Below are 71,108 nucleotides of genomic sequence, written 5' to 3' on the forward strand. Positions count from 1 at the left end.
AAATGATTAGCCTATAACATTTGTGATAATAATTCAAAACAATTTAACCAAAAATTGGGAAATAGTGCAAGTGAAAAATACACCTTTTTGTATCATTCAGGACGTGAAGGATGAGAAAGGAAAGTGATGGAGGTGAAGGATGAGCCAGTGGCTCAGCCAAAGAAGGAGACAAAGCACAGGGCTGGCAGTGGCCAGGTAAGATTCAGAGACTCATTTGCACCTTTCTCTACATTTACATTTACATCATTTAGCAGATGCTCTTATCCAGAGCGACTTACTCTAGCACCCTGCATAGTGACAAAAGCTGTCTCATCTACACTTGAGTCTTCCCTCTACCGCTCAACCCGAGGAGAAGCACAAACGCTCCATCTTTGACAGGATGGTGTCGAGGAAAGGCCGGCGGAATCCTTTCAAATAAAGTAGTTAACTATTTCAAGCAGAAATTCAACAAATAAACCTTTTATTTTGATGTTCAATATCATATATTTAAAAGTTGTTTTAAATAGGGGGAGGCTGACCTGAAACCCTTGTTTTACACACACAAATATTTGATTATTTAAACACATTGGATTGTGGGAAGAGGGGTCCAGATACAAACACTAAACCCAATAGAATACAAAGAACAACGGTAGCAAAAACTGGTTTCTAAATCCCTCAACATGGAAGCTCTGTACAATGGTAGATCACCCTTTGTAAACCCAACTGAGCCCTGAGAATCACATGTCCAGTCCACATCAAGCTTCTGTGATTGGGCACTTCTACAAAGGGATCAAAGGTCAAACAAACGTTTCCACTGAAGAGATAGGTGCTGGTGCCACAACAAACAAAAAAACACATATTCCCTGGAAGTGATAGCATCAATGCCATACCTCACCTGTCATCATTGAAAGGATGCATGTCCACTTGAAGTATCAGGTACCCTCGTAGAATAGTCAACTTTTCTGACAATATATAATTCTCAATGTACAGTGCATTCGGAAAGTATTACAGCCTTATTCTAAAATTGATTAAATTACATTTTTTCCTCATCAATCTACACACAATGCCCTATAATGACAAAATGAAAACAGGTTTTTAGAAATGTTTCCTAATTTATAAAAAATATCAAACAGAAATACCTTATTTACATAAGTATTCAGACCCTTTGCTATGAGCCTCGAAATTGAGCTCAGGTGCATCCTGTTTCCATTGATCATCCTTGAGATTTTTCTACAACTTGATTGGAGTCCACCTGTGGTAAATTCAATTGATTGGACATGATTTGGAAAGGCACACACCTGTCTATATAAGGTCCCACAGTTGACAGTGCATGTCAGAGCAAAAACTAAACCATGAGGTCGAAGGAATTGTCCATAGATCTCCGAGACAGGATTGTGTCGAGGCACAGATCTGGGGAAGGGTACCAAAAAATGTCTGCAGCATTGAAGGTCCCCAAGAACACAGTGGCCTCCATTATTCTTAAATGGAAGAAGTTTGGAACGACCAAGATTCTTCCTAGAGCTGGTCGCCTGAGCAATTGGGGGAGAAGGGCCTTGGTCACGGAGGTGACCAAGAACCCGATGGTCACTCTGACAGAGCTCCAGAGTTCCTCTGTGGAGATGGGAAAACCTTCCAGAAGGACAACCATCTCTGCAGCACTCCACCAATCAAGACTTTATGGTAGAGTGGCCAGAAGGAAGCCACTCCTCAGTAAAAGGCACATGACAGCCCACTTGGAGTTGGCCAAAAGGCACCTAAAGGACTCTTAGACCATAAGAAACAAGATTATCTGATCTGATGAAACCAAGATTGAACTCTTTGGCCTGAATGCCAAGGGTCACGTCTGGAGGAAACCTGGCACCATCCCTACAGTGAAGCATGGTGGTGGCAGCATCATGCTGTGGGGATATTTTTCAGCGGCAGGGACTGGGAGACTAGTCAGGATCGAGGGAAAGATGAACGGAGCAAAGTACAGAGAGATCCTTGATGAAAACCTGCTCCAGAGCGCTCAGGACTGCAGACTGGGGTGAAGGTTCACCTTCCAACAGGACAACGACCCTAAGCACACAGCCAAGACAACGCAGGAGTGGCTTCGGGACAAGTCTCTGAATGTACTTGAGTGGCCCAGCCAGAGCCCAGACTTGAACCCGATCTAACATCTCTGGAGAGACCTGAAAACAGCTGTGCAGCGACGCTCCCCATCCAACTTAACAGAGCTTGAAAGGATCTGCAGAGAAGAATGGGAGAAACTCCCCAAATACAGGTGTGCCAAGCTTGTAGCGTCATACCCAAGAAGACTCGAGGCTGTAATCGCTGCCAAAGGTGTTTCAACAAAGTACTGAGTAAAGGGTCTGAATACTTATGTAAATGTGAGTTCAAATTTCTATTTTTAATAGATTTGCAAAATAAATTAAAAACCTGTTTTTGCTTTGTCATTATGGGGTATTGTGTGTAGATTGATGAGAGAAAAAAACAATTTCATCCATTTTAGAATAAGGCTGTAACATAACAATATTTGGAAAAAGTCAAGTGGTCTGAAACCTTTCCGAATACACTGTATATTACTTTGCGTACCAGTATTCCGTTTTTTATAGGAACTCTGCAGGTTCAGTCTCAAACATTTTAATGTGCCAAAAATGCATTTAATCTCATTTGAGAAATATTTCACTAACACCTGTAGGTGGGGCCCTATTCACTCCGATGTAAACAACTGCTTCCATATAGCTGTGTATGGCTGGATAGTGTACTGTACGTTCTCTCCCTCATCAGCTGTCCATGCAACAGTACAGCACAGTTCTGTAGTGTGTTCCTTGTAGCACTTTGAAAGTGCATAGTGCATCCATGTCCTCCCTCTCAGGTTCACCTCCCTTGGTTATGCTTTTGGTCACCAACTCCGTTCCCGTCACTGTATGACACACAGCTCAGTGCTGTCCTGATTACATGGATCTGCGGTCCTGTCTAAGTGTTCCTCAATGTGACGTGTGTCGTAAGTCCCCTCCGGCCCCCTCTCCTGTTCCTCCTCTGTGGGCAGCAGACTCTGTCTCAGCTCCATCAGCTGGTCCCGTCCCTCGCTGGATGGCAGGTTGCCCAGGTAGTACTGAGGGGCCAGCTCCACCAACCTTCCCACAGGAAACAGTCAGGGGAAAAGGTTCCATAAAAGTAATGCACTTAAATGCCTAGTTTACCTCAATGTAATGACATATGCACGTCAGAAGACTTCTATACCATATTAACATGGTTCCGGAGAAGTTTAATGCTTGTTGTTGTGCGATCTGATCATCTGTGCAGCATGACGACCTGGAATGCACCCACTATCTTCTGACAGATAGTACAGTTTACTGAACTGTCAAATCAAAGAACTAGTATTCCAAAAGGAAGCAAAGTCGCCATTATGTAGATGGCCTAAAGATGTTCAGGGTTACTGTGTACATTACATACTTACTATCTACAACAAAAGTTCACCAAAAAAATGTGGGGTTACTCACATGTGGGGATGCACTTCGGAGGCGGTGCGGACACAGTTGTCGTGGGAGATGGTAAATTCGTGGTAGAGCACCCAGGAGGGGGGGTTGGGGCGCGGCCGGCGACACAGATAGGAGGAGAAGGGGTGGAGGTGAGCCACGTGACGGTGAGTCAACAGGAGGTAGTTACCTGAGCCGTCCACATCATGAGCCACCTGAGAACGAGACAGGGGAAGGGAGAAGAGGAAACGCAACAAGATAGAGAGAAACAAATATAGAAAGAGCAGGATAGACCGAGTGGGGGAAGGCAGAGAGACACCAGAATGGAAAGTAAGAAGAAAATATGAAAATTGAGAAAGACAGTAAGGTAAAGACAAATAGGGGGGAGGAGAGAGAGGTTAGGGTCTATATATTTCCCTGTCTTATTTCAGATACACAACATAAACAAACGAACAAACTAATCTTCAATGGAGAATTGAACTGATGAGTCCTTTTACCTTGAGGAAGAACCCTGAGATGAGCGCACGCTTGATATTAGTGCAGTTGTCTTGGCAACCAAAAGCAGGAGGCGAGACGGGCAACTCTATTCGCTGCATCACCTCCAGCAGCTCCGCCCTAATCATCACAGCCAATCGTAATGCAGCGGGGTTCAGGAAGTTGGTAGTACACCAGGCATCATCCTCATTGTCTAAAAGAGCAATCAGATAAACACACAGATTAATATTCAGGAGGAGAACTGTGTAAAATGCATGTCGTGCCCATATGTGTATTACTATAAGTTGATGTTCGTGTGCGTGTGTGTTTGTGCGCATAAACCAAACCTCCTGTACATTGCAGCTGTGTGTGTGTAGTAGTATATAGACTCACGCTGTATATACGCGTTGTAGATGTTGATGAGGGTGAAGTGGTCTCCCTCATTGTGCAACAGTGGACGTCTGTGAGTGGCTGCTGCCTCCTCTCTCTGGGGTGGGGGGGTCACAAAGCAGGGGGGAGCTGGGAACACGCACAGGTAGAGAATTTAAATGAATGACTGTTAAAAAACAAAAAGTCAAAGTTATAGAAACAAAACAATATTCTGAAAGGCACGTAAAAAAGGGAAGCTATGAGTAAAGGCACATTTTACAGCCAGTAATTAGCACCTTGGTCATTGTAGCGAGTGTAGTGTGTGTGTGAGAGAGTCTGCCGTGTGTACCTGTGAGCATGGCGGCGATGGTGAGCAGCTCGTTGACACAGTCAAACTCGCAGGCAGCGATGAGGGCCTTGGCCAGCGAAGGCTCCAGGGGCAGCTCTGACATAATGATGCCCACTTCAGACAGGTTCCCATCATCATCCAGCGCTGCCAGGTAGTCTAGGTCCTCTAGAGCCTGCATCAGAGCCTCAGGAGCTGGGGGGGGGGGGGTAAAAGAGAGAGAGAATAAAATAGAGAGGGATGGATTGAAGAAATTGAGGGATACGGGAAGAGATTATATTTATATTCTGTCTGATATCACAAAATAGAAGGTACCTAGAAAACACAAACTCCCATGAATGCAAGGTGCACTTCATTCATTCAAAGGAGACAGCAAGGCTGAACTAGCTAGATGATGTGTGGCCCTCCTTACCAGGCCTGTCCAGGAACTTGCACTGGCCCATGTCAGCGATGTCCAGCCTCTTGAGCAGCAGCACCAGGTGGCTGAGGTTCTCCTCCATCACCCCCGGGCTGCGGGCCTCTTCCATGCCCTCCGCATACAGAGCCTGGGGGTACAGACGGAAACACAGACCTGGAGGGACAGGAGAGGGGTCAGAAGAATACATGGAGAGAGGATAGTTGGCCTGTAACAGCTATGTATGTCCCTTCTCTTAAATTAGAAAAACACCACAGTCCATGATGATTTCTTAAAACAGATTGATTGACCCTAACATACCTGGTAGGTCACCGTTTACCCTCTGCGTCCGCATGTCTGCCTGGTGCCGGCTGATTGGACACATGACCTGTGAGTCCGCTCTGATTTGAGGGTTGTAAACCTATGACACGGAGGCAGAAAGAGTGGGAGGTTATGCATGGCACTGGGACTCGGTACACCTCAATAGTTTGTTGAGGTTATGCGGCATTGTAGCATTGCCACATTTGACAATGGAGATGAGCCCACTGTGTCGGATAGTGCAACACACACTCCTTCTCCCTCCCACCTCTGATAATTGAGTACTCACTGTCTTAAGTTGCATGCCTGTGTCTATGACGTAGCGCACTCCAGATAGAGAGAAGGAGGCCTCCCCCAGGGTGTCTGTGAGGATGACCCTGCGCCTCACTCCCATTCCCAACCCTATCCCTGGCCCTTCCAGTCCTTCAGACCCCTCCGTGTCACCAGAAGGCCCCTCTGGCTCAGGTTCGTAGATGCGCTGGGTGGCCCCTCCAAGGCCTGTATGGAGGTGTAGAACTCTGAGGGGCCCAAGCTGAGGACTCAGGGCCACAGACTCCTTCTCCAGCAGAAAGCCACACTCGTCTATCTCCTGAGAAACAGAGCGAGAGATGGTTGGTATTATACAGTGCATTCGGAAAATATTCAGTCTCCTTCCCTTTTCCCACATTTTGTTATATTACAGCCTCATTCTAAAATTGATGTATTTTTTTATTCCCTCATCAATCTACACACAAAACATGTTTTTAGACATTTTTGCAAATGTATTAAAAATAAAAAACAGAAATACCTTATTTCATAAGTATTCAGACCCTTTGCTATGAGACTCGAAATTGAGCTCAGGTGCATCCTGTTTCCATTGATCATCCTTGAGATTTTTCTACAACTTGATTGGAGTCCACCTGTGGTAAATTCTATTGATTGGACCTGATTTGGAAAGGCACACATCTGTCTATATAAGGTCCCACAGTTGACATTGCATGTCAGAGCAAAAACCAAGCCAATTGTCCGTAGAGCTCCGAGACAGGATTGTGTCAAGGCACAGATCTGGGGAAGGGTACCAAAGAATGTCTGCAGCATTGAAGGTCCCCAAGAACACAGTGGCCTCCATCATTCTTAAATGGAAGAAGTTTGGAACCACCTAGACTCTTCCTAGAGCTGGCCGTCCAGCCAAACTGAGCAATCAGGGGAGAAGGGCTTTGGTCAGGGAGGTGACCAAGAACCCGATGGTCACTCTGACAGAGCTTCCAGAAGGACAACCATCTCTGCAGCACTCCACCAATCAGGCCTTTATGGTAGAGTGGCCAGACGGAAGCCACTCCTCAGTAAAAGGCACATGACAGCCCGCTTGGAGTTTGCCAAAAGGCACCTAAAGACTCTCAGACCATGAGAAACAAGATTCTCTGGTCTGATGAAACCAAGATTAAACTCTTTGGCCTGAACGCCAAGCACCACGTCTGGAGGAAACCTGGCACCATCCCTACGGTGAAGCATGGTGGTGGCAGCATCATACTGTGGGGATGTTTTTCAGCAGCAGAGACTGGGAGACTAGTCAGGATTGAGGGAAAGATGAACGGAGCAAAGTACAGAGAGATCCTTGATGAAAACCTGCTCCAGAACGCTCAGGACCTCAGACTAGGGCGAAGGTTCACCTTCCAACAGGACAACGACACTAAGCACACAGCCAAGACGACGCAGGAGTGCCCATTCTCCTGCTCCTTTCTCATGTCTCACCCCCTCTCTCTCGCCCTCTCTCCCTCTCCCTAAACACATGGTTTAGGTTGATCTGAGTTGAGACTTGGCAAACAGTACTCTGTTTACTGTGGCTCTTCTAATGAGCCTTAACCAGATCAGTTCTCCTGGCTGGCTAGCTAGCTCTGTGTTTTGCAGCCATGGTGTCAACTACTGTACTTAAGTCCAGGTCTGCCTCCGGATTTGAATCCATAGCCGGGAATGAGGCGAGGAGCTAGGGTGTGGTGATGTTGACATAGTGGAAGTGTGTATGTGAGAGGTGTATGTGAATATGATGGGGCTATTTATCTATCAATCTGTGTGTGTGTGTGTGTTCTGGATGCATTAACCAGGACACCTGATACAGACTGATGCCATTCAGCAGTCTAAGGTTACAGTGTCCCCGTTTCTCTGTCCCCAGCGTGAGAGGCAACAACAGACAAGGAAGAGGATGGCATATTACAAAACACAGCACAACAAAGCATTAAGAAATAAGACTCAGTTCAATAGGGATTTTCAGATAGACTTTCTTCTATCAGAAACAGACAAGAAGATATGGGATAGGTCCTCTGTAGCTCAGCTGGTAGAGCACGGCACTTGTAACGCCAGGGTAGTGGGTTCGATCCCCGGGACCACCCATACACAAAAATGACTGTAAGTCGCTTTGGATAAAAGCGTCTGCTAAATGGCATATTATTATTATTATTATTATAGAAAGGAAGTTAATTTAGCAGTCACTTTTATCCAAAACGACTTACATCGTGCAGGAAGTAATACCACAACTCTGCTGTTGCATGCACCTGACTAACCCTAACTAACCCCATCTACCCTAACTAGCCCTAACTACCCTAACTAACCAGACCAAACGTAACCCACTGAGCCATCTCTCTGTACCAGCAGTAGGCCTACTGGGCATCTACTGTCTACTGATCTGTAAGGCTAAAAACAGCCCCAGTAGTTAATGAGATTAGCTGTATATATTTAGTATAGTGTGTAGTGTGTGTGTGTGCGCGCATCTACCTGGGCGCTAGGGAGAAAGACCATTACATCCCCCTCCTCCCCCCTGCGGTGGAGATCCAACACCATGTGACACGCCGCCGCCGCCGACTCCCTCCCTCCAGGATCCCTGTACACCGTTTCCACGACAACCAGTGGTCTCATCCTCATCTCTGTGTCGGGTGTACCTCCGACAGGCTCATCCAGCGTTAGAAACGGAACTCCTTCACACAGGAAGGTTGCAAGGCTGGGGGCGAGGGAGGGGTCGGTGAGCAGGACCACGCGGAGGTTGTCGGGGCGCTGGCCGCACACGTCCCGCAGCAGGCCCAGGAGGACGTCGGTGGGCACCGTGCGCTCCTGCACCTCGTCCACCACCAGCACCCCGTACTGACGCAGCAGGGGGTCCGACATCATCTCTCCCAGGAGCAGAGAGTCACTGACGAACCTGAGAGAGGGTGGGGGAGAGAGAGGATGAGAGGGGATAGAGAGATCGTGGAGAGAAACAAACCCACCCCTTAAAGCTGCAATATGTAACTTTTTTTTTTTAGAAATGCGAGTTATAGATCTGTCATTCTCATTACATTTTCATTCTTACACAGAAGTGGTAGATCTGTTCTATGTGTGCTATTTCTATGCTTCCCGATCTTAAAGATGCACTATGCAGAAATCGCTCCGTCATAAAATTCCAATAGTTCGCTTAATTTCAGTTTATATGACAAAACAAGCAAGTATAGTGTAGAGCACGGTTTCCCAAACTCGGTCCTGGGGCCCTCCCCAGGGTGCACGTTTTGGTTTTTGCCCTAGCACTACACAGCTGATTCAAATAATCAAAGCATGTTGATGAGTTTGATATTTAAATCAGCTGTGTAGTGCTAGGGCAAAAACCAAAACGTGCACCCAGGGGGGTCCCCAGTACCGAGTTTGGGAAACTCATGTGTAGAGAATCATTGTACCATCTAAACCACTGTGAAATTTATTTTTCATAACCAAAAATATTGTATTTTCAGCTGTTTGAAGCTGGTGTACAAAAACCGAAAGTAAAAGACGCAAAAATGAAATTTAAGAATGGGAAGCATAGAATGGGAAGCATATAAATAGCACATAGAACAGATCTACCACTTCTTAGACCTGCTTTCAATGAGAATGACAGATCTATAACACACATTTCTATGTGAATTTGGTCATGTCGCCCAAAAAGTTACATATTGCAGCTTTAAGTTTCGTTTTTGTACACCAGCTTCAAACAGCTGAAAATACAATATTTTTGGTTATTAAAAAAATATTTCACAGCGGTTTAGATGGTACAATGACTCTCTACACTTGTTTTGTCACATAAACTGAAATTAGGCAAACTATTAGAATTTTTGCAACCAGGAAATGGCGGAGCGATTTATGCATATTGCACCTTTAATCCGATTGTATTGCACTTGTATAAACCTCAGGGGGAGACAGAGAGCAGAAAGGAGGGTGGACAAACCACTGTGCTTATACATCTGATTGCTGTTTGGGGTTTTAGGCTGGGTTTCTGAAGTAAAAAGGGCTTTATAAATACATTTGATTTGATTTGAGTTAGAAGAAGATAAGGAGGAAGTAAGGACCGTGCCGTCAGATAGTGTGATGCGTGTGTACCCAAGCTTGTACCTATGTGTATGTGTGTGTACATACAAATGCCCCAATCTTCATGCACACCTGTGTGTCTACCTCCCTCCTCACCTGAGTAGCGTATCGGGGGTACAGCCATCGTCGTGGGGGACACAGTAGCCCACCTCCAGGCCCAGACTCAGGTCCATCTCATCAGCCACTCTGAGGGCCAGACTCGCTGCAGCCACAGCGTAGGGCTGGGAACAACACACCAAGCCCTGGGAGAGCTCATGGGACAGGGCATACTCCACACACCACTGGGGCACCTTGGAGGGAGAAGGTGAGGGACAGAGATAGAGACAAAGAGAGGGAGGGAGACAGAGTGAAAGACTGATATGAATACAAAGTAAGAGTGGGTACAGTATGATAGCCTGTGTGCTTACTTGCTTAAGTTTGTACAGTGGTCTGTCTGCCTGTACTCAGTGTCTGAATATTGAGTAAATTTGGAGGGTCCCTATACCAATGTGTGTTTGAGTGTGAATGTGTATAGCCTATGTACGGTGTGTCTACCTGTATGTTTGCCAAGTTTCCCCACCTTCCCAGCCATTGCTCTCTCTCTGGGCTCTTCACCACCAGTGCTCATGTGTGCCCATGTATCTGTGTGTGCATGCATGTTTGTATGTATTATGCATGTGTCTTACCTGTGTGCTCTTTCCTGTGCCACTGGGGGCGCTGACCACGACCATGCTGTGTGTCTCCAGGTGCTCCAGCAGGCGGTACTTGAGGCTCCACACAGGAAGCTTCTTCCTCTCCTCCAGCAGCAAGTAGTAGCGTGACGAGAAGGGCAAGCCATCGTACGGGTTCACCTCCAGGTCACCCAGGCCACCTTCATCCCCCCCTCCGTCCCCCGCCCCGTCCTCCAGGTCCCTGGACAGGAGAGAGGACATGGAGAGGGAGTCCAGAGCCAAGGGAGGGCGGAGGGTGGAGGGGGACGTTGTCGAGGGGGCAGACGCAGGGGATGACGACATCAGTGCAGGGTGGATGGGGGAGACGGGAGGGGAAAAAGGAAAAGGGCTACCTGGGGAGAGGACCAGAGAAGAGAAAGAGGCATTGGTTATCTGGATGCTGTTGTGTTAGAGCTTGTAGAGCAAGTTTTAGAGTTCACTCAACTTAGTTGACCCGTCTTGAGACAAAGGGATTCATTTGCTTGAGGCTAGGGACCTGGTGTTAAACTTGAGTCACAGAAGGAAATGCAATATATATGTATATATATATATCACATGTTATTTCAAAAATATAATTTATATCCTGAGAGAGAAAGTTTAATGTGGTGTAAGAAGCCTCAAACTTTTCACAGGGGTAAGGTCATTTTCATCCTTGACTAGCTCAGTATACAGTAACAGTTGTGCTATGCAGAGTGCATTGTAGCTAGTCTAGTCATTGCAGGCCTAGGAAGTCAGACAGCTTCAGTGACAAACAGCACAGAGCAGCTCTAGCTCTGTACAGCAGCTGTGGGCCTGTGCTATTCCACTCACTCCTGGAATGTCTGCATTTGCCCCATGTGCATGGAGCAATCCACACAAGAGCACTCGCACACACACAAACAACACAGAAAGACACAGACACACATAGACTTCCACATGTAATCAGTCATGGTTAACACGCACTTCTCTTTGTTAAAACGATCAGCAACACTGATATGCAAACAATCCGGACCGAGTCAATGCATAAAATGCAAAGTCTAGACTAGACTGAGACTGCCTTTGTACATTCACGAGAAACCTCAGATAAAAATTGTATAAGACCTAGATTAACTTCACTACTAGGCTGGATAAAATAATGTATGACTTTAAAATGGGTAGATTGTGATTGGTTAAATATGAATACACTGCATGATATTGATAAGTAGGCTACGGTTCTCACATAAGGTAATAACAGCTTGGGTATATCTTGTAATGGGTACACCTCAATTGATATGTCAACAAAGAGAAGTTGAAAAGGAGTAGGCCGAGCTACACTACATGACCAAAAGTATGTGGACACCTGCTCGAACATCTCATTCCAAAATCATGGGCATTAAAATGGAGTTGGTCCCCCCTTTGCTGCTATAACAGCCTCCACTCTTCTGGGAAGGCTTTCCACTAGATCCACATTCAGCCACAAGATCATTAGTGAAGTCGGGCATTGATGTTGGGCGATTATGCCTGGCTCGCAGTCGGCGTTCCAATTCATCCCAACGGTGTTCGATGGGGTTGAGGTCAGGGCTCTGTGCAGGCCAGTCAAGTTCTTCCACACCGATCTCAACCATTTTGGTATGGACCTCGCTTTGTGCACAGTGGCATTGTCATGCTGAAACATGAAAGGGCCTTCCCCAAACTGTTACCACGAAGTTGGGAGCACAGAATCGTCTAGAATGTCATTGTATGCTGTAGCGTTAAGATTTCCATTCACTGGAACTAAGAGGCCTAGTCCGAACAATGAAAAACAGCCCCAGACCATTATTCCTCCTCCACCAAACTTTACAGTTGGCACTATGCATTGGGGCAGGTAGCATTCTCCTGGCATCCGCCAAACCCAGATTTGTCCGTCGGACTGCCAGATGGTGAAGCGTGATTCATCACTCCTGAGAACGCGTTTCCACTGCTCCAGAGTCCAATGGTTGCGAGCTTTACACCACTCTAGCTGACGCTTGGCGTTGCGCATGGTTATTTTAGGCTTGTGTGCGGCTGCTCGGCCATGGAAACCAATTTCATGAAGCTCCCAACGAACAGTTATTGTGCTGACGTTGCTTCCAGAGGCAGTTTGGAACTCAGTAGTGAGTATTGCAACCGAGGACAGACGATTTCTTACACACTACGCGCTTCAGCACTCGCCGGTCCCGTTCTGTGAGCTTGGTGGCCTACCACTTTGCGGCTTAGCTGTTGTTGCTTCTAGACGTTACCACTTCACAATAATAGCACTTACAGTTGACCAGGGAAGCTCTAGCAAGGCAGAAATTTGACGAACTGACTTGTCGGAAAGGTGGCATCCTATGACGGTGCCACGTTGAAAGTCACTGAGCTCTTCAGTAAGGCCATTCTAGGCCAATGTTTGTCTATGGAGATTGCATGGCTGTGTGCTCGATTGTATACACCTGTCAGCAACAGTTGTGGCTGAAAAAGCTGAATCCACTAATTTGAAGGGGTGTCCACATACTTTTGTATATATAGTGTATCTTCTGATGGTCCATGGTTACCAGTAGCCTAACCTGCCTGCTTGACACTTACCTATGTGTATTGAGTACACTGACATAGGACTGCATACAGAAACAAAGAATACACAGAGGGCTAGTATGGGCTATGGGGAAAACATTAGAGCTCATCGCATGAGGGGAGTCCATCCATGGGGAAAGATGGGGTGAGGAGGGGAGGTTGAGGGGGGAGACGATTAGTAATGTTCAACATCATGTATGAATCACATGTGGGAGGGGTCTAGTGTCAGCCTGGGGCTTACAGTAGACAATAACAAAGAACACTGGATGCCGGACATCACATGTTATAAACATGTTATAGCCAACAATGACTAGTACTTTAAAAAATGTATATATATTATTTACTATCATGCCAACAAAATATTGGCATATAACAATTTGGCATTATGTTCAAATGCATCACACAAAACAATGTGAAACCATATATGAGAACTGTATGGCCATGACAATAGACTGATATTGATACTGCATTTGGCCATTAGAAACTAGGGGTGACAACACCTGTATCAGTCGTCCAACAATAACTCCTCCTGTGAGTATTCATTCTCTTTTCTCCTTATCTCCATTAGTTTACTGCCCCATCTCCCAAGTCGAGTATCGACCTGCCAGGAACGACGTGTCAGCTGACAGTGACACACATGCACGATAGGAGAGAAATAGAATTAAGCCAACTTGGACGAAAACAACAATAGAACCACGTTGTCAAATGCCATTGACATCTTACCTCCCACACATTTCTCTGGAGTCAACTAAAATTACAAACAAGGCTCAGGATGTCCAGCAAAATAACACTCCGCTGCGCTGTTAGTGAAGCGTTCTACTGCTCACTGTTGTTGCACACAAACCTGTTTGACATTTCTTGGAAGAAACAGAATAATACGCGGATACAATGTTTCCGTTTTGCACTATACTCTCTTCGGTTCTTCTCGACCTCTGGTTTATCCGTGACTGTTGACATTAATAAAATAGTGCTCGTCGTCCGCTCTTCATCTACCGAACCGCCGCCATGTTTGTCCGACTCACCCGGGGCTGTAGTGATGGGTCATTCGCGAACGAACGGCTCTTTTTGAACGGATATTTTTGGTGAACGTCGGGAGCCGAATAAAAATCGGTGAAAGATCCGTTAATTTGGCTCCGTGATTTGCATACTGCTACTACTGCTTTTTGAGCACAAAACAACGTTTTCTGCAGATAAGTTACAAAATTATTATAAAAAGAAGGTGAATCCTCACTGCAGATACCACAAGCTGATCGTTTGAGTGCCTAAAAAAAAACAGGCCATCCAGTGGTATAGTGGTGCCTGGAGAAGTAGGTATACTCAAATTTTTCCAAACGCAGCGCCCGGCGACGGAAAGGCACCTACATAGCCTACACTCTGAATGACCTAAAATGATAAATCCCATATTGGTCTTTCACAGTCAGGCCAACCCAAGCTGTACTGTGCAAGTAGGCTTATAGTATGACTACCATTGAAACAGATAAATGTATAAAAATAAAAAATAAAAATAAACACAGGTTTATCCTCATTTTTTCAGGTTTTCACTCTCACAGTCACACTTTTTGAACAGAAAGACAACACCCTTTTATGTTCTAAGTCAGTGTTTCCCAACCCTGGTCCTCGAGTACCCCCAACAGTTAAATGTTTTATTGTAACCCTGGACAAGCACATCTGATTCAACTTGTCAACTAATCATCAAGCCCTCAATGAGTTGAATGAGGTGTGGTTGTCCAGGGCTACAACAAAAATGTGTACTGTTGGGGGTACTCGAGGACCAGGGTTGGGAAACACTGTTCTAAGTCCACTTTTGAGGTCTGGAAAAAATATAAATTGTTTTGATTTTTTAGTGTAGTTACCCTTTAATTCAAGTGCGCAGTCACCTTGCACTGTTGTTTGGTTAGCAGTGTTTCTGTAGCATGAGTTGGAGTTTGCTAAATAAATGGCTACTGGATTGACACAAATAACTATGATATTCTGACAGGTAGGCATAGCCTACTTTGTAGCTACTGTAGTTAACATTTAATAGAGAAGGATTTTGGGAAAGGCCTATCATTAGCGTTGCTATATTTTTCTATTCCTTAATTGTTTGAAACCTGGACGTTTTACTTCATATTATCAGGCATGTCCTACCTTACTTAAAAGTAGCTTATAGCCAAAATCCCACCATAGAAACGTGGAGGCAATTATTTTTATAAAGATTTAGGCCTACTCATATGCTTTCTCCTGTCCTATTGATTTTCTTTCAAATTTCTTTCATGGTCTAGCAGCCAAATACATTATCCTAGTCATATTAGCAACCCATGATAGTTGTTGCATATTCAAATCCCCCCTCTTTCTACATTTCTAACGGATATTTCCATCTCTGTCCATGTAACCGCTCGCATGTGCGGTGCACATTTTAGAACGGCTTCTTTCCGCAAATTGCATTTCGGAACATTCACGCGAAGACCTGCCGTCGTCGGTACATTGCTGCGCCTAAAATGTAAAGAAATAATAGCCTATCAACATTCTAAGCTAAACATTCTGATCTGTTCCATCAGCCTTATTAATTGAAACGGCGTATACCTCCACTACACTAAATTGGTATGTATCAGTGGGGATTAAGAAATACGTTGGTATATGGCATATACCTGCGTATACCCTCCACTAAACCACTGAGGCCATTTAGTAAATTGGCCAGATAAAAATGTATTTGAACGCGCATTTCACGAGCTGTCATACTGGTAGCCTACCCTTTGGGCTTTACATTGGAGATTTGCAATTTGTTTTCATGGTTCTAGGTCCATCTTTAAGCATTTTACACGAAGAGCCGTTTGGTAGCGAAATGAGCCGGCTCTTATAAATGAACGAAGCCAAATGAGCCGGCTCACCGAAAAGACTCGGAATGCCTATCACTAGTGGGCAGGTGGAGTCGACAGTCAACCGGGGAGGAGCATGGTTCTCTGTCGGCTGTCAGAAATCAAATCTATTTTTGACACGCCAAATCTCAACTGTGGTGTACCCTTTCATCAAAGCTATTTTATACACGGATACATTGTAATATTTTACAAATTGATGAATGTGTTACATTTTAATTCATTAATTAATAGTTCTTCATGGTCTGTAGCATATTTTTTCAAAAATATAAGTAAGATATGAGCTATTATTATTATTATTATAATTATTATTAGATGCATTAGAATATGGCCACTAGGGCCTTCAAAATGTGCCTTTCTCAATGTCCATTCTTCAGCATTATCATGTAGGCCTATGACGTCAATTTACGTTTTTCCATTAGATGGACTGAATAATAATTAGTGTAATTCGAAAAATTAAGTTGGGGTGGAAATAACACTGTCCAGATAATGACTTGAGTTAAATTCATAGGATCTGTTCAGGTTAAAACATAATGAGAAATACATGATTAACATGATGAGGTCAAGGTCAACTGTGCTCTTATTATTAATGCATTACCCTCTGAGGACAATGAAAACATTTTAGTCATCCCTTGAGTCATTTATTTATCAAAAGTTATTTTTTCCTATTAGTTGTTACATAGCCTATACTGGCCGAGTTAAGTCATACACACACAGAGACTCAAACAAGTCTCTCTCCCTCTCTCTCTCTCTCTCTCTCTCTCTCTCTCTCTCTCTCTCTCTCTCTCTCTCTCTCTCTCTCTCTCTCTCTCACACACAAACACATACACACACACACACACACACACACACACACACAAACAGCTCTGAAGTAATAGCTCCTGTCTTACCCTTTCCATCCCCCCTCCCTCCTACCATTGTTGTTCATACAGTCCTGTGTAGCTCAGTTGGTAGAGCATGGCGCTTGCAACGCCAGGGTTGTGGGTTCGATTCCCACGGGGGACCAGTATGAAAATGTATGCACTCACTAACTGTAAGTTGCTCTGGATAAGAGTGTCTGCTAAAATGACTAAAAAAAAAACATTTTTAAGAATGTAGCGTAGAACTATGGAAAGATGAACTCATATCAGTGTTTGAGGACACAGTAAGACTAACCAGACCATCCATACCTCTTATGCATGGTCACGCCTGATATGCCCTTTTCTTGTCCATCTCAATGTCCATTCCCCTCTACTAATCAGGTCACGTAATTAATACCAGTGTAATAATGGCTTGATTGGACTTAATTGGTGGTTTTGAGGCCCTGTCACAGCCTAAGAGAAAGAGCAAGAGGTATAAAAGGTACCTTTTCATGGCAAGGACCATAAACAAAGACGATCAACCATCGACAAATTTGCAGATCATCATCACCAAAGCCTCAACTTCAACACAGTGAGTGTGTCATTTTGTGTCTCAAACGGTATGTATTTTCTCTGACAATCTTTTAAATCGATTTTATCTTTAAAAACATAATTGCAGGAAATGTTTTTGTAACAGACGTTTGCAAAAACTATTGCAAAAATAGACTATGATTCATCTTACTATCTTATATCTATCCTGAGACGAGACGCATCCACTTTTGACAAACTTAAATCTATTTTTTTATTCTTTCTCAGTGGCAATGTCTGGCGCCCCAGTGTCCGCCCTCTGTCTGCTGTTCCTGCTATCTGTGTGCACTGCCTGCTACATCTCCAACTGCCCCATAGGAGGCAAGAGATCAGCACTAGACTTCCCATCCAGAAAGGTACCCAGTCATTCTCAGCAGTTCCACTTTGTTACTGTTTATTGTAACTGTGTGTCTGTTATAGAGTTAGATTGGTGGCTGCCTGCCATAGAGGCTTGCCTCTTAGCTTCGAAGGGTTGGGATTGCACATTTAAGTCAAAGGTTATTGTATGTCAATATTGTATATTGTATTTTACTGGGTTTTTTGTTAACCACAAAGCTTAAAACCACTTCCCTTTTCTATAAGTAAATCACTTGTATCTATAAAAACAATGTAACTTTATGTTTCCTATTATCTTTCCAGTGCATGTCGTGTGGCCCCGGGGACAGGGGCCGCTGCTTTGGCCCCAGTATCTGCTGTGGGGAGGGGATGGGCTGCTACGTGGGCTCCCCAGAGGCAGCTGGTTGTGTGGAGGAGAACTACCTGCCCTCTCCCTGTGAGGCCGGAGGAAGATTGTGTGGCTCTGAAGAGCGACGTTGTGCTGCGCCAGGGATTTGCTGTGACGTGGGTAAGACCAAGACTACTCTCCTGTGTTCCTGTATAGCAACTGTTTCTATCCATACTGAATGATTCTGCAAAATAGCAAAAAGCCTTGCATGCAGTAGGGTTTGTTTTTCTATTTATTGCTCGTTGTGGCAATTTCAATAGACCATTTAATTGTTAATAGCATGTGCCAAGCTCTTGTGGTATTGAATACATTCTTATTGTCAGCTAGCTAACTATTTGTTCCAAGATCACTTATTAAGAGTTCAGGAATAAATGTGGTGTTGTATAGCCATTGGCCAAAGTCAATGGTAAAACTGTACAAATTAACTGTATTGCTTGTGAGTTCACCTGGATTCAGTTTGATATTGTAGGTTACAGTTGTGTGACAGATTGTCTATTTGTACCTTTTCTCTTTTAGAGGGTTGTAGTATTGACCAATCCTGTTTTGAGGACGAAGCTGCCGAATACATAAGCCAATCAGAGAGCAGTAGCCATGACAACGATCTGCTGATGAAGCTACTGCACATGATTAGCCACACCCCTCCCCACAGAGTCCACCAATAAAACAGCCTCTAGGGGTTTTCAGGGACAGTCCTGAGTTGAAGGACAGTGTAAAGAAATCTGTAACATCTTTCAATGTCAGAGGCATACCTGCAGTATGTACATACATTTTCTATAGCAGATAGATATAGACGTAAAATCTGAGTTTTTGCTTGTAACTGCTTGTGTAATGGCTTGTGCTCTGAGACAAATAAAGCTTACTGTACAAAAACATAACTGTCTAGTTAGTCACTGTTGCATGTTTAAAGTCAACTCGGGTCTCAAGTATTTCCAATACCAAAACACACACACACACACTAAAACTCACCACGAGATGCTGCTGAAATATGTAAACATTATGGATGAGTTTTTGTGTTTATGTGTGTACTGTATATGTGTCTTACCTTACGATGCGTAAACAGAGCAGGAACAGAGCTGAGTCATACAACCTCTGACATCATCTTTATGAGACCAAAGTCCCTCTCAGCTGCCTGAGAGTACAATAGGTCAGGGGTGCTGGCTGTAAAATGTCTTATCCATAGATGTACAATACAAACCAACAGCTTGTTAATCAATTGTGAGAGAAACCCATGTGACCCATATAAACCTATGGCCCTAAGTCTTCTGAATTGAATGCTAAAGCCTATGGTACACAGGCAATTTCTTAAGGCAATATTGACAGGCATCATGCACACCACGACACTGTCTCTCTTACATGTAGTGATGGGAATAAAAACCGAATCATAGCTCAGTTCTAATCATATACTGTAATTACTCCTGCACACATGATTGCCTCTGCAACTTTTATTGTCAACATTTATGGTCAGGCAATAAACTGTCCAGAGGTTCGATTGCAAAACACACCATTTGACAATTACACCATTTGATCTGAATTCTGATCAAATGTATACAATAAACAATCTTCTTTTATTGTAACAATATATGATCATATAAAACTGCTCTCTTCAAGACAGTAAATAACAAATCTAACTGTGGGCATATTATTGCTGGTATTAGCAGTAAGTGGCCTATTATCCACTTTATAAAACAATCTGATTGGTTAATAAATGTTAGTTATTTCTGATAATACATGGCAAATGCCTGTTAACAGTTCCATCTGAGTTATCACTGCGCATCCATAAGCCTCATTTCTTAAATAACTAGTTACACTCCACAGTTGAGTAGTAGGCCACTCCACGTTGCCTGGCTGAGCCTATAGCCTGGATGTGTTGCTTCAGCCTGCCCTCCCAGTCCTTGTCCCAGTCCTGGCCCCGCTCCAGGGCCAGGTAGCGAGTGGACATCTTGTCCAGGGCCCGCAATGCCTCAGGGAGATCAAGGGTCAGCCCCGCCTTCTGCACCGCCGCCTGGAACTTGGCTGGAGAGGCTGTTGCTATGCAACACCTAGACAGGGGAATGGGTGTAAAATTGTGAGCTAGCCAGCGGTATTCGGTATGCAGCCATGATGCATTATGTAAATTATTGAACCTGCAACTAAGAAATGTGTTTATTCTGTAAAATACTAAAAGTGTGTGTGTGTGTGTGTCTGTGTCTCTTACCTGTTGACCCCTGCAGTGGGGGGACAGTGGTAGTGATGCCACACAGCCACTGCAGTGTGGGGACATAGTAGATACTGGTTCTCCTTCCAGCATCTCTGCATGGTCTCCACTATCCCCTCATCGCTTACTGCACCTGCTGTGAGGACCTGAGACAACTGGAGACAGAGAGAGGAGGGGAGGAGTAGTATTAGTAGTATTTATTAGGATCCCCAATTAGCTGCTGCCGAGGCAGCGGCTACTCTTCCTGCGGTCCAAACAAATATCACAACAACATATAAAATACATATTATCCACTGTATAATATGTATTTTAGTGTACAAAACATTAAAAACACCTTCCTAATATTGAGTTACACCCCCCACCCTCCTTTTGCCGTCAGAACAGCCTCAATTCATCGGGGAATGGACTCTACAAGGTGTCAAAAGCGTTCCACAGGGATGCTGGCCCATGTTGACTCCAATGCTTCCCACAGTTGTGTCAAGCTGGCTGGATGTCCTTTGGGTGGTGGACCATTCTTGATACACACGGGAAACTGTTGAGCGTGAAAAACCCAGCAGCGTTGCAGTTATTGACTACCATTCCCCGTTCAAAGGCACTTAAATATTTTGTCTTGCCCATTCACCCTCTGAATGGCACACATACACAATGAATGTGTCAATTGTCTCAAGGCTTAAAAATCCTTCCTTAACCTGTCTCCTCCCCTTCATCTACACTGATTGAAGTGGATTTAACAAGTAACGTCAATAAGGGATCATAGCTTTCACCTGGATTCACCTGGTCAGTCTATGTCATGGAAAGAGCAGGTGTTCTTAATGTTTTGTACACTCAGCACTACATTTACATCCCAATTTAGTCATTTAGCAGATGTTCCCATCCAGAGCAACCCACAGCTAGTGCATTCATCTCAAGATAGCCAGGCGAGACAACCACGCATCACATATCAACGCAAAATACAATACAAAATACATAAAAATGTCTGTGTTTCACTTCACAGTCCCCGTCGTGCCGTAAGGTGTTCTTTTATCCGTTTTTTCCCCAGATTTTATTGCTAGCTTGAGTTACCTGGGGTGGCAGAGAGTTCCATGTAGTCATGGCCCTATTTAATACTGTGCGTTTCCCAGCGTCTGTTCTGGACCTGGGGACTGTGAAGAGACCTCTGGTTACATATCTTGTGTGGTACCGATGAGTGTCCGAACTGTGTGCCAACTGCTTGAACATGTCATGGTTCCACCTGTCACCAGAGGGTGACAGAGACCATCCTAGAGACCATTATAACACTAAAATGTTTTCTATTTTCTAATTATGTGTTCCGCATTAAGAGAAGTGGGTTTTCTGTTTCCCTTTGCAGTAGCTTGATTCGTTTGTCATGTGTGTTTGCCTCCTGAGTAAGTTCTCTAGTCCTAGTGTTTGTTGTTTTCTCAGCGTTACTGTAATCCTGCTGTTCCCTATTCTCAGTAAAGTGTTTACTTTTACCACTGATTCCTTGTTTGGTTTATTCTCTGCTCCTGGGTCCAATCTCATCATGTCACAGCAAGCTACTGCCCCCAACATGGACCCAGCAGAGATCACCCTCATCAAGAATGTTATAACCCACCAAGGAGCACTGTTGGGACGGCAGCAAGAACAACCTCCCAAATATCTGAGACCCTTCGGGCACATACCGATTCCCTCCTACCACGGCCCAACCCCAACCCAGGAGGAGCCAATGCCCAAGTCTCATCGCCCAGTACTACAGGTGTCGCCATAGTTCCTCCAGGGAACCTGCACCGGGAACCCAAGATCCCTGCCCCCGAGCGGTACGACGGGTGGCCCAACATGACTGGTGGCCCAACATGACTGAGGATGTGAGGTCCTTCGTGACGGCCTGCTCCACCTGTGCCCAAAGTAAATCTTCACGACTGGCTGGATTGCTCCAACCTCTGCCCATCCCCAGCCGGCCCTGGTCCCACCTGTCTGTAGACTTTATCACATGGTTACCTCCTTCCCAAGGGCTGACCACTATACTGGTGGTCGTAGATCGGTTCTCCAAAGCAGCCCATTTCATTGCTTTGCCCAAGTTGCCCTCAGCGAGGGAGACCGCTAATCTCTTGATTACTAATCTCTTGATGTCTTTCGAATACACAGACTTCCCCAGGACATTGTCTCGGATTGTGGGCCCCAGTTCGTGGCGCAGTATTGGAAAGCTTTCTGCACCCTGTTGGGGGCGTCAGTGAGTCTCTCCTCGGGTTCCACCCACAGTCGAATGTGCAGACTGAGCGGGTCAACCAGGAGCTGGAAAAGTTCCTCCGCTGTTTTGTCTCTTCTCAGGTCGTCAACTGGAGCAAGTTCCTCGTCTGGGCGGAGTATACTCACAACACACTGCCGAACTCATCCACTGGACTGTCACCGTTTGAGTGTCAGTTCGGGTTTGCCCCCCCCCCAACTCTGTGGTGGTCGCCCTGGCTCCGCGGCTGGAGCGGCTTCTAGAAGGGGGGGTACTGTCATGGTTCTACCTGTCACCAGAGGGTGACAGAGACCATCCTAGAGACTATTATGACACTCAGGTATTTTCTATTTTCTAATTATGAGTTCCCCTTTAAGAGAGGTGGGTTTTCTGTTTCCCTTTGCAGTAGCTTGATTCGTTTGTCATGTGTGTTTGCCTCCTGAGTATGTTCTCTAGTCCTAGTGTTTGTTGTTTTCTCAGCGTTATTGTAATCCTGCTGTTCCCTATTCTCAGTAAAGTATTTATGTTTACTTTTACCACTGATTCCTCGTTTGGTCTATTCTCTGCTCCTGGGTCCAACCTCATCATGTCACAGAACAGACAGTTCGGTACCTTCAACACATCAACACCTGGCACAAAGACCAATAGTGATGCAGTCAATCTCTCCTCAACTTTCAGCAAGGAGAAATTGACATGGATGTTATTGACATTCGCCCTCCGTGTACATCTAAGTGCAATACGTGCTGCTCTGTTCTGGACCAACTTCAATTTGCCTATGTCGTTCTTTGCCGCACCTGACCACACAACTGGGCAGTAGTCCAGGTGCGACAAAACTAAGGCCTGTAGGACCTGTCTAGTTGACTGAGATGTCAAGGGGAGGGGGGATAAGGATATGTGGTGTGTGGTGATTTGAGAGAAAACATTAAACAACCAACGGTACTGGGCACTTATCTTTCTACAAGAACATGTCAATTATGTATTCATGCGTCTGACCTGTTTGTGGAGAGCTTCAGGCAGAGTGTGTCTGTGAGAGTGCTGAAACTCCTCCATCATGCCCTTTACCAGTGCTCCATCTCTACCAGACAGCAGCCAGAACACACGCTCCATGTTATAGGGGTCCTGGGGTGAGAGCACAGTGTTAGCCACAGTACACACACACACTTCTTAAACCTTAAACAAAGTGGCGAGCCATCGCGCACCTGAATGTCTATAGCCGGGGCCATGGTCTGCGTGACATTGGTTGCCATGGAAAAGTCACCGGTCTGCACCGTCCTGTGCACTATGTCATTAGCGTTCGTCATGGCAACGAGGCACAGCGGTATCCCCATCTGCTTCACAATGCAGCCGGCTGAGAGAGGGAACAGAGAGACGGACAAAGAATGAAGAGAGGAGAGAAAAAAGGAAAAACAGAGAAAAACATGAGCTATGTTCCAATACTCTCAAACGGCTTAGTTTATTTTCCTCTTTGAGCAAAAAAATATTGAAGAAATATCAATATATTTCTAATAAAAAATATATATAAAAAAAGGGGCACTAATGGGAAAAAGTTGTAGAAACACTGTGGCATGGTAATATTTCTCACCGGCGATATTCCCCGCCCCCCCTGTGGGCACTACCATCTCCAAGATGGGTAGGGGTGCCCCCGTCTCTGCCTGCTCCAGCCCGCTCACATGCAGGTAGGCATAAAGGAAGTGTGCCAGCTGCACCATGACACGAGACCAGTTGACTGAGTTGAGACTCATCAGGCTGTGTTGTTTCACCAGCTCCTGGTCTGAAAACAGTCGACGGATGGGCACGTCGATGTCATCAGAACTGCCATCCGCTATAAGTGCAGGGGAGAAAGATGAGAATCGTGTTATCATACCAATGATACATTTACATTTTAGTCATTTAGCAGACGCTCTTATCCAGAGCGACTTACAGTTAGTGAGTGCATACATTATTTTTTTCATACTGGCCCCCCGTGGAAATCAAACCCACAACCCTGGCATTGCAAACGCCATGCTCTACCAACTGAGCTACATCCCTGCCGGCCATTCCCTCCCCTACCCTGGACGACGCTGGGCCAATTGGTCTCCCGGTCGCGGCCGGCTACGACAGAGCCTGGATTCAAACCAGGATGTCTAGTGGCACAGCTAGCACTGCGATGCAGTGCCTTAGACCACTGCGCCACTCGGGAGGTGATACCATCTTATCACAGGTTAAGGTAAGATCATTATTATTGAAGGCTAAAACTCCTATATTTTCCCATGATATGGCTTGGACATTTCCATCATATTGCCATCATCTCTCACTATCAAAGAAGGGGCAAGGAAAGGAAGCCACTTTAGACTATTGCCCTCTCATACTATCTGGCCATCTCTCTAACCTGCAAACACATGGATGTTGTCCTCCAGGCAGGTGATCATCTGTTTCTCCTGCACAGCGGTTATGCGGCCCCGGGGGTACACCACTACAACGTCTACCCCACTAAGGCCTCTCGCACTTTGGATGGCTGAACCACCTGTGTCCCCGGACGTGCCTGGGAAGGTAGGCCGCAGCGTGGGAGAGGGAAGAGGATAGGAGGACATTATTAAGACACGTAAGATTGAATATACTGTACATAAACATAATAGACCTAGCATGTAACTAAACATGTAAACACACCAAATGATGCCCCAAGTGCCCCTTCTCACCCACGACTACAATGGCGCGGCGGCTTTCCTTGCGCAGGAAGTAGTCGAGGAAGCGCACGGTGCAGGTCATGGCCAGGTCCTTGAAGGCCAGGGTCTCACCGTGGAAGAGTTCCAGCACACACAGCCCCCCCTTCATCCTGGCCAGGCTCACCACCCCCGGCACGGAGAACCCAGACAGGGCCGCACACACCAGGCCTGGGGGAAGGGATGGAGAGAGAGAGACAGGAGAGGGATGGGAGAGAGAGAGAAGAGAGGGGTGTGAAAGAGTGAGATTGAGTGAGATTGAGAGAGTGAAATGGGCAGAAGGATCACACAAAAGAGTGAGAGTGAAGGAGAAGGGATGAGGAAGGGACATGAACTGAGTTGCTTCATTTTGATATACACCCGGATGTGAAAAGACCCACATGTGCCAAACCCTCTTCACTTTACACCTAACTGTACCATATTTTCGAACCATCAATCAGTCCATCAACGTGTCACTCAGCTACCCAAACCCTCCAGGTCTCACCCTCCAGGTCTGCTCGAGGGATCAGCTCTGTAGGTATGAACTGGGAGCAGACCTCCGTCACTAGCTGGGGGTAGGACAGGGAGCTCCAGGACCTCAGGGTATCAGGGCTCAGGGTGGGGAGGGTCTCAGGCATGAACATCCCCCCGTCTGGAGCATATCCCGAGAACAAAACATCCTGAAAGTCCCAACCCTGAACACCGCCACGTGTGCTGCAGTACCGCATAACTGACACCTGTCAGTAGTCAAAACAGAGAGAAGTATGATGAAAAATAGTATGATGATAAGCCTTTGGGTTACATTCCCTTCATTGTTGTAGCAATTTTACAGAATAATTGACAATAAGGAGGCAAGGGCAGACATATCTATCTGGGCACATGGATCAACACTTCATAAGTGAGTACTGGACTATAATGTAATAACATTATTATAATGCATAACAGTCAGCCTACTGCAGTTGCAAAAACATGTGTTCATGTTAATTTTTTTCATTATGGGAGATGACATTATTAATTCATAGCATAATATAAAAAAGAACTGTCAGCTTAAGTTTACAGTAAGCTACTGTTGAAAAAACATATTATAGCTTATTTATTTGGTATAAATTAAGGTTAGGTAAATTCAAAGCTGCTGACTATCGCATCTAGTCCATAAAATGTCAAATTAACGTTATTTACCGTCCGCTTGCTATAAGAAGAAATGGCTCCGAAGTAGCGTAGCGATTGCTTGGGGAACTGTATTGTTGCAACACCAGAGTTCGAATTTCGAAGTGAAGATCAATCTGGTGCCTAACATTTCAAAAGATCTACTCTAAAGCGTCACCTGCTGGTCATTACTGCAAAATGCATTCAAAAAGTTTAATAAGGGACACAATCACATTTTGATATTAACTGACAAATAAAATCAATCAATCAATCAATCCAAACTGTGCAGCAGCCATTTGATGAATGGAAAGAAACATATGTTACAAAACACCAAACAGTTTGATGACATTTGGAGATTGTCAAGCCAAGCCTTTGATATTGGGTAGGCCTACAAGGTAGGGAGGGATGTATTTTCTGTTTGTCGAGATTGACATATTCTATTTATTGTGGTGTTGAAAACGCAAACCATGATATTGAATTGAAACTTCGTTGCATATATTTTATATAATTATAAATATGGCATAAAAATGTTGAAAATCAGATTTCACCCTAGCTGATCATTGTCTGCAGACGGGTTTGATCCTAGTGTAGGGCTAGTGAAATAGGCAGGGAGAGTGAGCTCGTCGATGGTGGTCGGCGAACCCTCACGGTAGCCCTGCGCGGCATCGACTGTGGAACAAAAGCATGTGTTTATAAACACAGGGTCGCTACAGTTATTGTTATTTGTGGTCGTAAACATTATTTTGAATGTAATTATATGAGGGGGGAAGGGTGTGCATTTTTTTTTTACAGGTCATGGGACCGATATTAGCATTTTTTGTGCATAATGTTCAAAACATATTTAAGTAATTTTGTTGCGCTTCACAATAAATGTTTTGATACATTCGGATGATTTGGACTAGATGCACGAAAAATGCTAATATCGCTCAAATAACTTGAATGGGATTTGTGCCACAAATGCTAAAACATTTGGAAACAGTGCCAGGGAAACTAAACCAAAGCATGGATTGCTGTCATACTTTGTCCATTGATTGCTTACAGGGTAAGGAAACCAATGTGACTGAACTATCCCTTTAAGTCTGTTGGTTTATAAGGCTGCGTTTAGACAGGCAGTCCAATTCTGATATTTTTCCACTAATAGGCCTTTTGACCAACCATATCATATCTTTTCACATCAGAGCTTTTTCAGACCAATTAGTGAAAGAAAGATCAGAATTGGTCTGCCTGTCTAAACCAGCCTAATTCCCCCAGTCTGGTATATAAAGGTAGCAGGGTCTCTGTCACATTACCTTCTCTCTTTAATAATAATATGCCATTTAGCAGACGCTTTTATCCAAAGCGACTTACAGTCATGCGTGCATAAATTCCCAGGGATTGAACCCACTACCTTGGCGTTACAAGCACCGTGCTCTACCAGCTGAGCTACAGAGGACCACCATGGCATTCACTGGGAAGTATCAGATTGAGTATAAGGAGTAAGATTACTTGATTTTATCTGACTGATAGCTAACCCTTAGGTCTGCCAGATGATCTCATCCAGAAAGGAAAGGATATCAAGAGCGTATGTGAGATTGAGCAGAATGGAGGCCACTCCAAGATGACCATAGTCATGGTCAACTCGTTCACAGTTGGCCAGGAGGCTGAGCTGGAGAGGATGACTGGAGAGAAGAACCAGGTGAGTTGGTCAACCATACACACCCACACTTACTTGGGGCCTCATGGATGCACCTGCACATTGGTTAACTTCAGTGGTGTAAAGTACTTAAGTACAAATATTTTAAAGTACTACTTAAGTAGTTTTTTGAGTATCTGTACTTTCCTTTACTATTTATATTTTTGACTACTTTTACTTCACTACATTCCTAAAGAAAATAATGTTATTTTTACTCCATACATCTTCCCTGACAGCGACAAGTACTCGTTACATTTTGAATGCTTAGCAGGACAGGAAAATGGTCCAATTCACCACTTATCAAGAGAACATCCCTGGTCATCCCTACTGCCTCTGATCTGGCAGACTCACTAAACACAAATGCTTCATTTGTAAATTATGTCTGAGTGTTGGAGCATGCCCCTGGCTCTCCGTAAATAAATAAAAACAAGAAAATGGTGCCATCTGGTTTGCTTAATATAGGGAATTTGAAATTATTTTAATACTTTCAATACTTAAGTATATTTTAGCAATTACATTTACTTTTGATACTTAAGTATATTTAAAACCAAATACTTTTACTCAAGTAGTATTTTACTGGGTGACTTTTCCTTGAGTAATTTTCTATTAAGGTTTCTTTACTTTTACTCAAGTATTACAATTGGGTACTCTTTCCACCACTGGTTAACTTGTACTTGAGTTGTAAATTACATGGATGCGCAATTCCAGTCCTGGAGGGCCAAAGTGTGCAGGCATTTGTTCCAGTTCAGCTTTTGCACCTGATAAAATGATTATCAGTTTCCTTAGTGCTGGAGCAGAAGTCTACACATGTAGCGATCAATGAACAGTTGCTCACGCAACTTCGGATGTGTTATTTATTTTAGCATGTTTCCATGATCCATTCTATGAGTTTCCATGATCCATTCTATGAGTGGTGCTAAACCTACTTATGACAAGCCGTAGTGTGCTAACTTGGTATTGTCTAGTTTGTTACTCTTGCATGGTATGTCATGCAATGACTACTCTACCCTTTCCCAGGCTATGGTGAATCTGGTTGGGAACACGCTAAACGTCTCACTGAAGGGCATTGAGTCAGTCACGGAACATCATCGTTGTGAGTATGTGGTTGGGGACTAGAATGGGTTTGAATTGGCAACAAGGGGTGGAATTTCTCTCCTTCAAATGTAACTGGGCTGTAAAACCTCATCTGTGTGCAGCCTTTCTCTTTCCAGACCATGACGCTTTGGCCCATCGGCTGCAAGAGGATAAGCAAGCGCATGTAGTGATCTCTCAAACCTTTTTGAATAAACCAAGAAAATGTATTGACTTCTGTGGTTTGTATATAAAGAGTTGATCCTTAGCTTTGATTGGTTGAGCTGCAATGTATAGCAAAACAGACTCCACACTATCCAGTGTTCACTTTTATTGCCTTTTACAGTCAATATTTCACATGGTACTATGGCACATGGTTGGTGTACTGATTCAATGTTTACTAGCACAAAAAAGGTAAGACGTTCATAGGAACTTTGAGCCTTACAGCTGTAGGGGAGGGCCAGATAATACTTTTTTTTTGGGAGGGGGGGCAGATTTGGTGACCACTGCATTTCAATGGTATGAAAGTGGTGTGTACAGAAGCTCATTGCTTGTGGAAGCGGGCCTTGACGTTGTCCTCAACACTGACTGCCTCAGCCATCATGCCCATGGGCTTGTTCTGCAGGGCAGCCTCTCTCATGCTGTGGTAGACGCACTCATTCTGCTTGAAAATCTTCTGCTCCATCTCCGTCTGCATACGCATTGACTAGGAAACAAGGGGTCAGGAGTCAAAAGGTAGACTGGTCTGGTGTAATCTGGGAAATGCAGCTCGGGGTATTCAGTGAGGTAAAATTATAGATATGTAACAAATAGAGCTTACACTTCACTATTCTACCTGACAATCATATCTTCCTTCCACACATTTTCATTGAATGTTCTGTAACATTCTACCCTACTGAACAGGCCCCATGCTATCTTTTTCTAATGGCATAGGTTAATCAATCTAATGAGGCAGCCTGTAGTCTAGTGTACCTCCAAGTCCTTGGTGATAGGGTGGTTGGGTCCATGGGTGATCATGAGAATGGCGTAGGCCTTGCAGATCATGCCATGGCCCACCTCGATGAGCCCTGCGTGCCAGTGAGTCACGCCAGCCCGCATGGTGGCCATGCCCAACTGGGCGTTATTGGGGTGGTACAACTTCCTGCTCAGGGAGAAGGGATAGAAGAGGATTGGTGCAAAGGGAAGGGGATGAGAAGATAACATGTGTAGGATTAAGTAATTAGTACACTATACAGTACCAGTCAAAAGTTTGGACACACCTACTCATTCAAGGGTTTTTCTTTATTTTTAATATTTTCTACATTGTAGAATAGTAAAGACATCAAAACTATGAAATAACACATATGGAATCATGTAGTAACCAAAAGAGTGTTAAACAAATCAAAATATATTTTATATTTGATATACTTCAAATAGCCAACCTTTGCCTTGATGATAGCTTTGCACACTCTTGGCATTCTCTCAACCAGCTTCAAGAGGTAGTCACCTGGAATGCATTTCAATTAACAGGTGTGCCTTGTTAAAAGTTAATTTGTGGAATTTCTTTCCTTCTTAATGCGTTTGAGCCAATCAGTTGTGTTGTGACAAGATAGGGGTGGTATACAGAAGATAGCCCTATTTGGTAAAATACCAAATCCATATGGCAAGAACAGCTCAAATAAGCAAAGAGAAACGACAGTCCATCATTACTTTAAGACATGAAGGTCAGTCAATCCGGAAAATGTCAAGAACTTTGAAAGTTTCTTCAAGTGCAGTCGCAAAAACCATCAAGCACTATGATGAAACTGGCTCTCATGAGGACCGCCACAGGAAAGGAAGACCCAGAGTTCATTAGAGGATAAGTTCATTAGAGTTAACTGCACATCAGATTGCAGCCCAAACGCATCTCAACATCAACTGTTGAGAGGAGACAGCGTGAATCAGGCCTTCATGGTCGAATTGCTGCAAAAAAAAACACTACTACAGGACACCAATAACAAGAAGAGACTAGCTTGGACCAAGAAACACGAGCAATAGACATTAGACGGGTGGAAATCTGTCCTTTGGTCTGATGAGTCCAAATTTGAGATTTTTGGTTCCAAACGCTGTGTCTTTGTGAGACGTAGAGTAGGTGAACAGATGATCTCCGCATGTGTGGTTCCCACCGTGAAGCATGGAGGAGGAGGTTTGATGGTGTGGTGGTGATTTGCTGTAAAACACTGTCTGTGATTTATTTAGAACTCAAGGGACACTTAACCAACATGGCTACCACAGCATTCTGCAGCGATACGCCATCCTATCTGGTTTGAGCTTAGTGGGACTATAATTTGTTTTTCAACAGGACAATGACCCAAAACACACCTCCAGGCTGTGTAAGGGCTATTTGACCAAGGAGAGGGATCTGGTCATCTGAGTGCTGCATCAGATGACCTGGCCTCCACAATCCCCCAACCTCAACCCAATTGAGATGGTTTGGGATGAGTTGGACCACAGAGTGAAGGAAAAGCAGCCAACAAGTGCTCAGCATATGTGGGAACTCCTTCAAGACTGTTGGAAAAGCATTCCTCATTAAGCTGGTTGAGAGAATGCCAAGAGTGTGCAAAGCTACTTTGAAGAATTTAAAATCTAAAATATATTTTGATTTGTTTAACACTTTTTTGGTTACTACATGATTCCATATGTGTTATTTCATGGTTTTGATGTCTTCACTATTATTCTACAATGTAGAAAATAGTAAAAATTAAGAAAAACCCTTGAGTAGGTGTGTCCAAACTTTTTTGACTGGTACTGTATATACAAAAGTATGTGGACACCCCTTCAAATTACTGGATTCAGCTATTTCAGCCACACCCGTTGCTGACAGGTGTATACAATCGAGCACACCGCCATGCAATCTCCAGAGACAAACACTGGTAGTAGAATGGCCTTACTGAAGAGCTCAGTGACTTTCAACGCGGTACCTACATAGGATGCCACCTTGCCAACAAGTCAGTTCATCAAATTTCTGCCCTGCTAGAGCTGCCCCAGTCAACTGTAAGTGCTGTTATTGTGAAGTGGAGACTTCTAGGAGCCACAACGGCTCAGCCACGAAGTGGTAGGCCACACAAGCTCACAGAACGGGACCGCCAAGGGCTGAAGCGCGTAGCACACAAAAATCGTCTGTTCTCGGTTGCAACACTCACTATATATATATATATTTTTAAAATTAATATGCCATTTAGCTTTTATCCAAAGCGACTTACAGACATGCGTGCATACATTTTTGTGTATGGGTGGTCCCGGGGATCAAACCCACTACCTTGGCGTTACAAGCGCCGTGCTCTACCAGCTGAGCTACAGAGGACCACTACCCAGTTCCAAACTGCCTCTGGAAGCAACTTCAGCACAAGAACTGTTCGTCAGGAGCGAGCTGCTGCCCACAAGCCTAAAATCACCATGCGCAATGCCAAACGTCGGATGGAGTGGTGTGAAGCTCGCCGCCATTGGACTCTGGAGCAGTGGAAACACGTTCTCTGGAGTGATGAATCACGCTTCACAATCTGGCAGTCCGACGGACGAATCTGGGTTTGGCGTATGCCAGGAGAATGCTACCTGCCCCAATACATAGTGCCAACTGTAAAGTTTGGTGGAGGAGGAATAATGGTCTGGGGCTGATGTTCATGGTTTGGGCTCCTTAGTTCCAGTGAAGGGAAATCTTAACGCTACAGCATACAATAACATTCTAGACGATTCTGTGCTTCCAAGTTTGTGACAACAGTTTGGGGAAGGCCCTTTCCTTTTTCAGCATGACAATGCCCCTGTGCACAAAGCGAGGTCCATACAGAAATGGTTTGCCGAGATCAGTGTGTAAGAACTTGACTGGCCTGCACAGAACCCTGACCTCAACCCCGTCGAACACCTTTGGGATGAATTGGAATGCCGACTGCGAGCCAGGCCTAATTGCCCAACATCAGTGCTCGACCTCACTAATGATCTTGTGGCTGAATGGAAGCAACATTTAGTGGAAAGCCTTCCCAGAAGAGTGGAGGCTGTTTTGGCAGCAAAGGGTGGACTAACTCCATATTAATGCCCATGATTTTTGAATGAGATGTTCAACGAGCATGCAGTGTATGTGGTTGTCCCATCTAGCTATCTTAAGATGAATGCACTAACTAAGTCGCTCTGGAGAAGAGTGTCTGCTAAATGACTAAAATGTAAATGTAGAAATGCGATTTTAATGCTGTAGTCATGCTAATTTTCGTTTGGTCCATTAGATTAGTCTCCACCACTGTCCCCATTACAAACACTCACATGTATCCCTCCACCATCCTGCGTGCGTATTCTGCAGCCTCAGAGAAGAACTGCAGGTAGGACAGCACCTCGCTGGCTGCACTCAGCACACGCAGTTGGTACAGGTGTGTATCAGCCAACACGGGCTCCTGTTTGTCCAGACACTCACGACACAGCTTCACCACCTGTGGAGGGAGAGGGAGGGATGGAGGGGTAATTTTGCGTGTTTAACAAAAGAGGGAGAGAGAATTACATTACTCGTCAAAAGTTTTAGAACACCTACTCATTCAAGGGTTTTTCTTTATTTTTACTATTTTCTACATTGTAGAGTAGTACTGAAGACATCAAAACTATGAAATAACACATATGGAATCATGTAGTTGTCTTGTTTTGTACGCTTTGTACAAAATAATAAAATGCAGGACGACAGGATATTTATAAACGTACCTCTTTATTAACTAGCTATAACGTGCATGTCCATGTGTCTCTGGCCATGATCATCTTAGAATGACCTCACCACCTGGGTGGTCTTAACCAATCATTGCACAGTATGATGCATCCAATTACAATTCAGTATGGTGACACATATGAATATTACATCCCCCTTCTTTTAAAAAAAAAGAAAAAAATATGTGGAACAATAAAGCGTTTCTTTTGAATATATGCTCTGTAGTTTGAACTCGAGGTAAGTAACCATTTAAACTGCACCAACTGCATCAACATAACAGACAAACAATGATTCAGCATATTGTTATTTTTAGAACAAATATTTCTCAGCAACTCAGCTTTTCACTGTAGCAATGACATCTCAACATATCAAACAAATACAATACCAAAGCATTTCAAGTTAACTTTCAATAACAAGTTTACAGTCTGGAAACTCTTTTAGGGCAGCGATCCGCCTACACCCTTTGACATTTCACAGGTCTAGGACAGCTCTAGGCTTGACCTCTCTTCCTGACCTTGTGTGATATGAAGCTGAGCATGCTTCTGTGTCAGTCAACAGTTCTTGTGGTGTTGCAGGTAAGTATGGTGTATGTTGTGTTGTGTCTGTGTTTAGTCCATCCCGTTCTCTTTCAGGGGAACAGTTCATCTCGTCAGTGTGTTGTTCTTTTGTGTTCAGTAGGTGACGACGATTGCGGCGGTACACCGCTCCTTCTGCGGTGCGAACGTGATATGAACGTTCAGTGTCAGCTGGTTGGATGACGACTGCTGGCTTCCAGTAGCCATGCTCCTGGATTCTAACTGACTCTCCGTCGTTCAGTGGTGGCAGTGGTCTGGCTGACCTGTCGTAGTATCGCTTTTGCTGTTGCTGTCTCTGTGCACGTTTTGCATGCACTTCCTTGTAGCTGACGACCTCAGGTTGCAGCTGCTGGTTGGTGCTGGGGAGGATTGAGCGAAGTCTGCGGCTCATCAACAGCTGGGCTGGTGATTTGAAGTTGTCAACTGGAGTGTTGCGGTATTCAAGGAGACTGAGGTAGGGGTCTCTCTTGTCTGCTTTTGCTTTGTCCATGAGTGATTTAGCGATCTGCACAGATTTTTCAGCAAGGCCATTACTTTGAGGGTAATGTGGGCTTGTGGTGACGTGTGTGAACTCCCATGCTTTTGTGAAGGATTCAAACTCATTTGATTTGTAACAGGGCCCATTGTCAGATATTAAAGTCTCTACAATGCCATGCCTGGCAAAGGCTGCTTTCAGCTTGTGTATCACAGCTGCAGATGTGGTGCTGTGAAGCTTGTCGAGTTCAAAGTATCTGCTGTAGTAGTCCACTGTTATAATGTAGTCCTCGTTGTTCCACGTGAACAGATCGGTTGCCACGACCTGCCAGGGTCGGTCTGGGATACGGTGAGGTAACATTGGCTCTTTGGTGTTCGAGGGGCGTCGTTCAAGACACGTGGGGCATTTACCAACCATGTCCTCTATTTGTTTGCACATTCCGGGCCAAAACAAAATGTCCCGTGCTCTCTGTTTGCACTTTTCCATGCCCATGTGTCCAGCATGGATCTTTGTCAAAATCTCTTCTCTGAGACTGGTAGGAATGATGATTTTCTCTCCTTTGAAAATGATTCCGTTGATCTGTGATAGTTCGTCACGATGGTTCCAGAACTCTGAGACGCTCTGAGGGCATTTTCTCCTCTCCTCAGGCCATCCTGACTGTATGACTTTCCTCAGCTGTGTGAGTTGTGTGTCTTTTTCTGTTTCTGCTCGGATCTCCTTCAGTTTTGTGTCACTAACTGGTAAGTTGCTGTACACAGTGTGCACCTGCATGTCCATGCCTTCACTGAGGCTGCTGTCCTTGTAGGTAAGAAACTTCCTGGAGAGTGTGTCTGCGACAGGGATGTCTTTGCCTGGACGGTGAGTGATTGTGAAGTCGTATTTTTGTAGTTGAAGGATCATTCTCTGTAGCCTTGGCGGGGCTGCGGCTAACGGTTTCCTCATGATTGACTCGAGGGGCTTGTGGTCTGATTCCACAATGACTTGTCGTCCATAGACATACTGATGGAAACGCTTACATCCGAACAGAATGGCGTACAGCTCCTTTTCGATTTGAGCGTAGTTGATTTCACAGTCTGTGAGAGATTTGGAAGCGTAGCCGATGGGTTTTCCTTCTTGCAGTAGCACTGCCCCTAGTCCATACTTTGACGCGTCCACCTGGAGTCTGAGCTCTTTGTTGGGGTCGTAGTAGGCAAGGATTGGTCCTGGTTCTCTCGTGATCAAGTCTTTCACTTTCTGGAAAGCGATGTCGTGTTGGTTGTCCCAGAGGAACTCACTGGACTGCTTTAGCAGCTGACGCCGAGGGTGCATTAGCATTGGAGAGGCTGGGTGCGAACTTGGCTAAGTAGTTGACCATGCCAAGCACTGTTTCCAGCTCTGCGCGGTTCTTTGGTGGCTCCATTTCCTTTATGGCTGAGATCTTCTGCGGATCTGGCTTGATTCCATTCGCTGTGAGAAGATGCCCGAAGTAGCTGACCTCTGTAGCGCCGACTGTGCTCTTCTCGGGGTTGAGCCGGACTCCTCTCTCGCGGGACCTTTGCAGCATCGCGCTGAGGTTTCTGTCGTGTTCCTCTTTGGTTCGACCATAGACAAGGATGTCGTCCACAATTGCCACGACTCCGTCGAGGCCTTCGTACACCTCGTCGATCTTTCGCTGAAACTCGTCTTGGGCTGAGATAATCCCAAAAGGCAGGCGACGGAACCTGTAGCGTCCAAACGGTGTGTTGAACGTTGTGAGCTTAGATGACTCTTCTGTGAGCTTGATAGCCCAGTAGCCTGATCTGGCGTCCATGACACTGAAGTAGCGTGCGCCCGCTAGCTTGTGTGTGATGCCATCTAGCGTCGGTAAGGGGTAATGGGGGCGTTTGATAGCCTTGTTCAAGTCTCTTGGGTCGAGACATACTCTGAGCTTGCCTGTCCGTGGTTTCTCCACCACCACTAACGCGTTGACCCAATCCGTCGGTTCTGTAACCTTGGTGACGATGTCAGATTGCTCCATGCTCTCCAACTCTTTCTTCAGACGGGCGCGGAGAGCAAGTGGAATCTTTCTCGGTGGGTAGATCACAGGGGTTGCGTCTGGGTTAAGGTGAATGGTACATTCTCCTGGGAATAGTCCTATTCCTGTAAAAACATCAGCAAACTCCTCCATGACATTCTCTATCTCTACTGGTGCTGTCACTGATAAAACTAGCTTGATAAGGTCCATGTCTAAACATGCTTTAAGACCTAGCACTGCAGGTGCTCGAGTGTCAACAACGTAAAAGTCCAACATCATGTCCCTTTCCTTGTATTTGCATTTGAGAGTGCATGTGCCTTTTACTGGGAGCTGTTCACCACCATAACCAGTCAGTCTGCGCGTGGTGGGCTGTAGCTCACACTCAGATGTCAAGCTTCTGTACTTACTCAGAGGAATAATGTTTACTTGTGCACCAGTGTCTAGTTTGAATTTTAGCTCTGTGCCTTGTCTTCCTATCTCAATGTCAGCAAAGGCTTGCTCTGTCTCTGATATCTGACTTTTCTGTGTCACTGAATCAATAAACAGTTCATCAGCATTTGACTCTTTGATTGACATTTCATCTTCACTCACTGTATGTACTGTTTTTCCACGGTAAACTCTGCACACTTTTGCAAAGTGCTTCCATTTTCCACATTTAGTACACTGTTTGCCTTTAGCTGGGCAATTCCCCTGTTCGCCATGCACTTTGTATCCACAATATCCACATGTTTTGGGGCGTTTGGAGTCTGTGTCGCTCTGTTTTGGAGTTCTGTCTGTCTCCGTTCTGAAACATGCTCTCTGGGCACTGGAGGTGTGCTTTGATGTCTGCCTGACTGCGTGCACTGCTTGTTCACGTGATGCGCTCATGCTGCCGCCTGAAATGGTTTTCATCTGAACCTGTGCTAGCTCGTGAGATCTGGCTATGTCGATAGCTTTGTCCAGCGTTAACTCTGATCCAACATTCAAAAGTTTCTCTCTCACTCGCGGTGATTGTATTCCAAATACAATACGGTCCCTGACCATCTCATCCTTGTTTGCATAATCACAGTCTTTCACAAGCAGACGCAGCTCAGTGACAAACTGTTCAAACGATTCACTAGCGCCTTGTACTTTCTCATGGAATTTGTACCTAGCGAAAATTGTATTGGTCTTTGGCAAAACATATGCTTCAAAACGATCGTAGTATGTTTTCAGTACCTTTGATTCAGCCTCGGTAAGTGTCCATGTGTTGTAAATGTCTCTCCCTTTTTCACCGATCCAGAGGAGCAGGTAGCTGCACTTTTCCTCTTCTCCTCTTTCCTTCAGAGGACCCGTGAACATCAGCTCCACATGCTGTTTGAACTTACGCCATGCATCGGGTAGATTTGTAGACCCCCAATCCATTCGAGGTGAAGGAACTCCAGCAAAATCCATCTTTTAGTCCTTTTACTCTGACACCATGTCTTGTTTTGTACGCTTTGTACAAAATAATAAAATGCAGGACGACAGGATATTTATAAACGTACCTCTTTATTAACTAGCTATAACGTGCATGTCCATGTGTCTCTGGCCATGATCATCTTAGAATGACCTCACCACCTGGGTGGTCTTAACCAATCATTGCACAGTATGATGCATCCAATTACAATTCAGTATGGTGACACATATGAATATTACAGTAGTAACCAAAAAAGTGTTAAACAAATCAAAATATAATTTATATTTGAGATTCTTCAAATAGCCACCCCTTGCCTTGATGACAGCTTTGCACACTCTTGACATTCTCTCAACCAGCTTCACCTGGAATGCTTTTCCAACAGTTTTGAAGGAGTTCCCACATATGCTGAGCACTTGTTGGCTGCTTTTCCTTCACTTTGCGGTCCTACTCATCCCAAACCATCTCAATTTGGTTGAGGTCGGGGGATTGTGGAGGCCAGGTCATCTGATGCAGCACTCCATCACTCTCCTTCTTGGTAAAATAGCCCTTACACAGCCTGGAGGTGTGTTGGGTCATTGTCCTGTTGAAAAACAAATTATAGTCCAACTAAGCGCAAACCAGATGGGATGGCGTATCGCTGCAGAATGCTGTGGTAGCCATGTTGGTTAAGTTTGCGTTGAATTCTAAATCAATCACAGACAGTGTCACCAGCAAAGCACCCCCACGCCATAACACCTCCTTCTACAAGCTTTATGGTGGGAAATACACATGCAGAGATAATCCGTTCACCCACACCGCGTCTCACAAAGACACAGCGTTTGGAACCAAAGGACAGATTTCCACCCGTCTAATGTCCATTGCTTGTGTTTCTTGGCCCAAGCAAGTCTCTTCTTCTTATTGGTATCATTTAGTAGTGGTTTATTTTCAGCAATCCCACCATGAAGGCCTGATTCACACAGTCTCCTCTGAACAGTTGATGTTGAGATGTGTCTGTTACTTGAACTCTGTGAACCATTTATTTGGGCTGCAATTTCTGAGGCTGGTAACTCTAATGAACTTATCCTCTGCAGCAGCGGTAACTCTGGGTCTTCCATTCCTGTGGCGGTCCTCATGAGAGCCAGTTTCATCATAGCGCTTGATTGATTTTGCGACTGCACTTGAAGAAACGTTTAAAGTTCTTGAAATGTTCCGTATTGACTGACCTTCATGCCTTAAAGTAATGATGGACTGTCATTTCTCTTTGCTTATTTGAGCTGTTCTTGCCATAATTTGGACTTGGTCTTTTACCAAATAGGGCTATCAAAGCTGTCATCAAGGCAAAGGGTGGCTATTTGAAGAATCTCAAATATAAAATAAACATTACCGTTCAAAAGTTTGGGGTCACTTAGACATTTCTTTGTTTTCGAAAGAAAAGCAAATGTTTTGTCCATTAAAATAACATCAAATTTAGCAGAAATACAGTGTAGACATAGTTAATGTTGTAAATGGCTATTGTAGCTGGAAACGACAGATTTTTTATGGAATATCTACATAGGCGTACAGAGGCCCATTATCAGCAACCATCAGTCCTGTGTTCCAATGGCACGTTGCGTTTGCTAATCCAAGTTCATCATTTTAAAAGGCTAATTTATCGTTAGAAAACCCTTTTGCAATTATGTTAGCACAGCTGAAAACTGTTGTGCTGATTAAAGAAGCAATTAAACTGGCCTTCTTGAGACTAATTGAGTATCTGGTGCATCAGCAATTGTGGGTTCGATTACAGGATCAAAATGGCCAGAAACAAATAACTTTCTTCTGAAACTCGTCAGTCTATTCTTGTTCTGAGAAATGGCTATTCCATGCGAGAAATTGCCAAGAAACTGAAGATCGCGTACAACGCTGTGTACTACTCCCTTCACAGAACAGCGCAAACTGACTCTAACCAGAATAGAAAGAGGAGTGGGAGGCCCCGGTGCACAACTGAGCAAGAGGACAAATACATTAGAGTGTCTAGTTTGAGAAACAGACGCCTCACAGGTCATCAACTGGCAGTTTCATTAAATAGTACCCGCAAAACACCAGTCTCAACGTCAACAGTGAAGAGGCGACTCCGGGAGGCTGACCTTCTAGGCAGAGTTGCAAAGAAAAAGCCATATCTCAGACTGGCCAATAAAAATAAAATATTAAGATGGGCAGTCTGAGATATGGCCATTGGAACACAGGACGTGACATTGGAACACAGGACTGATGGTTGCTGATAATGGGCCTCTGTACGCCTATGTAGATATTCCATTAAAAATCAGCCGTTTCCAGCTACAATAGCCATTTACAACATTAACAATGTCTACACTGTATTTCTGATCAATTTGATGTTATTTTAATGGACAAAAATATTGCTTTTCTTTCAAAAAACAAGGACATTTCTAAGTGACCCCAAACTTTTGAACAGTAGTGTATTTTGATTTGTTTAAAACTTTTATGGTTGCTACATGATTCCATATGTGTTATTTCATAGTTTTGATGTCTTCAGTATTATTCTACAATGTAGAAAATTGTAAAAATAAAGAAAAACCCTTGAATGAGTAGGTGTTCTAAAACTTTTGACCCATAGTATATTTGGGACAGTGAAAGGGAGTAATTTATCAACCTCCAATGCCATCCCTAAAGGTAAAGGAGGGAGTTGTTGTTTTTACCTCATGAAAGTCTCCTGCAGTGCGAGCCGCCTCAACCTTGGCCAGGCACTCCAAACTTAACTCCTGTACCTCTTTCACCAGCTCATCAGAGGGCTGAGAGAGATAATACAGTAAACACAACAGCGTCAGTGTATTAACATTATGGAGAATGCACATTGCACATCCCACCATCATTCACTCCTGATCATTGACAGGAAAAGAAAGCACCTGGTGACCAAAATGCACTACTGCAGACAACCACAAGAGAGTGACATATCCCACAACTCTGAAAACTGTTCCTTTGAAGGAAATGTGTAAAGTATTTATGTTCCAGAGTCTCTTCTCACAGACACAGCAGCTGGCTGTGTGAGGAGACTATCGGTCCAGCAACTACAAAAATGGACTAGTGTAGGACACAGACTTATAATTTAGCTATGTGTTACACACCTTGTGACTTCATCGTAATTCGCTCCAAGTCAATTCCCATACATACAGTTGAAGTCGGAAGTTTACATACACTTAGGTTGGAATCATTAAAACCCGTTTTTCAACCACTCCACAGATTTCTTGTTAACAAACTATAGTTTTGGCAAGTCGGTTAGGAATTTTTCCAACAATTGTTTACAAACAGATTATTTCACTTATAATTCACTGTATCACAATTACAGTGGGTCAGAAGTTTACATACACTAAGTTGACTGGGCCTTTAAACAGCTTGGAAAATTCCAGAAAATGATGTCATGGCTTTAGAAGCTTCTGATAGGCTAATTGACATCATTTGAGTCAATTGGAGGTGTACCTGTGGATGTATTTCAAGGCCTATCTTCAAACTAAGTGCCTCTTTGCTTGACATCATGGGAAAATCAAAAGAAATCAGCCAAGACCTCAGAATAAATTTGTAGACCTCCACAGGCCTGGTTTATCCTTGGGAGCAATTTCCAAACGCCTGAAGGTACCACGTTCATCTGTACAAACAATACTACGCAAGTATAAACACTATGGGACCCCGCAGCCGTCATACCACACAGGAAGGAGACGCGTTCTGTCTCCTAGAGATGAACGTACTTTGGTGCAAAAAGTGCAAAACAATCCCAGAACAACAGAAAAGGACCTTGTGAAGATGCTGGAGGAAACAGGTACAAAATTATCTATATCCACAGTAAAACAAGTCCTATATCGACATAACCTGAAAGGCCGCTCAGCAAGGAAGAAGCCACTGCTCCAAAACCGCCATAAAAAAGCCAGACTACGGTTTGCAACTGCACATGGGGACAAAGATCGTACTTTTTGGAGAAATGTCCTCTGGTCTGATGAAACAAAAATAGAACTGTTTGGCCATACTGACCATCGTTATGTTTGTAGGAAAAAGGGGGGCGCTTGCAAGCCGAAGTCCTGACCTCAAGCCTATAGAACATTTTTGGCCAGAACTGAAAAAGCATGTGCGAGCAAGGAGTCCTACAATCCAGACTCAGTTACACTAGCTCTGTCAGGAGGAATGGGCCAAAATTCACCCAACTTATTGTGGGAAGCTTGTGGAAGGCTACCCAAAACGTTTGACCCAAGTTAAACAATTTAAAGGCAATGCTACCAAATACTAGTTGAGTGTATGTGAACTTCTGACCCACTGGGAATGTGATGAAAAATATAAAAGCTGAAAGAAATCATTCTCTACTATTATTCTGACATTCACATTCTTAAAATAAATTGGTGATCCTAAATGACCTAAGACAGGGAATTTTTACTAGGATTAAATGTCAGGAATTGTGAAAAACATAGTTTAAATGTATTTGGCTAAAGTGTATGTAAACTTCTGACTTCAACTGTAGATACTGACATATCACATATCCAGGTCCATGGCATTGACCCATGTCTAAAGATATGGTCATGCGCTGAGAGAGTTAGTCATATTATTTTGCGATGTCTCAGACAATCAATTGGAATTCAGCATCAGGTGACCATATCTCAGATGGAACCAGAATAACTTGATTTCATATCAACTGCTACATGTATTTTGTTCTATCTATGGTAGCTGATATTTAGGGTGGGGATCTCATGTGTGTCACGAGTAGAGTGAGAGTTGAGATCCATTAAGGGAGAGGGGAAGCATGGAACTTTACTGAACTGAAAAGTAACTAGGGTGAAGTGTTGTAGGCCCCTGGGCCCTCAGAGGTATGATCAGGTGTTTAATTTGTGCATTTAACAACATGCTTCTTTCTGATGCATCAGCTGAGAAGGGTTATGTGCCCAACGTGAGTCTGGGTACGGCAGGGGGCCAAGGACCCAGGACCCCACTGTTTGGAATGGAATGAATTGACCTCAACTCTGCCCTCAACATGTCACTACCTCCCCCACCTTGTTGCCTTCGGTCTCCTTGGCAGCCATCATTAGGCCATCCTTGAGGTGCTCGCTGCAGCTTTTGCAGGTGCAGTCAAAGTGGTACTGGTGCTTCAGGGCTCTCTGGCGGTCCGTCGATACGTTCAGGAAGTCCACGTAGCCCACCGTCAGCTCCTCATTCTCAGCAATCTTACCCAACGCACGCAGCTCGATCCTGGGGGAGCAGGGTGGCATGGTTAGCCTAGTCCCAGAGTAACAGCTGCTCTAGGATCAGCTTGTGAGCTCTGCATGTCACATGTTGAAACAGAACAGGCCCTGGAGCAGTTGATAAGGGGGATGATATAGTGTGATGTGATGGTAGTAACCATAAGGGAGGGTAAAGCGGGTAGTGTAGTGTGTAGAGTAGCCCCTAGTAGGTCTCTGGACCTTTACAGCACAGGAGGTAAGGTGCTTTCCCTGTTAGGGCAGGGCTGCAAGTTCAAGCCCTGCTACGAATGTTCTCTCTCAATTGGTACAATAGCAAAAGGCCAGGAAAGTTATTGCAGTGACATAGTTGGCCAGGGGGATGACAGCATTTTTGTTTTTTTTGGAGATAGGAAACCTTTATTGACCAGTCCGCAATCATAAACATCACTGATTGGATAATCCTTGCAGCTTGAAGTTCAGAGAAAGTTATATTGATCATTCAACATCTTCTTGGACTGTTGGCTCCTGATGAATAATAAATAAGCTTTGGAGAAACATCCATAGCCCAGCTGCAAGCTCAGAGTGGGGTTTTTAATTTCACTCAACTTAAAGCAACATTCTAACAAAGCAGTTTGGGGATTTTGCACTGACAGACAACCAAAGACATATCTCAGGCCATCATCACCAACATAACATGAATGTATTTTTAGACTTTTAGACGGTAATGTTTTTGTTTTTTTGCTCCAAAAAACAATTACCATCTAAAAGTCTAAAAATACATTCTTGTTATGATGTGATTTTTGAAGTAATCTTATCAGGTAGTTGACTGAAAACTGAGCAAAATCTAACAATAGACACACTTCACACAACAAAGCCTCAAGCAGAACAGCAACTCAGTCCTACTGAGAGCTAAACAAACCATGCTATAAGTTATGGTCGGACAGACCCAATTTGTTGAGTTTCGTAATATTCTGTTTTCCCCTCCTCAGTTATTCACTTTAGAGGTTATATTTGATAACACTTTTATGATAATGACTCATTTGATCTTGCTCAATGAGGAAATAGTCCTGTGGGCTATTGGTAAAGAAGGAAAAATAGGGAAATATAGGGGAAATCAAACTATTCAATGTTAGGATCAAGATTAGAATGCCTGACTGTCATTTGGTACTGTTGTCCTGTTGACTTCCTCACTATCGTCCAGTGATAGAGGGTTGAGGGTTAATAACAGGTGTTGAAGAGATCTTTGAGGATCGGATGCTCAAGGTTCAAAGGTTAGACGTTAGTTCGAAGCAGGCAGATAGACCCACCTCCTCTTAGAGTGGAAGGTTGCATTCAGAGCTGACTGACTGGAAGAGATGGCAGTCAAAGAGTTTACAAATCACGTACAAAAGTTGTATCTCTCTCTCGCTCTCCCGCTCTCTTGGGGGATACATACTTGCCATGGTTGAAAATGACAGTACAGTTGGGCCAGCAGTCATGGTTGACCAGACACAGGTTAGGGAACAGACCCACTCCCACCGCCTGCAGACCCCTCTGGTCACTCAGAGTAAAACCATTACAGTTGATCTACACATGGATGGAGAGAAGGGGGGATGGAGACAGAGAAAAATAAAGAGAGGGGGAGAGACAGATGGAATGAGAATAACAGAAACAAAGTGGAGGAAGACAGAGAGAGAGAAGAATAAAGAGAGGGAAAGACAGAAAGACAGAGGTTAATGACAGTACCTCACAGTCCAGAGAGGAACACACATACTATTGTCGAAATAGATCAACCAGTGATCTTGTATATATTGTGCCAAAGTTTGAGATATCTGGATGGTAAGATGACTGACTCAGTGATACATACTATGCCGAAGATGTGTGAGATGTACTCCACACCATGCCTAGTGTTGGGACAGTAGTCCAGGAAGTTGTGCACATCGATCTTGAGCTCTTTGAGGTTGTCGGCGGGCATGTCGGCCACGTGGTCCTCCAGCTTGTCCACTGAGGTCAGCTGGCTGTCCGACACAATGCCTGTGTCCTTCTGTATGCGCCACAGCACACGGGCAGCAAGACTGGAGAGGGACAGGGAGAGTTAGCATTAGCATTATAGTTTTATATGAGTGGTTGACGTAGCCTGGGCGATAGTCTGTTTCTGCTTTATGCAACTTGGCAAGGCATTGACATCAACCCACCTTCCCCTGTCCATCCATTTTCCTCTCTCCTCTAGCTCTCTTTCCTTCTCCTCTATCATTCTCCCTCCTCCTCTTTCTCCTATCTCCTTCTTACCGGACATTCTCATTGGGGGCCTTTCCGTTCTTCTTGATGGCACCACACTCCTGCTTGTGCTCGTCCCAGCATGCAGTCTGGCAGGTGCGGTCGCAGTAGTGGGCAAACTTACACTGGGCGCAGCGGTGGAGGTTGGCCTGGCGACGGAAGCAGCTGTGACACGCCTGCTGAGACAGACTGGGAAAAGTGGGGAGGAGGTCAAGGGTTAGAGGTCATGATTTCTTATGGGGTTCTGGGGTTTACCAGCCCCCTGGAACTATTGAAAATCAAACCCTGCTGCACTCTCATCCTCCCTTCTGTCCTTGGTAACTATCAGATTTAGTGGAAACCTGTTACCATAAAACCTAAAATGGCAGGGATAGCAGGCCCACACACATGGTCCCTAGAGAAATCAGTCCGAAGTACAACATAGGCCCTGTGGGAATTGAAGTTCCAAACTGTCCTGGGAACATAGCCTATACACTGAGTATACAAAACATTAAGAACAACTGCTCTTTCCATGACAGACTGACCAGTTGAATCCAGGTGAAAGCTATGATCCCTAATTGATGTTACTTGTTAAATCCACTTCAAATCAGTGTAGATGAAGGGGAGGAGACTAACACGACTCAGGATATGGCCCAGATGCAGACACAGGAGACGGAAGGTTCAATACACAGAGTAGTTGATTAAACCACAGGAGGCAGGCAAAGGGCAGGTACAGGGCGGCAGGCAGGCTCAGGGTCAGCGCAGACAGAAGTTCGTAAACCAGGTCAGAGTCAGATAGGTAAAGGACGGAAGGCAAGTTCGGGGTCAGGGCAGGCAGAATGGCATGGCAGGCGGGCTCAGAGTCAGGGCAGGCAGAAATGGTCGGAACCCGGGAGGACTAGAAAACAGGAACTAGAGCAACAGGAGTATGGAAAAAACACGCTGGTAGGCTTGGCGAGACAAGACAAACTGGCAACAGACAAACAGAAAACGCAGGTATAAATACACAGGGGATAATGGGGGAAGATTGGAGACACCTGGCTGTGAGACAGACGTTTAATCCTAGACACATGAAAAGTGGGATGTATACGGAGGGTGCGGGGCAACAGAAGACGAATAGCAGAGGATTTTAGAGATGGGGAAAGGGCAGATGAAACGGGGGGAAAGTTTACGGGACTCCATCCGGAGGGGCAGGTCCTGAGTGGAAAGCCATACCCTCTGCCCGAGCCGATAGCGGGGAGCAGAGGTTCGTGGCGATCCACCTGTTGCCGATACCTGGATGTGGTCTTCAGAAGAGCGCCCCGGTCTTTCTTCCAGGTACGGTGACAGCGGCGGATGAACATCTGGGCAGAGGGTATGCTGACTTCTCTTGCTCAGGGAAGAGCGGGGGCTGATATCCCAAGGAACACTCGAAGGGCGAGAGGCCAGTGGCCGAGCAGGGAAGGGTGTTACAGGCGTATTCCACCCACACGAGTTGCTGGCTCCAGGTGGTGGGGTTGGCGGAGACGAGGCAACAAAGAGCCGTCTCCAGGTCCTGATTGGCTCGCTCCGACTGGCCGTTAGATTGGGGATGAAAACCAAAGGACAGGCTGGCCGACAACCCAATGAGGGTGCAGAATTCCTTCCAGAACCGGGACGAGAACTGAGGACCACGATCAGAGACCATGTCGACTGGAAATCCATGGATCTGGAAGGCGTGCTGCACCATGAGCTGAGCCGTCTCCTTGGCTGAGGGTAACTTGGGAAGGGGAATAAAATGGGCAGCTTTAGAAAACCTATCCTCCACAGTCAGGATAGTGGTGTTGCCATCTGACAGAGGAAGACCAGTAACAAAGTCCAGGGATATATGGGACCAGGGGCTGTGAGGAACAGGGAGTGGTTGAAGAAGGCCAGCCGGAGCTTGCCGCCAAGTCTTATTTTGTGCACACACAGTGCAGGCGGCGACAAATGCGGAGACATCGGGAACCATGGAAGGCCACCAAAAGCGTTGTCGGATGAAAGCCAGGGTCCAACGGGAGCCTGGATGGCAGGTCAGTCTTGAGGAATGTGCCCATTCCAGGACCGGGGAATGGGCAGAGTCCGGGACAAACATCCAGTTAGCCAGGCTCTCTATACCCCAGACGAGTGCAGCCACAAGACAGGAGGTAGGGAGAATAGTCTCGGGGTCAGACAGAGTAGCAGCGGGGCTATACAAACATGAGAGTGCGTCAGGCTTCACATTCTTGGACCCCGGGCAGTAGGAGAGAGTGAAATGGAAACGGGTGAATAACAGGGCCCAACGAGCCTGCCTAGAGTTGAGGCGCTTGGCGGTGCGGAGATATTCCAGGTTCTTATGTTCAGTCCACACTAAGAATGGGTGTTCCGCCCCCTCCAACCAGTGCCTCCACTCCCCCAACGCCATCTTGACAGTGAGGAGTTCTTGATTTCCCACATCATAGTTCCTCTCAGCAGGGGTAAGACGATGGGAGAGGAAAGCGCAGGGGTGCAGCTTTTGGTCCTGGACAGAATGCTGGGACAGGACGGCCCCCACTCCGACATCCGAGGCGTCGACTTCCACCACAAACTGATGGGACGAGTCCGGGTGGATTAAGATGGGTGCTGTAGTGAATCGATGTTTGAGGTCCGAGAACCACGTGAATGAACCTTGGGAGAGGTGAGTGCTGAGAGGGGGGAAGCCAGGGTGCTGTAACCCCGGATGAAGCGGCGGTAGAAGTCAGCAAATCCCAGGAAATGTTGCAGCTGCACACAGGATGTGGGTTGAGACCAATCCACCACCGCTCTCACCTTGTCTGGATCCATCTGTATGTGTCCTGCAGCCATGACGTATCCTAGGAAGGAGATGGTGGAGCGATGGAATTCACACTTCTACGCTTTAAAGAAAAGCTGGTTCTCCAGGAGACGCTGAAGGACCTGTCGGACGCGGAGGATGTGCTCTTGAGCTGAACAGGAAAATACAAGGATGTCGTTGAGGAAGACAAACATGAACCGGTTCAGCATGTCCCGGAGCACATCGTTGACCAGGGCCTGGAACACAGCGGGAGCGTTGGTCAGTCCGAATGGCATAACCAAGTACTCATTGTGCCCGCTAGCCATGTGAAAGGTTGTCTTCCACTCGTCTCCTTCCCGTATCCGAACCAGATGGTAGGCGTTCCGAAGGTCCAACTTTGAGAAGATGGTCGCTCCCTGAAGAGGGATGTCATTAAGGCCCCGGTAGTCGATACACGGATGCAGGGTTTTGTACTTCTTCTCCACAAAGAAGAACCCTGCGGCGGGGGAGGCAGATGGAAGAATACTCCCTGCAGTGAGAGAGTCCTCAATGTACTCCTCCATGGCCTTGGTTTCCGGACCCGACAGGGAGTAAATCCGCCCCAGAGGTGGTGTAGTGCCCGGGAGAAGGTCAATGACGCAGTCGTAGGGTTGATGCGGAGGGAGAGACGTAGCACGGGCCTTGTTGAAGACCTCCCGGAGGTCCAGGTACTCCACGAGAATGGAAGAGAGATCTGAGGCTTCTCCCAAGCCTGCAGGAAGATGTCCCGGGGCAGGCTGTGTCGACTTAAGATAAGCACATGGCAGAACAGGCTCCAACCCACGATAGAACCAGTAGCCCAGTCGATCAAGGGATTGTGCTTCTGGAGCCATGCATACCCCGAAACCACGGGTACATGGGGAGATTCTATGAGCAGGAACTGCATACACTCACTGTGATTTCCTGATACTCGTAGGTTGATAGGAACCGTATTGCTCTGCTCTCGTCGGCCCCAGAGTCAATGAGCACCCAGAGAGATTTGGCCTGGTCACCCCACAACAGGTTGGCATGGAGAGGGGTACGAGTAATGTGAGATTGGAAAATTCCCGTACTGCTTTTTAATGGACATGTGGAAATAACATGTCCTGTAGTCCTGCAATACAGACAGCTCCTGGTGCTCAATCTGCGTAAACATTCATCCGGTGACAATCCATCCCTTCCCAGTAGCTTGGGCTCTGGAGGAGGCGAGTCGATCGCCCTCGGTGAGTCCCGTGGGCACTCGGATGACATCGGATTCTCTCGGTAACGTGGACGTCGGGAACTTCCGGGATTCCTCTGAGGCGAGGTGGGAGCAGTGGACGAGCGAGTGTGACCGGGAACAGACCTCCTCTCCCTCTCTCGGAGAATCGAACACCTTCCTAACCTCCGCCACGAACTTGTCCAGACTGAGGCAAACTGTGGATTGTTACTCCCACAACGCTGTCGCCCAGGCAAGAGCCCTCTCGGACATCAGCGTTATAAGATACGCTATCTTTGAGCGATCCGAGGGAAACGAAGAGGGCTGCAGCTCGAAGATGAGGGAGCACTGGGAGAGAAACGCTCGGCAGGTTCCTGGCTCTCCAGTGTAGTGCTCTGGAGGAGGTAAGTGGAGTTCTCAGGAAGCCGGGATAGGCTGGGGAGAAGCGCCTCTGGTAGCGAGGTTACTGGGAGTCTGGGGGGTTACCATAGAGGCTTGCTGCCTAGTAGAATATCCGCGGAATAGCTCCAGCAATGCATTGAAAGTGCGGTCGTGGCGTTCTGCCGAGTTCTGTAGTCCTCCAATAAGGTTTTGAAGTAACTCCTCGTGTCTTCCAATGGTGGCTCCTTGGGAGGAGACAGCGTTGTGGAGCTGGTCCGAGTCTGCTGTGTCAGTCATGGCCAGTTTGTACTAACACGACTCAGGATATAACCCAGATGCAGACACAGGAGACAGAAGGCTCAATACACAGAGTAGTTTATTAAACCACAGGAGGCAGGCAAAGGGCAGGTCGAGGCCAGGCAGAGGTTCGTAACCAGGTTCGAGTCCGACAGGTACAGGGCGGAAGGCAGGCTCAGGGTCAGGGCACGCAGTAGTTCGTAAACCAGGTCAGAGTCAGATAGGTACAGGACGGCAGGCAAGCTCGGGGTCAGGGCAGGCAGAATGGTATGGCAGGCGGGCTCAGGGTCAGGGCAGGAAGAAATGGTCGGAGCCGGGACGACTGGAAAACAGGGACTAGAGCAACAGGAGTATGGAAAAAACATGCTGGTAGGCTTGACGAGACAAGACAAACTGGAAACGCAGATATACAGTTGAAGTCGTAAGTTTACATACACCTCAGCCAAATACATTTAAACTCAGTTTTTCACAATTCCTGACATTTAATCCTAGTAAAAATTCCCTGTCGTAGGTCAGTTAGGATCACCACTTTATTTTAAGAATGTGAAATGTCAGAATAATAGTAGAGAATTATTTATTTCAGCTTTTAGTTCTTTCATCACATTCCCAGTGGGTCAGAAGTTTACATACACTCAATTAGTATTTGGTAGCATTGCCTTCAAATTGTTTAACTTGGGTCAAACGTTTCGGGTAGCCTTCCACAAGCTTCCCACAATAAGGTGGGAAGTCTCCTGACAGAGCTGGTGTAACTGAGTCAGGTTTGTAGGCCTCCTTGCTCGCACACGCTTTTTCAGTTCTGCCCACAATTTTTCTATAGGATTGAGGTCAGGGCTTTGTGATGGCCACTCCAATACCTTGACTTTGTTGTCCTTAAGCCATTTTGCCACAACTTTGGAAGTATGCTTGGGGTCATTGTCCATTTGGAAGACCCATTTGCGACCAAGCTTTAACTTCCTGACTGATGTCTTGAGATGTTGCTTCAATATATCCAAATCATTTTCCTTCCTCATGATGCCATCTATTTTGTGACGTGCACCAGTCCCTCCTGCAGCAAAGCACCCCCACAGCATGATGCTGCCACCCCCGTGCTTCACGGTTGGGATGGTGTTCTTCGGCTTGCAAGCACCCCCTTTTTCCTCCAAACATAACGATGGTCATTATGGCCAAACAGTTCTATTTTTGCTTCATCAGACCAGAGGACATTTCTCCAAAAAGTACGATCTTTGTCCCCATGTGCAGTTGCAAACCGTAGTCTGGCGTTTTTATGGCGGTTTTGGAGCAGTGGCTTCTTCCTTGCTGAGCGGCCTTTCAGTTTATGTCGATATAGGACTCGTTTTACTGTGGATATAGATACTTTTGTACCTGTTTCCTCCAGTATCTTCACAATGTCCTTTGCTGTTGTTCTGGGATTGATTTGCACTTTTCGCACCAAGTACGTTCATCTCTGGGAGACAGAACACGTCTCCTTCCTGAGCTGTATGACGGCTGCGTGGTCCCATGGTGTTTATACTTGCGTACTATTGTTTGTACAGATGAACGTGGTACCTTCAGGCGTTTGGAAATTGCTCCCAAGGATGAACCAGACTTGTGGAGGTCTACCTTTTTTTTTCTGAGGTCTTTGCTGATTTCTTTTGATTTTACCGTGATGTCAAGCAAAGAGGCACTGAGTTTGAAGGTAGGCCTTGAAATACAGTGGGGCAAAAAAGTATTTAGTCAGCCACCAATTGTGCAAGTTCTCCCACTTAAAAAGATGAGAGAGGCCTGTAATTTTCATCATAGGTACACGTCAACTATGACAGACAAATTGAGGAAAAAAATCCAGAAAATCCCATTGTAGGATTTTTAATGAATTTATTTGCAAATTATGGTGGAAAATAAGTATTTGGTCACCTACAAACAAGCAAGATTTCTGGCTCTCACAGACCTGTAACTTCTTCTTTCAGAGGCTCCTCTGTCCTCCACTCGTTACCTGTATTAATGGCACCTGTTTGAACTTGTTATCAGTATAAAATACACCTGTCCACAACCTCAAACAGTCACACTCCAAACTTCACAATGGCCAAGACCAAAGAGCTGTCAAAGGACACCAAAAACAAAATTGTAGACCTGCACCAGGCTGGGAAGACTGAATCTGCAATAGGTAAGCAGCTTGGTTTGAAGAAATCAACTGTGGGAGCAATTATTAGGAAATGGAAGACATACAAGACCACTGATAATCTCCCTCGATCTGGGGCTCCACGCAAGATCTCACCCCGTGGGGTCAAAATGATCACAAGAACGGTGAGCAAAAATCCCAGAACCACACGGGGGGACCTAGTGAATGACCTGCGGAGAGCTGGGACCAAAGTAACAAAGCCAACCATCAGTAACACACTACGCCGCCAGGGACTCAAATCCTGCAGTGCGAGACGTGTCCCCCTGCTTAAGCCAGTACATGTCCAGGCCCGTCTGAAGTGCATTTGGATGATCCAGAAGAGGATTGGGAGAATGTCATATGGTCAGATGAAACCAAAATATAACTTTTTGGTAAAAACTCAACTCGTCATGTTTGGAGGACAAAGAATGCTGAGTTGCATCCAAAGAACACCATACCTACTGTGAAGCATGGGGTTGGAAACATCATGCTTTGGGGCTGTTTTTCTGCAAAGGGACCAGGACGACTGATCCGTGTAAAGGAAAGAATGAATGGGGCCATGTATCGTGAGATTTTGAGTGAAACCCTCCTTCCATCAGCAAGGGCATTGAAGATGAAACGTGGCTGGGTCTTTCAGCATGACAATGATCCCAAACACACCGCCCGGGCAACGAAGGAGTGGCTTCGTAAGAAGCATTTCAAGGTCCTGGAGTGGCCTAGCCAGTCTCCAGATCTCAACCCCATAGAAAATCTTTGGAGGGGAGTTGAAAGTCTGTGTTGCCCAGCGACAGCCCCAAAACATCACTGCTCTAGAGGAGATCTGCATGGAGGAATGGGCCAAAATACCAGCAACAGTGTGTGAAAACCTTGTGAAGACTTACAGAAAACGTTTGACCTGTGTCATTGCCAACAAAGGGTATATAACAAAGTATTGAGAAACTTTTGTTATTGACCAAATACTTATTTTCCACCATAATATGCCAATAAATTCATTAAAAATCCTACAACGTGATTTTCTGGATTTTTTTTTCTCATTTTGTCTGTCATAGTTGACGTGTACCTATGATGAAAATTACAGGCCTCTCTCATCTTTTTAAGTGGGAGAACTTGCACAATTGGTGGCTGACTAAATACTTTTTTTCCCCACTGTACATCCACAGGTACACCTCCAATTGACTCAAATGATGTCAATTAGCCTATCAGAAGCTTCTAAAGCCATGACATCATTTTCTGGAATTTTCCAAGCTCAAAACTATAGTTTGTTAACAAGAAATTTGTGGAGTGGTTGAAAAACTAGTTTTAATGACTACAACCTAGAGAATTGTTATGGGGTAGAGAATAACAATTCATGTAAACATTACAGTTTTGAAAACATAGCTTGTCCCAAAAAAGTGGTATCTTGGCACAACCCTCCCCTGGGTATGGGGTAAGTTGAGCCGCAGGACAGGGTAAGTTCAGCCGTGTACACATTTCTGTACTGAATGAAATATTGCCACTACCTTTTTATAACCATGTCTATCTTTATTTCCCAAACCCAATTTAATACAATCACAAACACTTTTTTGTCTGTTAATAATTTTAAACATATTTTAACACAGGCTTTATACCTAACAAACACTTTGTACTTTTTAAAAACACTTTAAACATAGGCCAGGTGCTGTTGTTACCTCACATATCAGCGATGATGTCTTGCATTACGCCTGGGAAGAAAACACTTCAATTTGCTCAACTTGCCATTGGCTCAACCATTGGCTCAACATACCCAATGGCCATAGTCTCAACTTACCCCAAGGCAAATATTTGGACTATATTAGCCCACACAGCTACAATGATGCACTTTCTTGCTAGGTTTAGGACCTCATATTCAAGCTTATAGAGACCCCAACTGATGTACAGCATATACTATAGTATTCACAGTAGCGTTTTTGCAGACTTTACCGTAGTATTCACTGTAGTGTTTTTGCGCTGGGTTTTTAAGCAAAAACACTAGAGTGAATACTGTAGTATTTACTGCAGTGTTTTTGCGGACATGAATGTAGGATTTACTGTAGTGTTTTTGCCGACATTACTCTAGTATATGTAGTATTTACTATAGTGTTTTTGTTTAATTATCTTTTGTTTATTATCTTTTTAAACATCTTTAAAAATATATTTTTGGGGTTTTCTCCTTGAGGAAACTTACTGGACAAACACTAAAAGAGCAAATTGTCCATAACCTCTATGTACTGTAGGTAGGACAGTGATCTGACCGGTTATTTTCTATAACATGTAGGGATGAATAACTTTGGGACTGTTAGGGACATCTCAGTGCAACCTGGTCTCAGAGCATTTCGTATTATTCTGTACGTAAATCTGAGACACTTTATTTAGTAAGATACAGTACATTACGTTTTGTATGGTATGTATTAATTTGTAGATGTCCATCACCCATTTCGTATGATATGTTACAAATTACAATTCGTATTATATGTTCAGAATTTGTCAAATGTACAATATGTTACGAATTTGCAAAAGTACAATATGTTCAGAATTTGCTAAACGTATGATATGTTACGAATTCTAGCTAGTTGGCTAGGTGGCTAATGTTAGCTAGCCCTCTTCTATCCCTCTTCTCCATGTACAGTATCTGTCAGGTGAAGGTCAGGTTTGGCAAGGTACAAGGGGAATGGGATGGGGGAGTTCTCCTTTTTTCTTCCTCAACTTGATTTGATTAAAACAAACTTTAATGGATTTTAAAAAGTTAAGAAGTAAAGTAAAAAATACAAAAATAGAGGATGAGGTGTTGGGTAGAGGATACGAAGCTGGTTTAGGCTAAAGGTTGGGAATAGGATACAAACCCGGGTTAGGGTAAGGGGACTTGGGTTGGAGGAAGGGGTAAATAACTTGATTAAAAATGGAAAGTAGGGGATGGAAACTTGTTGTTCCGGATACTGGGAGGGAAGGTGTGTGATTTTTGAATAGTGTGATAAATAGTTGTAGTTATTGTTGAACTACGGAACACAATATATGGTCTATACTTGGCATGTAGGTTTTTTAGTTATGGGTGACACACATTGGGCTATGGGGGAGGGGAATGGGAGGGACATATGCAAATTAAATATTAGCATATCAATACAGTGTGTAGTATAGTACTCTACAGTATACTACAATGTTTCATAGGTGGTCCCCGCTGACAGATTTTTAACATCTTTATACGGCCTATATATTGAATAAATTCCTGAAATTAAAAACGCATATTAAATAAATATATTCAATTGTGGGATAAACCTAATCATAGCAAGTAATGTCTGTGGAAAGATGGCCCCTTTGGGCAGTAGGGGAGGCCCCCAATTCACTAAGTTCACCCCTGTGGACAGGCACCCGATTGGTCTCAGCTATCATTCCCTCTGATGTGCCAAAAAACAGGTACCTGAGATCCCATTTCTAAAATAGACAATCACGTAATACACATGAGGCCAGACATTCTAAATGTTTTTCATCTAGCAGCATTCAAACCTGCTTTCTCAACATGTATATTGTACACAACTTCCTCAATCTCTGAACTTCGCCTTAAGGTGAAGGCTGATGTGTACAGTATGGTTTTGTATCTAAAAATAGAACATCTGTGTAGGCCACAACTCAATATTTTTTCTTCCTAGGTGTGTAAAGATTGTGCAAACAGCTTTAGCGTAGGACTAAAAACGTGTGTAAGTGACATGGCAATGCCAAAAACATAATACTAAACAGCCATTAAATAACTGCCACACCTTGAAGACACCTTGAAGACTATGGGCTTGTGTGTGTAAACAGTTTATCCTATGGGTGTCTGGGAGTGTGTCTAAAAGGAAATGGAACTAGCTTAATGCCTGCAATGATTGTTGGCATGCTGTAAAGCTTCAACAAAACTGCAAGGGGACAAGACACACACACACACACACACACACACAGCCCCTGCACACACCCCCCTTTCCAAACAGCATGATCCTTTCATTGCATACCTGCTAAGTCTGCTGTCATACCGACGCTAGCTCTTATATGGCACCACACTGGCCCGCAGTAAGCAAGCATATCTGTGACTAGCATTGCAGCAGATATAGAGACTGAGATCCCTCAATGCGCACATGCTCTCACACACATACTCAGACATATGTAGAAGCAGAGTACAGTACACAGAACTGAAAGTGTGGTCTTATTCAAGGACCATCCACCTGTACAGTAGATGGAGAGATTGATACACTGTATTGTAATATGTGTTTGTGTGTGTGTCGCTTATCTACACTAGACAAAGTACATTCCAATCTATACTGAACAAAAATTTAAATGCAACGTGCAACAATTTCAAGGATGTTACTGAGTTGCAGTTCATATAAGGAAATCAGTCAATTGAAATAAATTAATTAGGCCCTAATCAATGGATTTCACATGACTGGGCAGGGGTGCAGCCAATTAGAATGAGTTTTTCCCCACAAAAGGGATTTATTACAGACAGAAATACTCCTCAGCGTGACGCAATTCCGGAGGCTCCGCCATTGCGTCACACCCTCCATATGGAGCCTCCAACCACATTTTTGGATGAAGCATGAATTGGCTTTTATGGTGATTCCCATCTACCCTGGGACTCCAGTTAAAGAGCAGGCGGAGGTAGAGATGCAGTTCAGTTTAAGAGTCTTTATAGATTAAGGTAATGGAGATGATACATGGCAGGGAATGATTGACAGTTGTTGACGAGTTTTGTCTTGAATTGAGACTTCGTTGGCTTTATATGGAGTATGGTTGATCTAAAAGTAGACACAGAAAGGTGCAAATAATAATGGGCAATAACAGCAATAAACATACATAATTAATCGGCTGTTAATGGCAATAATCTATGACAATAATCTATGACATTATTTAATGGGCCTAGAACGTGTCTAACATTTAGATGTTGCAATTGTAATAGAAAATGTATATTTTTGCTAAGGTGTTGTCTAGTCTGTTGCATTACTCAGAACTGTTGACCCAACTCAATAGAAGCCTGTCACAAACCTGTGTGTCTTATGTTCTGATTGAGGTGTTCCTCTCATTAAAAAGAAACTGGGGTTGTCTGTAGTTGTGTCATTTTAGCTAACCCTAGTCGGCAGGTGTTACTACAATATACTACAGTCATGTCTGCAAAACACTATAGTGATGACTATAGTATACTACAGTAATGTCTGTAAAAACACTACAGTGAATACTATAGTATACATTTACATTTTACATATTTAGCAGACGCTCTTATCCAGAGCAACTTACAGTTAGTGAATACATATCTTTTTTTTTATACTGGCCCCCCGTGGGAATCGAACCCACAACCCTGGCGTTGCAAACGCCATGCTCTATCAACTGAGCTACATCCCTGCCGGCCATTCCCTCCCCTACCCTGGACGAATTGTGCGCCGCCCATGAGTCTCCCGGTCGCGGCCAGCTGCGACAGAGCCTGGATTCGAACCAGGATCTCTAGTGGCACAGTTAGCACTGCGATGCAGTGCCTTAGACCACTGCGCCACTCAGGAGTATACTATACTATACTGTATACTACAGTCATGTCTGCAAAACACTATAGTGAATGCGACAGTAAAGTCAGCAAAAACACTACAGTGAATACTATGGTATACTACAGTCATGTCCGCAAAAACACTAAAGTAAATACTGCAGTATACTAAAGTAAAGTCTGCAAAACACTATATTGAATACAACAGTAAAGTCTGCAAAAACACTACAGTGAATACTATAGTATACCACAGTCATGTCCGCAAAAAACACTACATTGAATACTACAGTAAAGTCCACAAAAGCACATTCAAATCAAAACAGCATTGACAAAGCTAGAAGTTAGCAGTAAAGCTAGCTAGTCGTCCAATCGATCATATAATTCTAAAGTAAGCACTACGTGATCAAGGGACACTACAGTGTGTAGTATAGGATTCTACAGTATACTACAGTTTATAATTAGTATTTTTATGTGGGGACTTTCTACAGTTAAGAAATATCTGCACTACATATTGTACACACACAGAAATATCTGCACTACATGACTATCTGCAAGAAAAACCCAACCCATTTACAAGCACTCAAACAACAGGATGTTGAATTTTAGACAAACTTAACTGCCATTTCTTTCAAGAATCTGTTAGATTGTAATATTAAACAGATAATACATTGATTATGTTTACATTGATACATGAACAGCAGGTATCATTTTCTACCCAGCACCTGCAACCTGGACTCAGGGGTAGGCATAGCATTATAGTAAATGTAAATCTGTCTCCCTCCATTTAGTATAATATGTTACGTTTCGAATGGTATGCTTTAATTTGTGGATGTCCATCATCCATTTCATATGATACTGTATGTTTCGAATTCCAATTTGATGTGGCTAATGTCAGCTAGATAGAAAGGTGGCTAACTCTAACGTTAGCCAGGTGACTAGTGTTAGCTAGGCTAGGGGTTAGGGTTAGGGTTAGGGGTTAAGGTTAGGGTTAAGGTTAGGAGTTCGGTTAAATGGTTAAGGTTAGGGGAAGGGTTAGCTAACATGCTAAGTAGTTGCAAAGTTGCTAAAAAGTAGTAAGTAGTTACGAAGTTGCTAATTAGCTAAAATGCTAAAGTTGTCCGTGATGAGATTCGAACACGGAACTTTTGGGTTCGAATACGTTCGCGTTATATTCCTACCCATCTACCCCGACCAACCACCCTCCTTTTGTTTTTGCCTTAAGTAACCTTCTGTCTTATACATTGAGTATACCAAACATTAGGAACACCTTCCTAATATTGAGTTGCTCCCCCCACCCCCCCTTTTGCCCTCAGAACAGCCTAAATTCGTCGGGGCATGGACTCTACAAGGTGTTGAAAGCGTTCCACAGGGATGCTGGCCCATGTTGATGCCAATGCTTCCCACAGTTGTGTTAAGTTGGCTGGATGTCCTTTGGTTGTTGGACCATTCTTGATATACACGGGAAACTGTTGAGCGTGAAAAACCCAGCAGCATTGCAGTTGTTGACACAAACCAGTGCGCCTGGCTTCTACTAACATACCCCGTTCAAAGGCACTTACATTGTTTGTCTTGCCCATTCACCCTCTGAATGGCACACATACACAATCCATGTCTCAATTGTCTCAAGGCTTTAAAATCCTTCTTTAACCTGTCTCCTCCCCTTCATCTACACTGATTGAAGTGGATTTAACAAGTGACATCAATAAGGGATCATAGCTTTCACCTGAATTCACCTCGTTAGTCTAGGTCATGGAAAGAGTTGGTGTTCTTAATGTTTAGTATACTCAGTGTATAACCATACCAAACGTCCCGGATTTACGTATACTATGTTACGCCTAGTCTATGAGACAAGGCTGGCACCTGAGGAGTAATGGATATGCTCACTCCACTGTGAAATACCAATACTATACATGGCCTCTTGGCCACCATGATACAAACCATGAATCAGGCCCTACCCGTCAAAGACATAGCAGAAGGTAAGTCATTTTTAATCAATTGAACCACAATCTCAAATTGTTAAGGATATGCATTGATACAGGAACCATGTAGGTATCCTTTTTGCATTCAATTTGTCTTTCTTACTAAGAAATAATTGATGTGTGTGTGCATGCCACTGAGAGATTATGTCATTATGACCCAAATCTCCATGCATTGGTCCCTACCTGTCGAAGACTACAGCAGCGAAGCTGGGCTCAGCGAGCACCACCTCCCCAGCACAGAGGTCCTTGGTGGTCCTGAGGCCCCTTCCTTTCTCCCCAGTATCAAACACCTCCACATTGTCCATATCCAGGGTCATTACTAAGTGGATAGAAGAATGGAACACCTCACAGACAGAGGTAAAAAGGGTGGGAGAGGGAGAAAGTGCTGGCTGAAGTGCATTTACTGACTCTCACAGTCTCCAAAAACGTTCAGCACCTGCCCCTCTCCTCAGCCCGACTCCGCCCTCCATAAATAGACTGGCCTTCCTGGGACTGTGGGACTGTACCATGCCGGGGCAGGGGTGTGTGGGTTGGGTGGGAGGGTGAGCTGTGGGAGTCTAGAGGTTTGGGAGTGGAAGTGCTGGGGAGGCTTGCTCCATAGGGGGGAGTTGCCCAGGTCTGCCTGGGTGTCCTCCCATCTTTGGGGTTGGTTCAGGCCAGGCAGGGGTATTTTGGTCTGGCAGCTGTGTCTGTCTGTCTGTCTGGGGAGGGGGGTAGGAAGCAGCTGACTGTGAAGAGGCCTGATCAAACAGTTCTGTCTGTTGATTTTGCTTTCACTCTAGCTACTGTATCTGTCATTACCACAGTCATTATATCATTACCACATTCTGCACAAGTCACCAGTTCTCCTTGTTCTCTTTTCTGCTTTCTGTATCTGGCTCATTCACATTGGCTGTTCACACTTTCCTCTCATCCAGTGTCCCTTCCTAACTTTTGTCAAAATATATAAATCTAAAGGACAGCAAGACTGTTGCATACTGTATGTGAAGTATGGTCACGTTCAATTAGAATACATTGTTGTGTTGTTATTTGTATTTATATAGGATAGCCCTATTTAATACCAAGCAATAAAACCTCAATGAAAGTCATGGGTTATAGAATGCTGTAATATCCTGTCCTCTGTATCCTTTCCAATATCCTGTCAAAAAAACAACAGGAGTTGACAGACACATAACTCCACTTTTATTATAGGAAACAGGGCTGCATGGGTCACATTTTCCCTTTCACTTCACAGGGTAATTAATACTTGGAAAAAACACCACCTAAGCACGTGAGGATGCTTCTGGGATTACACAGCCTTGTGGAGACAAACTGTTTACAGTAGGGAGTGTGGAAGAAGAGAAGGAGAAGTGAAAAAAACAGGGGTGGGAGGAGAAGATGAAGGGAGGAGGATAAGATTGGTATGTGTGTGTGTGTGTGTGTGTGTGTGTGTGTGTGTGTGTGTGTGTGTGTGTGTGTGTGTGTGTGTGTGTGTGTGTGTGTGTGTGTGTGTGTGTGTGTGTGTGTTTGTCATGTGGTACCTGGCAGATGTTCTTTGGAAGATGAAGATGGGAGAGATTGCAGACAGAGGCTCAGAGCATTTACCCTATTTGTCCTTTTGTACTCAAAGGTCTGACTGTGGTATGGTGCTGCAGAGACTAAACATTGTTCAGCTGAGTAGGAAACTATGCAACACCATCTGTGAATTGAAGAAGAACCTACCACAAAACATTTGACTTCATAACAGCAGAATTACTGTGAATACTGTAATGTATGCAGTCAAATAAGTATAATATTAGTTTCCACTAACTGCAGAAATTTTAATGGAATGATACTCATTTATTTAATATGATTTTCAACTGTACAGTTACAGTACAGTGCATTGATAAGTCTTTGTACAATTATTTTTGATAAATCATACAAAATAATAAATAAAAATATTTTGATACACACGTTACAAAGAAAAGTCACACTTTCTGAAGAAATGTGTAAAATATCTTCAAAGCGAGTACAAAGAGGTCTGTAGAAAAACTGACAGAATAGATTGCAAATAAAGTACTGATAAACATATGGAATGCCTCCATGAAATGCCACTATTTATTTTTTATTTTTTTATCAGCTTTAATATTGCAGATAGATTGTAACTTTCATCAATGTAATTGTCTGCATCACTTCCAATCCCCCATATGTTTTTTTTCTCGCAGAAAAATAATAATAATAATATATATATATAGTGGGGGAAAAAAGTATTTAGTCAGCCACCAATTGTGCATGTTCTCCCACTTCAAAAGATGAGAGAGGCCTGTAATTTTCATCATAGGTACACGTCAACTATGACAGACAAATTGAGAAAAGAAAATCCAGAAAATCACATAGTAGGATTTTTAATGAATTTGCAAATTATGGTGGAAAATAAGTATTTGGTCACCTACAAACAAGCAAGATTTCTGGCTCTCACAGACCTGTAACTTCTTCTTTAAGAGGCTCCTCTGTCCTCCACTCGTTACCTGTATTAATGGCACATGTTTGAACTTGTTATCAGTATAAAAGACACCTGTCCACAACCTCAAACAGTCACACTCCAAACTCCACTATGGCCAAGACCAAAGAGCTGTCAAAGGACACCAGAAACAAAATTGTAGACCTGCACCAGGCTGGGAAGACTGAATCTGCAATAGGTAAGCAGCTTGGTTTGAAGAAATCAACTGTGGGAGCAATTATTAGGAAATGGAAGACATACAAGACCACTGATAATCTCCCCTCGATCTGGGGCTCCACGCAAGATCTCACCCCGTGGGGTCAAAATGATCACAAGAACGGTGAGCAAAAATCCCAGAACCACACGGGGGGACCTAGTGAATGACCTGCAGAGAGCTGGGACCAAAGTAACAAAGCCTACCATCAGTAACACACCATGCCGCCAGGGACTCAAATCCTGCAGTGCCAGACGTGTCCCCCTGCTTAAGCCAGTACATGTCCAGGCCCGTCTGAAGTTTGCTAGAGTGCATTTGGATGATCCAGAAGAGGATTGGGAGAATGTCATATGGTCAGATGAAACCAAAATAGAACTTTTTGGTAAAAACTCAACTCGTCGTGTTTGGAGGACAAAGAATGCTGAGTTGCATCCAAAGAACACCATACCTACTGTGAAGCATGGGGGTGGAAACATCATGCTTTGGGGCAGTTTTTCTGCAAAGGGACCAGGACGACTGATCCGTGTAAAGGAAAGAATGAATGGGGCCATGTATCGTGAGATTGTGAGTGAAAACCTCCTTCCATCAGCAAGGACATTGAAGATGAAACATGGCTGGGTCTTTCAGCATGACATTGATCCCAAACACACCGCCTGGGCAACGAAGGAGTGGCTTTGTAAGAAGCATTTCAAGGTCCTGGAGTGGCCTAGCCAGTCTCCAGATCTCAACCCCATAGAAAATCTTTGGAGGGAGTTGAAAGTCCGTGTTGCCCAGCGACAGCCCCAAAACATCACTGCTCTAGAGGAGATCTGCATGGAGGAATGGGCCAAAATACCAGCAACAGTGTGTGAAAACCTTGTGAAGACTTACAGAAAACGTTTGACCTGTGTCATTGCCAACAAAGGGTATATAACAAAGTATTGAGAAACTTTTGTTATTGACCAAATACTTATTTTCCACCATAATTTGCAAATAAATTCATTAAAAATCCTACAATGTGATTTTCTGGATTTTTTTCTCATTTTGTCTGTCATAGTTGACGTGTACCTATGATGAAAATTACAGGCCTCTCTCATCTTTTTAAGTGGGAGAACTTGCACAATTGGTGGCTGACTAAATACTTTTTTCCCCCACTGTATATATATATATATATATATATATATATATATATATATATATATATATATATATATATATATGTATATATATATATATATATATATATATTGTGACGTCACGAGAGGCTACACAGCTTTCAGCGGGATTGCCCAAGTAGTGCAAGGAGACAAGGTTCAAACAAAACAAGGATTTTATTATAGGTCTTGGGAAATTAACGAAAATATAACAAAATTCTGTTCTCTTGTGGCTCTTTAAGGGTTAACAGTTCAGGGATGTCTCTTCCACATCCAAAATCATAATTCTCACTCGCTCAGATAACTTTTCCCCAGCCTTACTGTAGTCCACGTTGCAGCTAGTGGCCAACCCAGCAAAAAGTCCTTCCAAATGTCTCTCACGTATTTCCACAGGTGCATATATCCAAAGGTGAGTATTTCCCAAAGGTAAGTATCTCCAAATCCTTATATTCCTTATGGAAGTGGACGTGCAGCACTCTTGTCCTCCAGAGAGCCCAGGTTGGAGACTGTGTCTCTTCCCTTCCCAAACCTTCAGCTCATCAGCTCCTCATTTGTTTCAGCTGCGTGGGAAGATTGGCCATAGAGGGGTGGGGTTCCCGACCATACCAGCAGATGGAGCCATAGCTGTCTGGGTTTGCAGCCACCTCAGGGGGATGTAACGTCCCTCCAGGACACAGCCTCTCGTGACATCACACATCCCCCTCCTCGGGACCGACGTCCTCGTCGGGGTAAAGGCAGCGAAGAAGGCCTCACGCCGGGAGAGGGCGTCCGCATTGCCGTGGTGCTTGCCAGACTGCTCTCTCTTCAACTCCTCCAACTCTAGGACCAGGGACTCAGCCTCCTGTTGTCTCTCCTTGAGTTTCTTACTGAACGCATCCGCCTTGGTTTTAGCAGAGTTTAGCTTCTGTTGAGCAGCTTTCAGTTCCTTCTCTCTCTCTGCCTCCGCATTCTTCATCTTGTTCTCCAACACCTTGTACTTCTCCTCTGCCTTCTTCTGGACCTCCTTACTACTGCGCAGGGTCTCCTCACACTCCTCGATGGTCCTGCGCAGCCTCTCCAGCTCCTCCTGTTGCTTAGGGAAGGAGCTCTGTTGGAGTTTAGCCTGGAGGATATCTAACTCTTCTGTCTTCATGTCTAACTGTTGCTTTAACAAACGATACCTCTCAGCGGTCCCCTTCAGACCAGACAGTTCTTTGTCCAGATTCTGTAGCTCCGTCTCTGTGTCGGTCTGGGCACCTGCCATCCCTATCAGAGCCCGGGGCGGGAGTGAGTAACTCGGAGGATTGCACCGGAGCCTTCCCAGGATGAGTCTTGCCTCTCCGTTTCCGAGGTACTCGGGTTATCCTCTCCTGAGACTCTCTCCAGAGTGGGTAAAAGGCTGGGCAGTCTCGTCCAATTAGGACAGGGACGGGGGGGAATCAACCACCCCGCCGTCGTGTGTATGGTTCCCCGTGTGCTGGTCATTGTAAGTTCAGTAATGGGGTATTCTCTGGTGTCCCCATGGACACAGGAAACTGGGAGGACTTTCCCCGGGGTCAGACACGTTGGGCCCACCAAATCCTTACGCACCAGGGTGGCCCGGCTACCAGAATCCAGTAAGGCCTCCACATCATGGTGATTCACAGTTACCGGGCAGGTGGGGGGGTCGATCTGGGCCGCCATCTACGACTCCCAAGAGCGAGGCAAAACGGTGTGTGGGTGCTGAGCTGGAGGACTCCGCAGTGGGCATAGGTTCATCGGCTGGTTTCCCACACTGCCAGGAGATATGTCCCATCTCCCCACACCGGTAACACTGTCGAACTTCCCCCTCCTGGTGTACTCTTCTTGGACCCGCCTGGTTTCTGGCTCCCCCTGGAGCCGGGATAAGTCCTGACGTGGCTGGGTTCGAGACCTTGGGGTCCTTTGGACGGGTTCTTCCCATTTGTGGTGGGGCCGCCCTCCTGGGGTCTTTTCGGGAAGCATTCAGCATCTCCGCTGTGGCCTGGTACTTTTCCACAGCTTCCACGGTCAGATCAGCCGTGGTCAAGGCCTGTTGACTGATGAACCGTTTTGCCTCATAAGGCAGGGGCGCGTAGGTAACGATCCACCACAACGGCCTCCACCACCGCCGCTGCTGTATTCCTCTGCGGATCCAGCCCTTTCCTTGCGATTCGGACAAGTTCATGCATCTGCGCCCGAGGAGGTTGGTCTGGTTGGAAGGTCCAGCTGTGAAAGCGCTGGGCCATACCAAACTTTGTGAGTCCATATCTGCTGAGGATCTCAGACTTCAGGGCATCATAGTCAGTAACCTGGTCAGGGCCCAGGTCCCGGACAGCATTCAGCGATTCCCCGGTTAGAAAGGGGGCTAACAGACCAACCCACTGTTGCTTGGGCCAGGCTTCCCTAGTGGCCGTGGCCTCAAATGCATGCAGGTATGCCTCAATGTCATCGGTAGCTCCCATCTTAGATATAAAGTCACTTGCCTTTATTGGGCGGGTATTTTGGACCACCCTCTGTCTCTGCAACTGCAATTCCTCTGCCTTCAGAAGGTTGGCTTTCTTTTGCTCCTCCAAGAGAGCCACGTTTGCTTGCATCTGGGCTTGCTGGCCAGCAACAAGGGCTTTCAATATGTCCTCCATTTCAGTCGGCGGGGAGCCTACGGCCAACTTGGAAAACTGGGTGATCAAACCTTCGGTATCCTCCTCTGACATGCACTATTAACGCTTGAGCGTGCCTGTATTCTCCACCATCTGTGACGTCACGAGAGGCTACACAGCTTTCAGCGGGATTGCCCAAGTAGTGCAAGGAGACAAGGTTCAAACAAAACAAGGATTTTATTATAGGTCTTGGGAAATTAACGAAAATATAACAAAATTCTGTTCTCTTGTGGCTCTTTAAGGGTTAACAGTTCAGGGATGTCTCTTCCACATCCAAAATCATAATTCTCACTCGCTCAGATAACTTTTCCCCAGCCTTACTGTAGTCCACGTTGCAGCTAGTGGCCAACCCAGCAAAAAGTCCTTCCAAATGTCTCTCACGTATTTCCACAGGTGCATATATCCAAAGGTGAGTATTTCCCAAAGGTAAGTATCTCCAAATCCTTATATTCCTTATGGAAGTGGACGTGCAGCACTCTTGTCCTCCAGAGAGCCCAGGTTGGAGACTGTGTCTCTTCCCTTCCCAAACCTTCAGCTCATCAGCTCCTCATTTGTTTCAGCTGCGTGGGAAGATTGGCCATAGAGGGGTGGGGTTCCCGACCATACCAGCAGATGGAGCCATAGCTGTCTGGGTTTGCAGCCACCTCAGGGGGATGTAACGTCCCTCCAGGACACAGCCTCTCGTGACATCACAAATATATATATATATATATATATATATATATATATATATACACACACATACATACACATACATACATACATCTATCTCTTAACACCATCCATATTGGATTTCTATTTGCCATATATTTTTCAACTGTACTGTGATGTTTTACAAAAGTTCTGAACCTTTCTATTCTCATTGTTTCTACAGATTGTATATTGAAAATAAACATTTTTGCTAAAAGTATTATTATATTATTGATCGATTGACTATGACTTTTCAGATCACCCAGTAATGCTATCTGCAGGGTTAGCTCCAGGTAAATATTGCAATCCTTTAGCCATTCCTGGACCTGTGTCCAAAAACAAGCTACTAATGGACAGTACCAAAACAAATGATCTAATGATTCTGTCTCTTCGCAGCAAAATCTGCAGAGCTGGGAAGATTGTATCCCCCATATAAATAACATTCTATTGGTAGCAAGAATGTTATATAATAATTTAAATTGAAAAATTCTAAGTTTTGAATCCAGCGTCGTTTTGTGCACTATGCCATGTGATCGGTACGTCAAAAATCTCTTCCCAACTACTTTGCAATCTATATGGGATGGCTGTCAATCCTTTGGTCCTTAAATGAAACTGGTGTACTTTTTTATTTATCACAGTTTTCTTTAACCAATTATGTTCTTTAATGCAAGGCCGACAGACAAGTTCCTTCCTTTTTCCCCCTTCCACTTTCCTCTTCCATTTTTGCGGTAATGTTGCAATTATTTGGTTGTAATTTTGGGTAGAGCAGACATTTCCATATGTTTTTGTTAGCTGCATGTGCGACATCACTCCACCAGTCCTACCGATAATATAATTTACGAAGATTATACCTTTTTTAAACATTTTGTCAAAGAAAACGTTTTTTATCAATTAGTATATTTGAGTTTAACCACAATATTTGTTACATTATTTGTTCTGTTGTTTCTGGAGGATTAAATTGAAATTGCAACCAACTTTCTATGGCTTGTTTTAGAAATAGTGATATTTGGGAGATGATTTCCTTTTCAAATAACTGAAAGTGAGAGGTTGTAATCTGAATAAAGGGAAAAAGGCCTTTCTTGAACATTGGGTGAAACAATCTCACTAATTTGCTAGAGAACCAGTTCGGATTTAAGTATAACTTTTGTATGACTGAAGCTTTTAGTGATAGGCCTAATGCTTTAATATTTAATAATTTCTGTCCTCCGAATTCATATTCATTATATAAATAGGCCCGTTTAATTTTGTCTGGCTTGCTGTTCCAAATAAAATGGAATATTTTTTTCTCATATAATTTAAAAAACTGTTCGCTAGGCGTAGGCAAGACCATAAGCAAATAGGTAAACTGGGATAATACTAAATAGTTAATCAGGGTGATTCAACTGAGACTGCTCTTCTCTGTGTCACGGAGACTCTCCGCACTGCTAAAGCTAACTCTCTCTCCTCTGCTCTTGTCCTTCTAGACCTGTCTGCTGCCTTTGATACTGTGAACCATCAGTTCCTCCTCTCCACCCTCTCCGAGCTGGGCATCTCCGGCGCGGCTCACTCTTGGATTGCGTCCTACCTGACCGGTCGCTCCTACCAAGTGGCGTGGCGAGAAGCTGTCTCCGCACCACGTGCTCTCACCACTGGTGTCCCCCAGGGCTCAGTTACAGGCCCTCTCCTATTCTCGCTATACACCAAGTCACTTGGCTCTGTCATATCCTCACATGGCCTCTCCTATCATTGCTACGCTGACGATACACAACTAATCTTCTCCTTTCCCCCTTCTGATAACCAGGTGGCGAATCGCATCTCTGCATGTCTGGCAGACATATCAGTATGGATGACGGATCACCACCTCAAGCTGAACCTTGGCAAGACGGAGCTGCTCTTCCTCCCGGGGAAGGACTGCCCGTTCCATGATCTCGCCATCACGGTTGACAACTCCGTTGTGTCCTCCTCCCAGAGTGCGAAGAGCCTTGGCGTGACCCTGGACAACACCCTGTCGTTTCTCCGCTAACATCAAGGCGGTGACCCGATCCTGCAGGTTCATGCTCTACAACATTCGGAGAGTACGACCCTGCCTTACACAGGAAGCGGCACAGGTCCTAATCCAGGCACTTGTCATCTCCCGTCTGGATTACTGCAACTCGCTGTTGGCTGGGCTCCCTGCCTGTGCCATTAAACCCCTACAACTCATCCAGAATGCCGCAGCCCGTCTGGTGTTCAACCTTCCCAAGTTCTCTCACGTCACCCCGCTCCTCCGCACACTCCACTGGCTTCCAGTTGAAGCTCGCATCTGTTACAAGACCATGGTGCTTGCCTATGGAGCTGTGAGGGGAACGGCACCTCCGTACCTTCAGGCTCTGATCAGTCCCTAGACCCAAACGAGGGCACTGCGTTCATCCACCTCTGGCCTGCTGGCTCCCCTTCCTCTGCGGAAGCATAGTTCCCGCTCAGCCCAGTCAAAACTGTTCGCTGCTCTGGCACCACAATGGTGGAACAAGCTCCCTCACGACGCCAGGACAGCGGAGTCACCTCACCACCTTCCGGAGACATTTGAAACCCCACCTCTTGAAGGAATACCTGGGATAGGATAAAGTAATCCTTCTACCCCCCCCCCCCCTAAAAAAAAAAAAATTTGTCAAGTGGTTATCCCACTGGTGAATGCACCAATTTGTAAGTCGCTCTGGATAAGAGCGTCTGCTAAATGACGTAAATGTAAATGTAAATGTAATTTTTCCACAAATTGACAGGTATTTACCTTTCCATAGTAGCAAGATCTTATCTATTTTTGCTAACTTTCTATTAAAATTGATTGGAGTGAGATAATTTATTTCATTTGGGATATGTATTTCCGAGTATATCCACATCACCATCAGACCATTTTATGAAATGCCACTTAGGTTTTGAGGGCTACAAGTGGAGCTACAAGACATCCAGCAAAGGGTTGAAAGGAAGACATACACTACTTTTGTCATGGTAATTATTCTAATCAAAGGAGAGACTTTTAGATTTCCTCAAAACAATTGAACTTTATTAATTACTGCAGTAATGGAGCGTTAAAGGTCACCCAATGGTGTAGAGTTAAAGCCCAAATAAACAGGATTCGGTTACAACTCTTTATAGTCTTCCTGAGTCCTTGTGACGAAGAACAGATACGTGAAATTAGACAAAGGTACATTGTGCTCTCATGCAACCGACATCAATATTTACATGGCGCCAAATATCTGTCTCTAGTTCATTTACTGCTTGTTTATACAAATATACTAATGCAACATAGGATACTAATAATAATAATAATACTAAGCCCTTTTCTCAGAATGATGGAGTCCAGTATTCATCTGCCATATGGGATAAATAAACTGGAGATTGGATCTCCCTGGCACGACGGACAGGCACACAGACACTAATCATGGAATGGAATGTTGTCTTATCACCAAACCAGCGTAAATCGACGGTCAGAGTTCAATCTCAGAGGCTCATATCATTTCACACAGTTCTAAAAACCCTATTATGTTGCCTCTCAGAAGAACAGACAGTGTGAATGTACTAATATAGGAATTCATTCTAATAATTGGTTAAAGAAAAATGTGATAAATAAAAAACTATACCAGTTCCATTTAAGGACCAAAAAATTGACAGCTGTGCCATATAGATTGCAAAATAGTTGGGAAGAGATTTTCGATGCACCGATTCCTTGGCACATGGTTTATGAACTGATGCACAAAACAACAATGGATTCAAAACATAGAGTTGTTCTATTTAAATTATTATGCAAAATTCTTGAAACCAATAGAATGTTATATATATGGGGGATACAATCATCCCAGCTCTGCAGATTTTGTTGTGAAGAGACAGAATCATTAGATAATTTGTTTTGGTACTGTTCATATGTAGCTTGTTTTTGGTCGCAGGTTCAGGAATGGCTGAAAAATTGCAACATTTACCTGGCGTTAACTCTGCAAATAGCACTGCTGGGCAATTTAAAAAATCATAGTAAATCCATCAATAATACTCTTAGCAAAAATGTTTATCTTTAATTTACAATATGTAGAATCTATGATAATAGAAAGGTTCAGAACTTTTGTAAAACATCACAGCATAGTTGAAAAATATATGGCAAATAGAAATCAAAACTGGATGGTGTTCAGAGATAGATGGGAGGGGTTGAGTGGAGCTGAAGGATGGGACTAAAAACAAACAAAAGATAACTATTGTAAAATATACTGTGTCTGTAAAATGTATATAGTATGTATAAGCTGGAAGTAGAAACCTAAGTGTTGTTGTCCATTAGTTTACTC

The 71,108-nt window shown here is 44.6% G+C and overlaps 4 protein-coding genes across 6 annotated transcripts; 1 reads left to right on the top strand and 3 right to left on the bottom strand.

The window, feature by feature from the left end:
- Positions 1-2,469: 2,469 nt before the first annotated feature.
- Positions 2,470-14,236, bottom strand: LOC121582471 (ATP-dependent RNA helicase DQX1-like). 2 transcript variants are annotated; one of them, XM_041898276.1, is made up of 12 exons: positions 13,742-14,236; positions 10,348-10,724; positions 9,779-9,972; positions 8,090-8,510; positions 5,631-5,930; positions 5,345-5,444; positions 5,042-5,200; positions 4,633-4,824; positions 4,308-4,433; positions 3,938-4,128; positions 3,465-3,655; positions 2,470-3,098 (listed from the first exon to the last, which is right to left on the bottom strand). In XM_041898276.1, exons 2-12 carry the CDS (start codon positions 10,672-10,674, stop codon positions 2,882-2,884), a joined length of 2,418 nt encoding a protein of 805 aa, XP_041754210.1. In that variant the 5' UTR covers positions 10,675-10,724; positions 13,742-14,236; the 3' UTR covers positions 2,470-2,881. The 2 variants fall into 2 exon arrangements, with proteins under 2 accessions (XP_041754210.1, XP_041754209.1); XM_041898275.1 differs by having other exon boundaries at positions 13,621-14,236.
- A 2,865-nt stretch (positions 14,237-17,101) lies between these two features.
- Positions 17,102-18,754, top strand: LOC121582472 (isotocin-neurophysin IT 1). Of its 2 annotated transcripts, none has more exons than XM_041898278.2 (4): positions 17,102-17,208; positions 17,405-17,532; positions 17,816-18,020; positions 18,417-18,754. In XM_041898278.2, exons 2-4 carry the CDS (start codon positions 17,410-17,412, stop codon positions 18,560-18,562), a joined length of 474 nt encoding a protein of 157 aa, XP_041754212.1. In that variant the 5' UTR covers positions 17,102-17,208; positions 17,405-17,409; the 3' UTR covers positions 18,563-18,754. The 2 variants fall into 2 exon arrangements, with proteins under 2 accessions (XP_041754212.1, XP_041754211.1); XM_041898277.2 differs by having other exon boundaries at positions 17,102-17,180.
- A 573-nt stretch (positions 18,755-19,327) lies between these two features.
- Positions 19,328-26,414, bottom strand: thnsl2 (threonine synthase-like 2). Its single transcript, XM_041898274.2, has 9 exons — positions 26,155-26,414; positions 25,481-25,712; positions 24,973-25,167; positions 24,666-24,818; positions 23,880-24,119; positions 23,497-23,645; positions 23,291-23,416; positions 20,095-20,249; positions 19,328-19,939 (listed from the first exon to the last, which is right to left on the bottom strand). Exons 2-9 carry the CDS (start codon positions 25,701-25,703, stop codon positions 19,699-19,701), a joined length of 1,482 nt encoding a protein of 493 aa, XP_041754208.1. The 5' UTR covers positions 25,704-25,712; positions 26,155-26,414; the 3' UTR covers positions 19,328-19,698.
- A 2,766-nt stretch (positions 26,415-29,180) lies between these two features.
- On the bottom strand, positions 29,181-60,157 carry LOC121582469 (histone-lysine N-methyltransferase Smyd1). The gene is made up of 10 exons (XM_041898273.2): positions 59,875-60,157; positions 45,460-45,636; positions 45,038-45,245; positions 44,627-44,757; positions 44,499-44,537; positions 43,024-43,219; positions 40,693-40,785; positions 33,134-33,297; positions 29,837-30,005; positions 29,181-29,570 (listed from the first exon to the last, which is right to left on the bottom strand). The coding sequence occupies exons 1-10, from the start codon at positions 60,006-60,008 to the stop codon at positions 29,409-29,411; spliced, it is 1,473 nt and encodes a 490-aa protein (XP_041754207.2). The 5' UTR covers positions 60,009-60,157; the 3' UTR covers positions 29,181-29,408.
- Between the last annotated feature and the right edge of the window lie 10,951 nt (positions 60,158-71,108).

Source organism: Coregonus clupeaformis, chromosome 15 (genome assembly GCF_020615455.1).
Source record: "Coregonus clupeaformis isolate EN_2021a chromosome 15, ASM2061545v1, whole genome shotgun sequence".
NCBI lineage: Eukaryota > Metazoa > Chordata > Actinopteri > Salmoniformes > Salmonidae > Coregonus > Coregonus clupeaformis.

Excerpts from the sequence above, each read along its gene's own strand:
- LOC121582471 (XM_041898276.1), bottom strand. The coding sequence starts at position 10,674 with ATGTCGTCATCCCCTGCGTCTGCCCCCTCGACAACGTCCCCCTCCACC. Across the intron at positions 5,931-8,089 it reads TCTTTCTCCCTAGCGCCCAG|GAGATAGACGAGTGTGGCTT; the intron begins GTAGATGCGCGC and ends TCTGTTTCTCAG. Across the intron at positions 5,201-5,344 it reads GGTAAACGGTGACCTACCAG|GTCTGTGTTTCCGTCTGTAC; the intron begins GTATGTTAGGGT and ends CTGTCCCTCCAG.
- LOC121582472 (XM_041898277.2), top strand. Across the intron at positions 17,533-17,815 it reads TAGACTTCCCATCCAGAAAG|TGCATGTCGTGTGGCCCCGG; the intron begins GTACCCAGTCAT and ends TTATCTTTCCAG. Across the intron at positions 18,021-18,416 it reads AGGGATTTGCTGTGACGTGG|AGGGTTGTAGTATTGACCAA; the intron begins GTAAGACCAAGA and ends TTTCTCTTTTAG.
- thnsl2 (XM_041898274.2), bottom strand. The coding sequence starts at position 25,703 with ATGCGGTACTGCAGCACACGTGGCGGTGTTCAGGGTTGGGACTTTCAG. Across the intron at positions 24,819-24,972 it reads CCGCGCCATTGTAGTCGTGG|GCACGTCCGGGGACACAGGT; the intron begins GTGAGAAGGGGC and ends CTACCTTCCCAG. Across the intron at positions 23,646-23,879 it reads GGGGGCGGGGAATATCGCCG|CCGGCTGCATTGTGAAGCAG; the intron begins GTGAGAAATATT and ends TCCCTCTCTCAG.
- LOC121582469 (XM_041898273.2), bottom strand. The coding sequence starts at position 60,008 with ATGACCCTGGATATGGACAATGTGGAGGTGTTTGATACTGGGGAGAAA. Across the intron at positions 30,006-33,133 it reads AGGATGGTGGAGGGATACAT|GAAGTTGTACCACCCCAATA; the intron begins GTGAGTGTTTGT and ends CTCCCTGAGCAG. Across the intron at positions 29,571-29,836 it reads CTATCACCAAGGACTTGGAG|TCAATGCGTATGCAGACGGA; the intron begins GTACACTAGACT and ends CTTGTTTCCTAG.